Source organism: Ammodytes marinus (genome assembly GCF_949987685.1).
Source record: "Ammodytes marinus genome assembly, chromosome: 11".
Taxonomy (NCBI): domain Eukaryota; kingdom Metazoa; phylum Chordata; class Actinopteri; order Uranoscopiformes; family Ammodytidae; genus Ammodytes; species Ammodytes marinus.
Genome location: NC_137215.1, coordinates 26,277,677 through 26,349,765, shown reverse-complemented (window position 1 = coordinate 26,349,765; position 72,089 = coordinate 26,277,677). Strand labels below are relative to the sequence as shown.

Sequence of the window (72,089 nt, the reverse complement as noted above, 5' to 3'; positions counted from 1 at the left end):
AGAAGAAAATGTAATAGAAAATAGGGCACTGTCTATAACCTGACCAACACACTGGTGTCTCAATGCTGCCATCCATAATCACACACTTTGCTCATAACATGTACACCTGTTTATATTCTACCCGATATGAATGATTATATAATAAGTAAGTTACCGATTTGATGTGTCTGCGTGCTTCAGAAAATGAATTGTATACTCGTAGGTTGCCCCACATGACAGGGAAAAAGATTTCATGTAAATTGGACTCACTTCATTGCTAAAGCAAGTACAGACTACAGAGGCTTATACTGAGGAATTCTCAACCTACAGTATATTTGGTAGAATAAAAAAAAAAATTATTAATTGTATTGATTTTTATTTATTTACTATTATTTATTGAGGGCACTTTTGGAGTCTGGGTCTGGGTGCACATGCCTGCCTCTCTCACTGTATCTCTCACTCTCTCACTCCCAACACCACCCATCCCCACTGCTCCACCTGTCTGCCCCTCCTTCCTCTCTTCCTCCCTCCTGCCATCCATTTCCTCTCCCCCTCTCCTCTCGGGGCTCCTCACAAAGATGGCGACAGGAACGACGACGGCTCATAAACACAAACAAGTCAAATTGATCACACAGAAATACAAGCCAGGCGGTGGGGGTGGAGATTAACCCTGCGTTCCAAATCGCATACTATTTCTTTGTACTATTCTGCATACTACAGCTGATCATCAACAGTATGTAGTTTGCATGCAGTAGGCACACAACACAAGTGTCATACCTAATATACTTTAGGTATGACTTAAGGTGGAGTCAGTGATTCTGGAGAACGCTTGTAATCCAAATCACTTTTTGGTCAAAATCAGTGAATTTCTCCTCACAATGCACGACCTTTCAGTACTGTGTGTGCGCTGAGAAAAGAAAAATGGTATAAATACACAACCTAGGCTTTGTAAACTGGTAACTGTATGTAAACAAAGTGTATGTTAACGAAGGAGGCCCACCATAGCTAGCAACATGCCTGTTTTGCAGAGCCTATAGGCTGTGTATTTACACTGCATTCTTTTTCACAGCGCACACACACACACACACACACACACACACACACACACACACACACACACACACACACACACACACACACACACACACACACACACACACACACACACACACACACACACACACACACACACACACACACACACACACACACACACACACACACACACACACACACACACACACACACACACACACACACACACACACACACAGTATGGACAGGTAGTGGATTGGGAGGAGATATTCACTGGTTTCACCAAAAAGTAATTTCTGACAACAGTCTTTCTCCAGAATCGCTGACTCCATCTTTTATTTCAACATGACATAGCTCCTTGATCTTGCCCCTCGCTCAGATATCCGTGTCATCGCTAGGTGTTTTCATACAGATGCTCCCGTGATGTGACATCACTTCTGGTGCGCAGTGGATTGTGGGTAGGAATCGACCCCCCCCCCTCCCCCCCAAAAAAAAAATATATATATCACAGCCGGATGTAGTGGGACATCTGGGTATGTTTCATCATTTTGCATCTGACCACATGTATTGGGACATCCTAAAAGAGTTTCTACCATATTAAATAGCAGGGAAGTATGGGAAATGCCTGGGATGCTATACTGCAGCCGTGTGTGTGTGTGTGTGTGTGTGTGTGTGTGTGTGTGTGTGTGTGTGTGTGTGTGTGTGTGTGTGTGTGAATCCATTCTCCACTATCCGCTATAAATACACACGCGGCGTCTCTGCATAAGGTGCAGGCGCTAAAATGTAATTAGGCAGTGAGGCAGGAGCAGTGAGCCGCCTTTCTCTACAGTTTGTATATTTAGTCCACAAATAATGTAGTACAAAGGCAAAGAAAAAAAAGATGGCTCCTGAATATTCATTTTTACAAAATAACGGTTTGCTGATAAGGCCAAGGTATGTGATAATCAATTAGCTAAATGTTCTACAAAAAAAAAACAGGCAAGAAGGAATCAAGGCAATAATAAAAATGAATATGCACGAACGCACGCAAACGACGAAACGAACTTGCTCACGACTTCAGCACAAGTCTGCGCCGATTATCCAAACCGCATTAGCCCAGTTAGAATATCACAAAGAATTAAAAAGAGAGAGAGAGAGAGAGAGAGAGAGAGAGAGAGAGAGAGAGAGAGAGAGAAAGAGAGAGAGAAAGAGAGAGAGAGAGAGGGATGTGTATTTCTAATGAGTTTGTTTGTTTGGAGTGTTTTGTGCAATGAGTAAAAGAGTTTGTTTTACATACGGTTTGCCTAAACGCACCTGCTGTTGGTGCCTGTGTGTAGTAGAGTGCATGGGATTGGGAGTATGGGCGGATGGAGAAGATACCGATTGGTGTGTGTGTGTGTGTGTGTGTGTGTGTGTGTGTGAGAGAGAGAGAGAGAGACAGAGAGAAAGAAAGAAAGAAAGAAAGAAAGAAAGAAAGAAAGAAAGAAAGAAAGAAAGAAAGAAAGAAAGAAAGAAAGAAAGAAAGAAAGAAAGAAAGAAAGAAAGAAAGAAAGAGACCTGGCACGGTACTTCAAGTCCATATCAATTTTGTTTTTAGCAATACACTGAAAAGGCACCACATCAGAGCGATGTCTGGACTACACATTTTCAGCCCTCCTTTTGCTGACACAGGCAGACAGACACACCGGATGATAATCTACTTTGTACAGGGGGCTGCTGCAACCAAATCATTACTTTTTTAATATCAATTAGTCCGGTATATTTATATTCTTAATTGTTTTATTATTATTGATTAAATATAAATTCTGACAACCTACTGTAACATGCCAGCCATTCTCCTGCTGAATTCCATATAGCTTTCTATAATTGTACAGCATGTCCAACGTTAATTGAATTGTTCTACAGACATGCGCTAACGGTATATCTTACTATGGAGTTTACAGTTGTAACCACTCCACTGTAAGCGTGTATGCGTGTGAAACAAATGACAACACATGTAATTAGGGGCCTTGTTGTGTCTGTGTATACCTGCTATCAGATACTAGTGTTAAGATATAGAAGCGGACGATTTAATGAGGTGGGGGGGGGGGGGATTTCAACAACTGCTGCAAGGCCCTCCCTGCCTCTACTCCGGGCCCTGTGTGCTCCTGTTAACTGTCCCACACACACACACACAGGGCACATCACCCCCTCTACTGGCCGAAAAGTGAATCACAGATGACCCATGAACGTGTGTGAGTGTGTGTGTGTGTGTGTGTGTGTGTGTGTGTGTGTGTGTGTGAGGTGGGTGTGCTGATAAGAAATCTGTCATGCTATCGTCAATGCTGTTACATCACAGGACACATGGGCTGTGGGGTTTTTACAGACTCCCCACCCCCCACACACACACACACCCAATGTAATGGCAAAAGGTATCAGTTATAGTAAATGATCTATGGAATGCGAGATTGTCGATGGCCGCCCAAATAGCCCAATACACTTCACTGTCTTACCTTCAGGGTTTCTGAAAGTGATTGTTTTTAAGTGTCTCATATTGGACCTGTAAGAGCAGCCTAATCCTTAATGTGAAAGATACAGATGTGATTGTGTGTGACTTTCACTGTCATGGCCGTGTTGGATTTTATACCTAGGAGCCCATAAGGCTTTAGCAAAGTCTCATTCTCTACTAGGTTTGTTGTTGAGATGTGTTTGAGTCCTTACAAAAAACATTCCAAAACCCGTGTGATGTGTTATGACTGTGCAGAAAGTTTTAAACAGTGCAGGAGAATCAATACTGGAAAGCAATAGAGAATGCCTGTGTGTGTGTTGGATGAATCAGATTTTCTGTTGGATCGCTACACTTTTAATATGTCTAAGACCTAAGACCACGAGTGAGCAAATGCATGGCCTAGCTGTCGGATCTAAATACTAATTTAAAATCAACTCAGCAATCATTTAGTGTGTGTGTGTGTGTGTGTGTGTGTGTGTGTGTGTGTGTGTGTGCGTGCGTGCGTGCATGTGTGAACATCCTTCGCTTCCGAGCCAGGACGAAGACTGAACACACACACACACACACACACACACACACACACACACACACACACACACACACACACACCTCCGCCCTCTTCCCAGTTCAGTGGCTTGCGCTTGGCTAAGGGAGTCAGTGCTAGTGGTGGCGGGGTTGGTGGAGGGGGGACAAATCTGACATCATGTTGCCCTCTTTTGGTGGGTGTCTGCTACTGCACCTCCCTGTCCCTCCCTCACCTTAAAGGCAACAGCTGAGCCTGTAGCCTGGTTTCTGTCAGCAACAAAACACTTATCCGATTTTTTTTCTCTCCTGTGGCCCCTAAAACTCTTCTGTTCTTTAGTATGTAGTGTAGTTAAAAGAAAGAGTATGTGATTTGGAACGCAGGGTGAGTGTAAGATGACTGCCATGCTACGCACTATCTTCTGAAGTAAGAACTCAAAACCCCTCTGCTCCGCCCCAACTGTAGAACTGTGTAGAACACTATAGAAACAGTATATGCACGCTGGAAAGATCTTCACACACACACACACAGAGATGGCTAACAGCAACAGCAAAGATAAGCACTATAGTCAAACTTTTATAAAAAAAAGGCTCAATACTGGGCAGGTGTATTCATTTATAAGCACATCACTAAAATCTAATCTAATAAAAACTCACAGAGATCCTCTGGAATTTCTAGTGACATCTTGTTTTTCTGTCATTTTCTCAAACAAAGAGGGGAAAAGAAGAAGAAATGAATCCATGGCTGTCCTGTCCCATTTGTCTTGATATGACTCAAAAAGAAGAAAGAAATATAGCAGTGTAACGTAGAGGGACACACACACACACACACACACACACACACACGAACCGTTGAATAAATCAAAACTTCAAATGCAATCAAGTGCCTGGACTAACTAGCGTCAGTGGGTTATTATGCGTTTGAGGGCCCGTATATGAGAAACACAGGTGGAAACAGAGAAGATATCAGAGCTTAATCATCGGCCACAGAATTGGATCTTAAATGACACTGAGCGTGTGGATTGAAGGCTTGCGTTGTGATCTTATTTCTCCACACGTGCACAGACACACACACACACACAAACACACACACACACACACACACACAGAGCGGAGGACACTGGCTGGCAGCGCCTGTCGCCAAGGCAAAGCTCCAAACCTTTTTCCCCTTAGATGCATCTCCCACTGAATCAATAGGGCCCTCGCTAGCATATCATTAGACATAAGTATTATAATTACTTGTGTTATTAATTTTGCCTTAATACGCAGGGATAATACGATATGTAATTCAACTCTGTGTTGAGGGATCGGGAAAATAAGATAATCACAAATGCATCTCTTATGAAAATCAATGGCGAAATGGATATTCCAATAATGCCAAACCACTGCCCCCTCTGTGATCCCCCCCCCCCCCCCATTCCCTCTCTCATGCATATCAACCAATCATTTTCCGCATTCATCTGGAAAAATATATATATATAAATATGGTCCGACATATTTCACACGGGCAGCCCCCCCCCCCCCCCCCACCCCCCCTTGTCCGAGTCAAAACAATATGGATTTGTGTGCTGCCCGGCAAACAATTTTAATAAAAAGCTATTGATTAGGGGGATGGAGCGAGTTGGGAGGGGGGGGGGGGGGCAGCCTGTGGGGTGTTCAACAGAACCCAGATCATTAATGTCCTCAACTTGCTGCTGGCTTTCACTGCCGCACTTTCAGTTCAATAAGGGTCTGCATTGCTTCAGGGTTTGATTTTAATACGGCAAACTGCTTATGGGCTGCTGCTCCCATAGGCCAGCAAAAGCCAGATCGGTCACTACACTGTGGTATAGCATGTGTTTTTCATCCTTTTATGAATATGACAATACACCCCATTTAATAAACTGTGTCCATGCATATGATTTCTCGATAGTGGCAAAATGATTAATGAATTTACACACACACACACACACACACACACACACACACATGTTCCTCTCTTACTTAGCCTACTTGCTAGTGGCAAACATCACCCATAGATTTATGTCTAGTCAAAGGGAATAAGCATAGTATTAATAGATGGAGACACACACACACACACACACACACACACACACACACACACCCTACAGCAGTCTTCGACAGACAAACTCCTGACAGAGAATAAAAGAGCAAAAACACATTCTCATGTCCTCTACTTTTGTGTCAAATACAAATGTGTGGCAGCCACACTATCTACTTAACTACACAGAGGCAGAAACACACACACACACACACACACACACACACACACACACACACACACACACACACACACACACACACACCTTGGCTGAAATAGGTCTATACAGTATATACTTCCTTGAGCAGGTATCAAAAGCCTTGGCGGCGCAGCGAGACAGTTTTAATTACCAGGTACTTTTCCTTGTGCTTAGGAATTCAATTTCTCCAACCGCAAAAGCTATATGTAATGATATTCAAAACGCCTGCTGGCAAAAAAAACTCCCCTCTGTGTTTTTTCCTATACCCCACTAAGATGTGAATATATATCCCCATAGTTTATACAGGCTTATTTGTCCCGCAGTCACTTTGTAAAAATCTTTATTCGGCCGAAGATATATATATATTTTTTTTTACGTGAGCCTTGCTTGAAGGGAATGTATGGCTGTAAAGGTTTTTTTTTTTTGGTAGGGCGGGTACGGGAGAGATCAATGCAGACTGTATTAGCACTGCACTGTCGAGACCGACTTCAATAATACAATAATTTACCCTTTAAAGTCAAGCTTATTTGTGGTAAAAAAAATAAAGAAATATTCATCACGTTATAATTCAAACCCGTGTTAGATCCCACTCGCATGATTACTGAAGGGATCCTCGTTGAGATGCATATGCATTATGTAGCAGGAGCGTGTCCAATAATACATACAGCATATGGAAAAACACATTTCAATTGGCACTTCATAAGCTCTGTCAAGTACAAAGGAGAGACAGTGAGGAATAGAGAGACGTTCAATGAGGAGGTGGATTTTTTTGTGTAGGGGAGAATTTATGGAATTACTGTCAGACATTTTATTTTTTACTTTTATTTAACGGTGGAGTCAGCGGTTCTGAAGAAGGCTTGTTGTCAGAATTACTTTTTTCGTCAACAATCTGTGATTATCTTCCTCGAGATTCGCTACCTGTCCATACTGTGTGTGTGTGTGTGTGTGTGTGTGTGTGTGTGTGTGTGTGTGTGTGTGTGTGTGTGTGTGTGTGTGTGTGTGCTTGTGCTGAAAACACACACACACACACAGTTCATACACAGTCTAGTTGGGCTCTGTAAACGATATACACAGATTTTGACAAAACCTGCTTTATCAGGAATCACTGACTCCACCTATAAGTGTATTTGGGCAATTCAGAAAATAGCTTGTGTGCCACCAAAAGTTATTTAGCTTTGTCACTTCCTTTCGTCCACTTTTCTTTGAAATTCCTTTGATTTCAAAAACAGCAGCTGCCAATATTTGGATCCATTTCCGTTGTGCCACCGGACACATCAGATCCCCACAGCAGTGTCTCTGTACACAGCCAGTTAAGTAAAGCTGTAGCCGGCAGTAATCAAGCGTGAGGGCTGGATACATAACAAGCGCACTTCACAGTATGCCTAACAAGCACACTTCACACACTAATCAGCTCGAGTGGACTTGCACGGCATCCACATCCTTGCGTTTAGTTTCCCCCCCCCCCCCCCCCCCCCGGCCAGGCAGAGACGAGCCCTGAGACTTGGATTATGATGTATTATATCTGGGGTTTGCACGATGTATTGAGTGTGAACAGGTATTTAGTAGGGAAGTGTATAGATACAATAAAGTGCAGAAGACGTAAGGGGTGAAAGGTATACTCAGAGAAGTACACACCATTTTTCTTCAAGCCTGTTAAGATGACTTCAACCTAAAAAGAATTACAGTAATTAAGAGCTAAAAGTTTATCAAATAGAGCAAATAATTCACTTAGTAAAAATCCCACATTCCTCATGTTATTATTTATTTTTTTATTTTTTCAACAAGCAAATGTAGTCAAAAATGTTCATGTAAAGTTGCGTAAAATATCAGGTATTTGCAGGCTAAATAAAAAAAGTATATATTTGTGTCAACATCTCGGTCTAATGCTAACATAAACACACACACACACACACACACACACACACACACACACAGTGACTGACCCCAGTTCCACTATAGTGTGATGGGGTAGGGTGGGGACGGCATCTTGTAATCCCATCAACTCATGTCAGACAGCAGTGTGGATACAAGCCTATCTGTGGAGCCTGTAATCCACGGCTAAGACTTCACACAGACACACACACACACACACACACACACACACACACACACACACACACACACACACACACACACACACACACACACACACACACACACACACGTAAACATACTTGGAGTGAAAAGTGATAGTTGGCTGCTTGACTCAATCTGTCTTTTATGGAGGGATGTGATATTGTGTATCAATTGTGTATAGGAAAGATGAATCAGCATAAACATGAGAAAATGTTGTCACGTCAGCGGGTGTGCCAGGTATAATAAGCATGCAGGCCAAACAGATGTACACACGGACGCATGCATTAGAAGCACTTTGATAAAGGAGCTGGAATGGATCCTTGAACATTTATGTACACTAGAGGCTATTAAAAAGGAATGGAATGTCATTTTTAATGTGTTCATTTAGCAGTTAATAATGTATGCAATGTGGCGGGCACAGAAAGAAAGAAGGATTTTGATAGGACTAAGAGACGTGTTAAGTGTGTGTGTGTGTGTGTGTACGTGTGTGTGTGTGTGTGTGTGTGTGTGTGTGTGTGCGTGTGTGTTCACAAATATGATTGTATATTAAAGATTTTACCCCATATAAAAATGCATACAAGTTGCCTACTCTATAAAGAACACACAAATATGACATTCGTAAATATAATTTTTTAAGAGAGAAAAGAGAATAAAGGTCATATAAAAAACCTCCCAATGGGGTTAGAAAGCATGCAATGTATTATTTAATATTAAACAAAAAAAACACACATTTGAGGTACATATTCAAAATGGTGCTTGAGATGAATAAAACCCCCAACAGGATAACACATAACTTGGCATGGATAAGAAGCCCTGAATGTCTTCCACACATTTTAGCTGTCAAACCATTACATAAATCAAATGGTGTGTGTGTGTGTGAGGGGGGGGGGGGTAGACAATGTGTCCCATTATCATTCAGATACATGCAAAGCAACCACGAAGAAGAAAAGGAAAAAGAAAGAAGGGAAAAAAAAAAGAAAAATGGCACATCGGACACGGCAACCCCTGCTCATGTCTTCCTTCAAAGACAGAGAGAGAGAGAGAGCGATAGAGAGAGCAAGGGACAGAGTGAGAGAGAGAGAGGCAGGGTGCAGGACCCACACGCTGTAAGTTCCAGCCAATTGCATTCCAGAGAAGTGACCACGGGCCAGCGATAAACAAAGCACCATAGATCACTCCTCTCCCAGACGGAGCAGCGGAAGGAGGGATAGAGGGAGAGAGAGAGAGAAGGAGAGAGCGGTCAGACAGACAGAGAGAAGAAGACGACCAGAGAGAGCTCACCGCCTTCAATGCCCCAAGCTCTGCTATCCTCTCATTGCTACATTTCGAAGACCCCTTTTTTCCTTTAGCAAAAAAAAAACTGGAATGGCCATTTTAAAAAGAGCCGAGAGCCGCGCTTATACTGCAGATTATGCTTCCCCCATCACAACAAGAGAACGACAGAGCGAGCCAGAGAGAAAAGACTGAGGGAAAGAGGGAGGGAAGAGCGCTATAGTGCTGCCTGCCTGCTGCTGCTATGCTTCTTTCTCCTCCACTGCCACTGTTTTCACGATGCATCCTATTAAAAAAAATATGAAAAAAGCATTTAATTGTTCCCATTTCCCAAATAGAACAAACAAAATTATTAAAAAAAAAAAGATGGCATTCAACACTTACCCAATCCCAGAAACACAAGACACTAGAATTGAATGTTCAACAGAAAAAGGCTCAGATATTCCTCCACCAAAACAGATGTGTGTGTTCTCCCCTCTTTTGTTTGTGAGCCTGCATGCTCGGCTATAGGTTTTTTCTTCTCTGTTTGCATCAGCCAGGCTTTTTTTTTTCTTTTCTTTTTTTTTTACAGCTTTGAAAGCAGGTGGATGACAAAAACACATCAATCTCTCTCCAAAGCACATTGTGTGGCATGTCTACGCTTTTTGACACACTCCCCTCAAACGAGCAGCGGCTCCATATACAGTACAATCACGCAGTCTCTGCACAGCCCTGCGCAATAAACACGGGGGAGGCTCAGTGTAAGTGTACAGAGGAGACCAGTAAGGACAAATGTGTGCATAGTAAGCAGTGTGTGCTTTTGTTGTAATGATGATTTTTTTTTTTTGATTGGAGTAAAATAGGAATTTTTGCTTTATCTCCAGAGTTCCATTTTGGCCGTATGTTTTGGGGGAGGCATTGAATGCACCCTGGTTGAGGGGAGGACGTTGGTTTGATGGATACGAGGTGACACCAGAGCCTGAGAGTCATAATGTGACTTCACTCTTTCAAATCATCTCATAGTGTTAATTATGAATTCATTATCCAGACCTAGTGAAGACCAAAAAGCGGAAGAGTGCACACTATTCAAAAACTTAAAGCAGAACTAAAATGTACTATAATGTGAAAGGTGTCACTCTTAGGGAGCGCTTTCACACCTGCCTTGTTTGGTTCAAATGAAACAAACTGGGTTTCCATTTCACCTGTGCTGCAGGTTCAGGTGAGAACACAGCAATCACACCAAAAGCGGACCAAACAAGTGTACCGAGACCTTGTTGAAGAGGTGGTCTCGGTACGCTTCCAAACAATCTCTGGTGTGGTTGAATTGTGATGTGAATGTGAGCGGACTGAGTCTGACCCAATCGCAGGAAGCACTGCATAAGGAGCTCCCGTAACCAGCTACGCTATGCATTATGGGATGAGGGAGACGATCTACTTCCTGTAGTTTCTTTTTGTAGTTTTCCCACATGGAAATTCTGACACATTGCAGAGCAGTTCAGGAACTACGTTATTGCTCTGTTGCAGACAATCACCTCTATAAGTAGGCTAGTTCATTGGATAGCAGACTTAAAAATAAAACGTCTTGGTCCTGCTGCAACTACGGAGCCCCCAAATTGTGTTAACCCCCCAAGACCTGTAAACGGACTTGAGTGCCGTAAAGCAGAACGCAGGTGGCGAAAAACAAATCTCCAGGTTCATTATGACATCTTCAAAGAGAAACTGTGCACGTTTAACTCAGAACTGACAAATGCAAGGCAGTCTTTCTTTTCTGACATCATCACCAAAAACAACAACAATGCACATGCCCTGTTTGCTACTGTCGACAGATTAACAAACCCTCCTGTGCCAGTAGCGTCTGAACATCTCTCCACGAGAGCCTGCAATGAATTTGTCTCCTTCTTTACTGACAAAATTCATAAAATTTGACAAGCTGTCACTGCATCAATACCAAGTTCAACATATGTGTTCCCTCTTAAAATCAATTCAAATGCAATGACGTAATTTTATCTTATAAACCACAAAAACCTGGAGGACATTATACAACACCTGAACTCCTCATCCTGCTGCCTTGACATTCTGCCCACAGGCTTCTTTAAAACAGTTTTTAGCTGTATGGTCTCAGATGTTCTACAAATCGTCAACATGTCCCTTCAGACAGGTGTATTCCCACAGGCCCTGAAAACAGCAGTCATCAATCCACTCCTAAAAAAGAACAATCTAGATACATCACTCATGAAATATTATAGGCCCATATCTAACCTACCATTTTTAAGTAAAATCATTGAAAAAGCTGTTTATCAACAGCTAAATAACTACTTAGCAAAGAACAACTGCTTTGATGTTTTCCAGTCAGGATTTCGACAACACCACAGCACTGAGACTGCTCTGGTTAAGGTCCTCAATGACATCCATTTAAACACAGACAGTGGCAAAAGTTCTGTCTTAGTTTTACTGGATCTCAGTGCCGCTTTTGACACAGTTGACCACAGCATATTACTAGATCGACTAGCAAACTGGGTTGGACTTTCTAGAACTGTACTAAGCTGGTTTGAATCCTACATAAAGGATAGAGACTACTATGTGTCAATAGGCAATTTCACATCTGAGCGGACAAATATTGAATGCGGAGTCCCCCAAGGTTCCATTCTTGGGACTCTTCTGTTTAACATCTACATCAGGGGTGTCCAAACTTTTTTCACTGAGGGCCACATACAGAAAAATCTACGAAGGGCCGGGCCACTTTGCAAAAATAACACATTTATCAGGACATGTAGCTGCTCTGATGTTTAGTTTCATAGTGTCTTCGTAAATTGTAATCCTTCTTCACGGCAACACTTTACTTGCACATTAAACAGATACCCCCCCCCCCCTCTTGTTAAATGCCATTGATACACCCAGTGACATATTTCTCTGTAATATGAGTGCATTTAAATTATTTAAAAATTAAAAGGGCCATATTACATTATATTTTTTAAATGTGCCACGGGCCAATCAATCAGTTTTAACACCACTGCACTAGTGGGTTAACTAAGAAATGCAAAAAAAAATAAAAAAATTCTAAGGGCCATATTACATTATATTTTTTAAATCAGGCCGTAGTTTGGACACCCCTGATCTACATGCTCCCACTAGCTCAGATTATGAATAAGAACAAATTATGCTACCATAATTATGCAGACGACACACAAATTTACATAACCATATCACCAGGAGACTACAGTCCGATACAGGCACTGAGTAAGTGCATTGAACAAATCAATGATTGGATGTGCCAACATTTCCTTCAATTAAACAACGACAAAACTGTAATTGTCTTTGGTGCCAAAGATGAACAATTAAAAGTCAGCGCACAGCTTACATCCGTTATGTTAAAAACCACACCCCAAGCCAGAAATCTTGGTGTTGTCGTAGACTCCGACTTGAATTTTAAGAAACACATTAAAGCAGTTCGGATGGATGTGAGTTTGAGCATTTCAGCACAATCATAATATCCCGCCTTCCTCCAATGCAGCCCCACCCCCTCATTCCTATCCCCGTTTTTTTTGTTTTGTTTTTGAAGAAACTTAATTTAGGCTACACAAGCAGACTTACTTGCTTAATACTGTCTCCGTGCACAAAGTGAGTTATATTGTGGCTGAAGAAACTGGTGGCTGTAGTAGGCTACCGGTACCGCGCTGATCTGCTTGTATCACTGGTTTCACTTCAGATATGTCGGCCAGAACACCACTTATGCTTATAATGACACTAGGAGAGGAGGAGTAGGGTTTTATCCGCTCTTTATTTTCCTTCTTTCACAGGCACAGCCGCATATAGATCGCGGAAAAAGAACAAAGGCTTAAACTCCGCTCGTGAGGAGACGTTTGAACAGCTGTTGCGACTCGCGAATCGCAGCCGCTAATAACATGCACAAACTATAACTTATAACAGCGATCGGGACTACATGTACATACTCACACACGGGTGATTCACATTTACACTCAGATAAACACGAATGATGGCTTACTGTGGCAACTTGCTCACACACATCTCACCGAGGGAGAAGCGAAAGGAAACTTACTGAACTGGCTCTCTGGCCGACTGACGTCACGGCCCAACACTAAACAAAACACAGCTTAACACACTGTAAGAAATAACAAGAAATAACAACACTGTAACCTTTTCTACAATGGTCGCTACTCGCTAGGCTACTGTCTGCCGTGGAATCAAAACAAACCCTTTCGTTGAGGACGCGCGTGCACGAATGCGCGGTACACAAGCAGACGGCAAACAGACAGGTCTGTCGGCCAATTAAATCGTTCGGTCCGAACGATTTGATTGGTTGTAGTTTTCACCTAATATTATGAGACTGAAATAATTGTTTCTTTTTATTCCTGGTGGGTCTACCATGCATTTTAGAGTGTAAAAACCTTATTTATACCATTTTAAAGTCATTTAAAATAAGTGTAAAAACTCTACAAAGGTAAGAATAGCTTTAAATCAATTAATAAATCAGCCTACTACCACCTAAAAAACATATCAAGAATTAAAGGGCTTATGTCTCAGCAAGATTTAGAAAAACTTATCCATGCATTTATCTTTAGTAGACTTGACTACTGTAACAGTGTCCTTGCTGGCCTTCCAAAAAAATCTATCAGACAGCTTCAGCTAATTCAGAACGCTGCTGCTCGAGTCCTCACTAGGACCAAAAAAGTGGATCACATTACCCCAGTTCTGAGGTCTTTACACTGGCTTCCTGTCACTCAAATAATTTCAAAATACTGATGTTGGTTTATAAAGCACTAAATGGTTTAGGGCCAAAATACATTACTGATATGCTGATACGTTATGAACCGTCCAGAGCCCTTAGGTCGTCTGGGACAGGTCTACTTATAGTCCCCAGAGTTAGGACTAAACAAGGAGAAGCAGCTTTTAGTTTTTATGCACCAAAAATCTGGAACAAACTCCCAGAAAACTTGAGGTCTGCTGCAACTCTCAGTTCTTTTAAATCGAGTCTGAAGACTTTTTTGTTTCCATTTTAACCTGCAATTTTTATTTTATTTGCTTCTTTTATTTGCTTTTAAATGTTTTATAATGTGTTTTATATATTCTAATCTTGCCCCTGTAAAGCACTTTGAGTGGCCTTGTGTCTGAATTGTGCTATATAAATAAACTTGCCTTGCCTTGCCTTGAGTCAAATCAGTGGAGTTCCCCTTTAATACAGTGTATTAGGGCCACTGTGAAAAAAAGAAAGGAAAAAAGGGAGCCACTGCAAGGTATTTTACCTAGAAACACTTGATTGGCTGGATAGTTTGGTGGGTAAACCAACGACTTTCAAGCGGGAAACATTTCTTTGATTCACAGTCTGAGCGATCATAGAATATTTAACTTTAATATCAATTTCTTTTTTTTTCTCTCACAGTGGCCCTAAATCGCCGTCGTATTAATAAGCCAAATTACTAAATGAGTGTGTTCAAACCAATCTAAAAAAAAAACTCAAACCAATATCGTTCAAAACGCCAAAACTTGCGTTCTTTAAAGCTGGGGTGGAGGATTTGGGGAGAAAATGGCAGTTGGGATAGAGATTCGAATCCAAATACCTCAACCGCTCCACTTGGTGCCAAAGTGAATGGACAGTCCCAACAGCCAATAAGAACAGAGAATCGGAGCCTCGCTCTGATTGGTCAAAGTGTACAGCTCATGTTAACTTTGACCAATCAGAAATCATATACCCCAGCTTTAAGTTAAAAATAAAATAAAAACAAAATAACCAGGAAAATAATTGGCACTAGGCGCAGTTTAAATGCAAATGTATGAGTTTTGACTGTATACAGGTGCTGGTTCACAGTGGCAATACTTTGCACTGCAAGCGAGGGCCCCAAAAGGATCCTGCTTAGGGCCCCCAGATGTAGGCCTACATAATAGTACAACAAAAAGTGTGTAGTCAACTTTATTAAAACATTAGTCCAAAATCAAGAAAGGGAAAAGTGAGTTAGACGTTAAAAAATAAATTAAGCGAGGTACATTTATCATTTTAATATGGCACCTCAAACACCTCAGCATGAGTATTTGAATTTGCACGAATCAACTTCCCTTTGTCATGATGAAAATATTGTCTTCATCCTGCTAATATATTAGCTTTATGGCAATTTCCTAGCTTAAGGCCAACGGGTAGCTCTTACCTGATATCATGCTTTATGACGCATTTTTGCAGAATAGTTTGAGCGTGCTGTGGTTATTCATCTTTGAGTCCGAAAAAAAAAAGAGTTGTGTTTGGCAGCAGCCAGCCTATTTCTGTGCACTTAATGCAACTTTCAAATGCTCCATGTCAGTGTAGGCTAGTTCTAAATCAACCCTTTCTCGAAGTGCTTTAGGTAATAAGCCTACAAATAGTAGCAAACTAAGCCTGGTAATCATTTCAACTAACAGTTCTAATATGAATATACACCTCTGTTATCCAAAATAATACGTTTTTACACACACAATTTAAACACGCAAGTGGCTATATTAGAAATCCGATTTTTTTAATCAGGTCCCTGAATGCAGCTTTGTGACGTCGCCTGTTTTGTTTTCCATGGCGGGCTGTAAGAGATGTTTTTCCATCGGAACATAGTGGGACTGTTGTATGGCTCTAACCAAGTGACTTCTTGTTAACTGGAATGTAAACAGCCTTAGTTGGCTCAAAAGTTTACCTCAGACTAAAAATAATCTTAAAATCACTGCGAGTCCAGGCTGTCAGTGTCAGCTGTGCTAACGTTAGCTATAAGGAAGCAGCTCACCTGGTTTGACAGCACACACAGCAGACAGACTGGGCGTTTGACTAGCTGAGATGGAGAGTTCACTGGCAGGAGACAACCCTCTGCTTTTGCCTCTCAACAAGGACAAAACGGTCTACGACGGATTCATTACAGTCAAGGTGCGTTCACGTGTTCAGCGCTTATCCAAACTGCATATTAAAAATGCATCTAAATGTCATGTCTCCATACCTCATTAGTAGAATGTAACTACAGGCGTGTAGCGTAGGATGAAGCTTTGGTGTATTCGGCAAACTGGTAATCCTCGGGTAGGCTACTTCCCGAAAAAAAAACAGTTTGTTTTCCTACCAGGGGCGAATTCAGTCATTTTGTGGCCAAAGGAAAACACATGTATGGGGCCCCCATATTCCCCTGCTTCCCCCCTTTCCAACTCTTATTTACCTACAATTTAAAATGTGTCACTCCTTTTTCTTCAATTTCAAATTGGCATGAATGTTTCCAATACAATGTTGCCAAAGCATCAACATACAAATTGTCCAATTTACAGTTCAGAATGTGTCAAATATGTCAGCACTTTCAATTAAGATTACATTTCAAATCATTTTCACATTCAACTATACTGTTTATGATTATTCTCCATACTTTACCTCTTAATGTCTTGTGTGTTATCTTGTCAGTATAGTAAGCTACCATGTCAATGTAGTTGATATCCAAAAGGTTTATTTTTTTTTCTCAGTCAATTTGAGAAATTGTTAAATAATGCAGCTGGCTAACGTGACTCACAATGGTCAATTAACTTATAATAATAAAGTTTCTGTTATGTCATTTCTCTTCACAGGAACGAGACTTCAGATTGAGAATACTGCTCCCTCCAGATGGCCAGCTGAAACGGGCCAGGTATTAGCCATCCCCTCATCTTTTCTTTACAGGATGTAGCCCAGCCCAGACATATGACATACGGGGATGTTCCCTGTCATTCATATCCCACGTTTTCAGTTATGGCACTGAAGTGTGTGGCCATGTGAATGATATTGTGTCTAAGGGAGAATGTATTTGTTTGCTATTTTAGTTGTTATAACCATAGTTGAACATAGAGTGATTTAACACATATTAACAAAATAAATATCACTTATCTACTCCTTTTAAAAATGTATTAAGTCAATCTTTTCATAAGTCTTGAAAAAGCTAAGACATGGGGAGTGAGATTTTATCTGGCATTTAATTAATTTTTTTATGTTGGAATTTCTAAAAACGTCAACTAACTTAAGCAACTATTTGCGTTACCGCGGCTACACAGATAAGCATGGCATGTTCCAATATTGTCACATTGCAACACATTATTATTTTAATCTTGTTAATTGTGTATTTTGAATGAACTGACTGATAAAATGATAATACACCAATTTATTTTTTTTACCAATAACCAAAACTGCGTCAGGTCTTTGGAGTGGCATTTAGAGAAAGCCCTAAATCTAACTTGCCTAGGCGCTGTAGAAACCCTTGTGTATAAACGAGGCCTCACTTTGTTTGATTGCAGGCTGCACTGCTGCTGGCAGGCAAAGCACCTGTTGCGTGGGTACGAGCACGTAGTCAAGCAGGTAAAACTCTTCCTCTATTTTGCCAGCGAAAAATGTGTCGTAATAATATTGTCTGTTGCATTGTGTCACTCAGCCCTAACTTCAGATCGTTACTGTCATGTCATTTGCAATTCACTTCAGTTTATTTAAGTAGGGGACAAGGCAAATGAATTAAACACATGATTATACATGGGTTCAAAAAATGACTCCTTTGTGTTCCCTGCATCGATTCGTTTTTCTACTTCTCTCTGTCCCCCCTTCACTCGAGACGCAGCGAAGAAAAAATATTTTTCACTGTTTAATTAACATGGGCTGGTAAAATGTCCCTATTTGTTATGTGGTGGAGGAGACTAGGGGCCCCCTCAGGGTTATTTGGATGAGATTGATATTTCACCCTGGGCTGCAAAGTTCATTATTTTCACAGCCCTTTAAGCTATCATTAATTATTAAAGCTTGGTGGCAGCCCCCATTAATCACAAACAACTCTGGCTTTGATTTGAATGGCTGATGGCTAGAGGAAAGAAGAAGAAGAAGAAGAAGAAGAAAAAAATAGATATTGTCACTTCATTATCCTCTCATTCAAAAATGCCTTTTCTCTCTCTCTCTCTCTCTCTCTCTCTCTCTCTCTCTCTCTCTCTCTCTCTCTCTCTCTCTCTCTCTCTCTCTCTCTCTCTCTCTCTCTCTCTCTCTCTCTCTCTCTCTCTCTCTCTCTCTCTCTCTCTCTCTCTGGTTTGACTCCACACACACACAGAGGCTGAGGCAGGCGGGCGATCTTGTCAGTTTCATTCTGGAGCTGAAGACTGTCTTGGTAAGGAGGAGGAGGAGAATGGTAACACACAGTGGTTTAGCAGCACGGTCACTTTGACATGGTTGCTTTATGAATAGGAGGTACTGTACATGGGAACCTTCAGGCTCTATCAGTGGCCTTGATTGTGAGGCAAACAATGTGCATGTATTATTTTTTTGTTAGCCATCAAATAAAGAAATAAGGTGTGTTTGTGGGTGGGTGGTTGCGCGTGTGTTGCTTTTAGTAGTAGATGCTGCTGCAGAATTGTTAAAGGTGGGGTTAGCAATTTTTGAAAATGTTTGTTGACAATATCACTTTTTGTCAAATCGGTATTTGCAGTATCTCCTCCAAATCTGCTTCCTGTCCGTACTGTGTGTGCTGAAAAAAGAAAATCCGTGTTTGTCATCAAACATTCTCCAGAAATGCTTACCCCACCTTTTAATCTGTGATCATACAGTACATACTCAGTCATCTGGGATCAAAATAAGGATAGTTTTTTTTCTCTGTGGTTGCAGGAGGTGCGTCTGCAGAGCCAGCCTGAGTGCAGCTCCATTCCCCCTCCACAGTATTACCACCAGCTCATCTCTGAGATGGAGACCCTCGGCTGGAGCAAGTGAGTCACTTCTACCACCACTAACACTGTGTCAAGATCAAGAACCAGGTCTTAGGGCACATTCACACTAGGCCATCTGTACCATGCCCAAAGTACGTTTGCCCCCTAAAGTCTAGTTGGTTTGACCAGAGTGAGTGCTCCTTTCCGTACTCAAGCACAGTACACTTCCTCGGCTCCTGGCACAGTTGGATGAGGGTTGCTTGGGCAGGGTACAGATGCTAATGAGAGCACAAGCACGCGCAAATACGGCGATCCTGACGTCTAATTATATAAGACTTTTCCCAGTGAACCAATACTTCAACTCGCGCAACAGACATTTAAAACAATTGTTTCTGAAGGGTTGGCAAATCTGTAGCCTGGTCCTACCAGACCATCGTACCTCATTTCATTTGAACAGAGGGTCTGGAATCGCTCAATTGACAAATGTTAACTCACTTGAAGGCGGGTGTCTGTTGAGGTTTGAAAGTATTGGATCTGCCCAGTGCCACTCTCCAATCGCATAAGGGGAACTGGCGCCCGTCATTGTTCTCAGCTACTCCCTCTATTCGCTGATTGGACCGCCAAAAATCTGTCCGGAGAGAAAAACCCACTAATATACCGTCGTAGGCCCAGACTGACGACTGAAAGGAAATGGAAATTGAGCGGATGTACGTAGGCGGGCGTTGCCAGGCTAGTAGATTTGGTGGGATGAAAATATTCCCAAAAAATCGGATACAAGTAGCCTACGCTCCAAATCCCAAACCTGCACGCTTATATACGTGGTGACAAGCAACAACACAGCTTCAAATGAGCACATGGCTCTTAACAACTTCCTAATATTTTTTAGTTATTGAGTTATATAGATAAATCCAGGTCACATTTAATAACTGTCCTCCCACTTGTGGTTGGTGGCAGGGGCCTGGCTAATAATCTATCGTCAGGAGAGAAGCAGCAAGAAAGATGTCTCTATTCTCCCCATGGCACAGATTAAAGCTTGGCTACTAACACTCATTTTACCCACTTTCCTATTAATGACCACGCTACAATTATGATATTAGCTAAATGCAAATGGCTCTAATTGAAGACTCTCGGGTTTTAATAGGAGGAGGGGGGAGGGTGAAGTGAAGTGAAGGTATGCTCTATGCTGGATATGGGAACCAACATCATTTCTTAGTGTGGTGTTACGGTTTAGGAGGCATTATACACAGTAGGGCCTCAATCTCCAAAAGCACTCCAGATTCGCTTAGCGTCTTAATTGGTATGGGGCCGCGTGCTAATAGCCACCAGAGGTTTTTTTTTTATTCAGCTATAATTCTGTCTCTGCTGATTGGGCCAGGTAAGTGAGTCTCTCTCTCTCTCTCGCTGGTCTCTCTCGCTCTGTGTGTCTCCATCTCTGCATTGGAGAGTGGTGGTCATCTTAATTGGCTGGAGACGGGCAAAAACTGTGTTAATTAATTGAAAATGAGGTTGAGTAGGTCAGCCGCCATCAACCGGCGACTTTATTATACAGGGGTCTCTCTCCTCCCTCTTCTCAAAGTGTTAGCACTTCTGTCACAACGTGTAGACGGTAAGAGGGGCTAAAGAAAGGCCCACACCTCAGGGTTCACAGGCTTTCCTACATGGATTTTTTTTTTCTTTTCAGTTTACATTACATTTTAAAATATACAGTATATTTACATGTAGCATTATTTGGGCAGCTAATAAATGACTCCTACGATCAGAAAAAAATAATTGGATTCATGATTTTACATTCAGTTAAGTAATGAGAGTGTGCTGGTTAGTGGAGTTCATTTGCTTTATAAGGTAGGTGTGTGTGTGTGTGTGTGTGTGTGTGTGTGTGTGTGTGTGTGTGTGTGTGTGTGTGTGTGTGTGTGTGTGTGTGTGTGTGTGTGTGTGTGTGTGTGTGTGTGTGTGTGTGTGTGTGTGTGTGTGTGTGTGTGTGTGTGTGTGTGTGTGTGTGTGTGTGTGTGTGTGTGTGTGTGTGTGTCTGCGCGCTTGACTTACATAGATTATTTGTGTGCACGTGGCTTGCATCGCCTTCCCGTTTCCCCAACCTTACCGTGTGTGTGTGTGTGTGTGTGTGTGTGTGTGCCGTCATTTTTGCATACTGTGAATTTCTCCCCCACGACACACAAAGCGCCACATACGAGTCGATCCCTCCAGCTTTCATTACTCACTTTGTCGACACATTCAAGAGAAAAAAAAAAAAAAAAAAGATTTTGGAGGCATGCGCACAACAAGCACAGCCGGGCTCTCCACTGTGCGTGTAGTGCAAGCGCGTGGAAGCGGCTCACTCACTTGGCCGGGGAGTTTGTAAATGCGACGCTCTCATCAGTCTTCCCCCCAGGACGTCTTGACTGTCACGCTGTTTCCATCATGGCCAAGTATGGGCCCTGCCATCCAGCTGCCTACTGTTTGTGGAGTTGACTACACTGTAAAAAGTTTGTGGGTAGAGAGAGATTTGTCCTCTCTTACTTAGCACATTTAGGGGCTTCACGATATTTGCTCAAAATGTGAATCACGATTATTTTTCAATTCTCATTTTGAGGGAATAATATGATTATACTATGACATAATATGGCTTATTATTATTATTGCTGATTTTTGGTTTACACCGGATCCAATGACATAGATCTCTGGCAGCAGAGTGTTTGAAAACGGCTGGTTAGAACAGTAGGGCATGGAATATTGATTTAATTGCTGTACAAAGTGTTTTAACGTATAATATAAGGCCCTGTGTGTTTGGCTGGTCAGGTCTGACAGACTGGTGACTGCAGAAATACAAATCATTTTCCTTTTTTGGGGAAAGTAGCATTCTTTTATTCTGCAAATAACCACCATTTTCTTTCTGTGATTCAGCCTATAATTTATTGATTTGTTCATTGTTCCCTGTCTTGCTTGAGAGATTTGTGTATTTATTGCTGATCGCATTAATATGGATTGTACGTGCCAGTACATTAAGTGTGTACCTGAGCACTTAAATGAACCTATTGCAATGTCTGTTAAAAGTTTTCGGTTGCTACTACATTACTGTGTGTGTGTGTGTGTGTGTGTGTGTGTGTGTGTGTGTGTGTGTGTGTGTGTGTGTGTGTGTGTGTGTGTGTGTGTGTGTGTGTGTGTGTGTGTGTGTGTGTGTGTGTGTGTGTGTGTGTGTGTGTGTGTGTGTGTGTGTGTGTGTGTGTGTGTGTGTGTGTGTGTGTGTGTGTGTGTGTGTGTGTGTGTGTGTGTGTGTGTGTGTGTGTGTGTGTGTGTGTGTGTGTGTGTGTGTGTGTGTGTGTGTGTGTGTGTGTGTGTGTGTGTGTGTGTGTGTGTGTGTGTGTGTGTGTGTGTGTGTGTGTGCGTGCGAGCGTTATCAGGTCAGCATGCAAGAAAAGGACACAGAGTTGAATTGCCGTTATCATGATATTGTGTGTGTGTGTGTGTGTTCGAATGTGTAGATGTGAGTGTGAGTATGACACTTCAGCCCCGTTTGCCCTTCGCAGGCGTTTTGATTGCGAGTGAGTGAGAGCGAGCAGACACTTTTATTAATCGGGCACATCGGACCCGACGTCGGCCATCATTCCATCACTTGGCTAAGTGTGTGTGTGTGTGTGTGTGTCATCCCCCGAGCACAGCGCTCACATCACTCCACTCTCTAACACACAAGCGTAAATCCTGAGCAGATATACAGCCTATGTCAGCCTCGGAGCACAGAGCGGCCGCCGTAATGTACTGTAAATCTGGAGGAGGACTGTCCCAATGCTTTGTCTCAGATTAGACTTTTGTCTTCAGCTCTAAAGTGGACTGGGGAAAAGGGCTTGAGACAGGGGGGGGGGGGGGTGGATCATGGCAGCAATAAATCTGAAGGCAGCATAGGTAGCATGCTCGGGCCACAACTCTGTTTTGTCCTCAGCCTCAATAGGTTATAATTAGCTGTGGGAAAGGAGAGGGATTGATTTACAGGTTGATTTCGTCTTGAAAAAGTGGACAGGGGGCGCTTGTGGTGTGGTGGTGAGAGTGCCAACATTTCAAAATCTGGCCCGTGGTCAGAATGCCAAAAGAACAACTTTAAAAAGGGGAACCTGGGGTGCTCTGGTGGGGTAGTGGGTGGAGCGCGTACCATATAGGCTCAGTCCTTGATGCAGTGGTCGCAGATTTGAATCTAAGAACTTTTACTGCATGTCATCCTCCTCTCTTTCCCCATTTCTCCACTCTGTCACTATCTACTTTCAAACTGTCAAATAAAGGTTAAAACACAGAAAAAATATCTTTTAAAAAAAGTGAATCCATCCCTCAAGTCATAGCAAGACGCATGGTTTTATGACATCTTGACTCCGATACTCCTACTCATTTCCCTTCTAATGCCTTTGTCTAAAACCCCACACTATTAACGATCATGCTAGCACTGTCCTACCAGACCATTGTACTTCATTTCATTTGTACAGAAGGTCTGGATTCGCTCAATTGACACACGTAAACTCACTTGAAGCCGGGTGTCTGTTGAAGTTTAAGACTATACTGGATGTGCCCAGTGCCACTCTGCATCTGCCAACCAATCGCAAATGGGATTATGTTTCATTATGCTTGAAAATGAATCCTTCATTAGTTTACGCCTGCTCTCTAAAATTTATTTTTTGGGGGGGGTCTAGAAGAGATTTTAAAATACACTGCAACGTAATACCAGCTGTCATTTTTGGTCTTCAAATAAATGGAATTGGGCACAAGTTCATTCTGTCACATTTTGTGTAAAGTTTGATTATTATACACTATTATAGTTTGTATTTGTCCATCTGTTAGGTGATGTCATATCAGCTCTAGTGACTGTTGCACAATGAACAGTGTCTACATAACAGTACAGTGTCTTTGCTTACAGTTTTTTATTGGGAAGCATAAAATCCAGGATGTTTTTACGTGGTGACTCGGCATGAAAATAATGCTCTCAGCCTTTTTGGTGGGATGTTTTTTTTTTGTTGTTGTTTTGTTATATTCCTCCATTAGAGCACTGAAAAAAAAGGCACTAGCTGGAGAAGAATGCAAATTAGAATGTAGAGGAAAAGAAATGCCTGTAGTTATGTGTTGCCTGGTCCGGGTGGGTGAGTGTGTGTGGGGAGCTGTGGCCCGATGTAATGTCACCGCGTTGGGGCACCCCGGAGCTATAAATCTAAAAAAGGCGAGAGTTTGATGTTTCAATATTGCTCTCTGCTGCAGCTGTGATTAATGACGGATGATGGCTGCTTGTTGTTGTGTGTCAGCCCTTCTTTGCGTGAATGGATGTAGATTTATTGCCTGGTGTTATTATTGTTTTTTATTATTGCCTGTTGTCCATCTCCCAGGCTGCTCTTCATAGACACGGAGTTCAGAACGTTGAGACTGAACGCCGAAGACTCCACGGGAAGGCAGCACATTCTCACCGTTAAACTCAAGTCCAAGGTGAGACACACACACACACACACACACACACACACACAGCGACACACACACACACACTTCTATCATTTCCTAGCCTCTTACCCTAACCCTATCCAATAACAACTAATTGCCTTGTCCCAACACTCACTAATCCTAAATCTCAGTGCACTTCTTCTAGCCTGAAACCTTAAAACGTAATCTTAACCCTCAAACAGTCCTTTGAAGAAGTGAAGACCAGGCAAAATGTCCTCACTTTCCAAAACATTTCTTCACTCCAATGGTTATAAGGTAAAACTAGTCCTCACAAAGATCCCCGTACGAGCACACACACACACACACACACACACATACAGTTAACTATAAGGACTAGATCATTTTCCACACTGAAAATTATTCCTCGTCAAATGGGAAAAACTCTTCCAGCTTGATGTTGACCTATGAGGGCCAATTCCAAATCCAAAACCGGCCGACTTCACCAAACGCATATGGTGGGATGTTCAATTTACTTGATAGCAAATCAGTGATTTACATCTGCGCCCCCTTAAATCTGGGTCAAACTGGAGAGGGTGTGGAGAGACATGATGTGACTGAGATGTAGCACAGATAAAACATCTCCACATAGACCTCAGTGTGATCGGCATCAACCTTCCCTCTATGCGTAGAGAGAAAACCAATACACCCACACTCATCTGCATAGCTGCCATCCGTACCTTTTACCCACTGTAGCTAAAGGTGAATTAGGTTGCCAGGTTGGTGAAATTGCAGTGTGTGTGTTTGAAATGTTTGCATGTCGCAGATGTCCCAAATTGTCATGATAAGAGGTGACTGTTTTCAATATTTTGTTCCCAGAAGAACATAATGAATAGACTATACAGTAGTTAATAGTCCAGGAGTTTACTAGAATAGAATAGACTAGTGTCCCATTATTGCAGTACAATCAGACGTATTGCCTTGAGTTAAGCTTTTTTTTTTTTTTTTTTACTTTATTTATACAGGTAAATCCTATTGAGACCGGAGAGTCTTTTGCAAGGGAGACCTGTTCCCATTTACACGTTACCATTCACACACACATTCATACACCGATAGCAGCAGGCTAACTATCGACATTCACACGAGGCAAGGTGGGTGAAGTGTCTTTCCCAAGGAAGGACACAACAACCACAGTCTGCTGCAACAGACAAAAGCAGTCAGACAGACAGTAAAACAACTTCATTTAAAAGGTGAAATCCAAAATATGTAATATATTACCACACACCTGTCTAACATGACTTGACTCTGCTTGACCTGGCAACGCTACAAATTCAGAGAATAACAAAGTAGAAATGTGCTAAGTCTGTAAACTTTCCATCATGTTAAAATAGGTAGGTAGAGATACAATGCAAAAGGGTATGGATTGTATACAGGTGCTGGTTCAAGGTGGTAATACTATCACTAACATTATCAACCACAAACCAGGGCCCCAACATGATCCTGCTTAGGGCCCCCAGATGTATAGGACCAGTCACAGATGGCACCCACTCAGTCACTTGAATAATAGTTTCCACACACTCCAACTCAGACTTTACATTCAAATGACATCACACAAATACAGTACATATTGCTTTTCTGGGCTCTGAGTGATTGTTTTCACTTCCAGATCATTCGTTTAACCTGGGGCTTTGTTAAAACCTGTCTAAATGTCTCACTGCTCTGGTCTATTGCTCCTTTTGACTTATTCTCAGTCAAATCAACACATTATCCCAACCCAGAAGTGAACTTGGTACAGTACAATGTTATTTGTATTGTTAGAAATAATGACCAAAAAACTGCAGAAACACAAGAAGACCATCAGTGTTTGAAATGGATTTTTATTTTTTTGGAATTCAAGTTGGAAAATTCCTTCTTAGCAAAACTGCCATAAAGCAAGAATCCCCAATTTGACCGAAAAACTTTTGTAAAAATGTTATTTAGTCTGATAAGGAACCGTGGTTAAAGTCTACGTTAAAATGCTTTATAGTATATTTTGCTGTTGTGCAAGTAAACGTAAAAAAAAAGAAATTATGTGTCTCTAAAACTGGCCATATATCAGTCAGAATAGAGGGTCTATTAGCTGGCAGGGTGTAAGTATCTTGACAGTGGGGGTTGCGTGTGGTCGGTGTAGTGGGTGAGCGCATGGCGTGGTGAGTTGGTGCTTATACCTAAAGCCCGGATGAATATCCACCGGAGACGAGGCGGGAGGGTGGTTGAGACCCCACTCTGTGCCCACACCTGGCCCCTCCTCTACCTCCTCTGGCAGCAGGTAAACATAGGCTCGGAGTGTCTCTATGCTCCAGCTGCTTCCGCCCAACATCCAGCGCCAGGTCATCCCTCACCAGGCACAGCACTGGCACGGACACAAGGAGGGAGGGAGAGGGGGGTGGGGGGGGGGGGGGGGGGAGAGGACGCAAAGTAGATCCTTGTTGAAGGTGAAAATACAGTAGAGAGGAAATATGGCTCATATGAACTGACCAAAAACTTCCTATTCAACTTTGAAGGCGTTATCCAGGGTTAACTAGAACAAGGTGGTTTTAAAAAAAACATCCAAAATGTTGCATGTCAAAAGCACAGATCAGTACATATACAAACAGAGGTCAAGGAGAAGGACAGCAAGATACAGTTAATAATAAGATAATAAGGTCAAATAAATAGCTACAAAATAGATAGCGAAAACATAACGTTTTTACATGTTTTATTGGTATTATGTTAAAGTACTGTCAAAAATCTCATTTGAAATGACTACCGTGCAGGTTTAAAAACCTAATAGTCATTCATAATATTGAGTGTCTGTTAGTTCTCCTCTGGGGCCTATTTCAGGTAGCTGGTTTTACATACTCTGAGTTTAATCCTGCGCTCTGAGTTGGTCAACTCAGAGCGCAGGGTAGATGAGTAACTCTGGGTTTTCGGTTACAGAACAGTGGATCTGCGTTGGGTTAATCAACTCTGAGCGTGTTCACTCTGGGTGGAGCGTGTGCATAAAAGCCATCGTCAATGGATCGCTGATAACATGATTCACCATGGAAACAGAAGAAACAAATGCGTGATCCTCCCACTTCTCCACTTCTCAAAAAAAAAAAAAAAACTTCTCCGCTACTCCCACTGGAGTTAGAAATATTAACGAATGAGTGTATGGTAGCCTATGGAGAAGAATTAATGGGGATATTGTCACATAACTCTGATCTAATCTCCTCTGCAATTCAGAAAAAAACAGAGCAATCATTTCGCTTCCGTATGAGAAGCCATAGTCTATTTTAAAAAGTTACGCATATCAGCAGTAAAGTAATAAAGCTGGCGCGGCATAGCATTTCTGACAGTGTTTTATATTCGCTGTATAATATGTTGGGAAGCTATAGCCTAATAGCCCACTGTGCAGTAAACAGACTGTCGCTTCTTTTAAATGGGGAGTGAAAGACATTAACGTCTGACACATAAGGTGACAGTTTCCATTGAAGAGCCTGATTGATTTATTACCAGATCCATTTTCCTCAAGTGATCACAGTTTAAATTATTATATAATTTTTATATTCATATTAGGCTATTTAATGAGGCTCGTCTGTGACTTTAGGATCGCACAAGTGAACAGTAACAATTGCGTGCAGCCGCAGCGTTACATGAATCCACCTGACATAAATCTGTTCAGTGGCACAGACGTTAAAAAGCATACAATACAAATAGGTTTATTAATCTGAATGTAGAGCAGGGGTGTCCAAACTACGGCGCGGCCCGCTTTTTATTGGCCCGCGGCCGATTTTAAAAATATAATGCAATATGGCCCTTTGAAAAAAAAAAAAAAAAAAAATTTTTTTTTGCATTTCTTAGTTAACCCACTAGTGCAGGGTGTCAAAACGGATTGATTGGCCCTTGGCACATTTTAAAAATATAATGTAATATGGCCCTTTTAATTTTTAAATAATCTAAATGCATTCATTATATTACAGAGAAATATGTCCCATAAAAGAAAAAGAGCACCAAGGCCATCCCAGAGGACCCTGCATAATATTTTATTTTAAATTAATATTATTATGGAAAATCCATGTGTCCTTCTCCAATAGCTTCTAATTCATCTGACACAGTGTTTACATTTTTTTTCATACAAAATTCTTCAGCTTTAGCCTCTTAATTTCCCTCTCACAGTGCACCAGATTCATGCATTTCACTTTAAAAACTTAAAAAAATCTCCCGGGGGGACATACCCCCGGACCCCCCTTGGAGGGGCGGGATCTCGGCTGGCTACTATTTTCACCAAGCTGGACATTAGACGTAAAAGCAGAAAACACTGGGTGTATTAATGCCATTTAACAAGAGGGGGGATGTATCTTTTTAATGTGCAAGTAAAGTGTTGCCGTGAAGAGGGATTACAATTTACGAAGACACTATGAAACTAAACATCAGAGCAGCTACATGTCCTGATAAATGTGTTATTTTTGCAAAGTGGCCCGGCCCTTCGTAGATTTTTCTGTATGTGGCCCTCAGTGAAAAAAGTTTGGACACCCCTGATGTAGAGCATGTAACGATGTGTAAGGTGGCCGCCTATATGAACGGACCGAGGGCTGAGAACAAATGATAAAAACATCCCGATGGAGATTTCTATGGAGTGATTTTGCTTCAAACTGTACAGGGACGCGTGTGACAGTGACACTCTTTCTTCAGTCGGAGCTGCAGCGTAAAGTGAAAACAAACTCAGGGTAGGTTTAACCACCTATCCAGCAGGTTGGACCCATGGCGTATGTTGCCGCAGTAACTGACTCTCGGTTGCGCTGAACCTGCTACCTGAAACGGAAAACCCAGAGTTTCCACTAACTCAGAGCGAACAAACTCTGGGTTGCCTCAAAACCAGCTACCTGAAATAGGCCCCTGAACTCACAGCATGGGACATGCTCAATGCTAATAATGTTCTTTGCTTTCTTTCCCACCACAGCACCCAGCAGAGGCTCCTGAATGCTCAGCCGACCTGCCCGTCCCTCTGGCCATCACCTGGACACCACAGGTATGTGTGCAAGTGCATTCAGTGTCTACCAAACCTATCCTTCCATTTCTTTAAATGTAATGTTCTTGTTCAACATTTGAAACGTGGTCAGCGGGGTGGAAACCACAATAAGTAGCTGACGGATGTCTTATAAAAACCTGACAATCTGTGAGAAGGGGGACAAAGAAATTGACAAGAATTAACATTGAACTCTGAATTAAACATTAACAGCCTATGTATTTGGTCAAATAGTTGGGCGCATAGACTCAATTTGAAGTTTGACAACATTTCAGCAACCATGAAAAGGTCAAGCTACTGCATACTGTGTTTAATTACGACCTTCCTTTCATGCCACTTGTATGCCGAAGGCATTTTAAGGTCCCTAAAAAAGGCTACAGAAAAATGTGAAGGCAAAAAAAAATCACTTATGTCCTTAGGATGTCAGATTTTGTCACTTCTATTCAATTCTCAACTGAAGCAATGCTCCTGAAGCTCTTTATTGTATAAGGAATCCATTTAGTACTGGACAGAATCACCATCAGTGTAAGCAGGTTAAATCCCTCCCTGTATTAGGAAAGACCACACACACACACACACACACACACACACACACACACACACACACACACACACACACACACACACACACCACAGCAAGGGAACACCATGAAGTCAGTGGTTCTTCAACATTATATTTAGTCAGAGAACTATACTGCAGCCCTCCTTCCAGTACGTGTTATACCCTTGCACCGGCGGTATTAAGTCTGCTTCTTGATTGATTCTTCAGTAATCAATGTAACTTTATTGTCAGTGAAGTCAGTGAACAATGCCAAACTCATTAGACACATAATGGACATTTCATGGCCACACATTTGCAGCTGTTTTGTCCCGAGGTTCACAGTCGGTCTCATTATTTATTTGTCAAAAGTATTTCATATTTTCTTACATTCTTTTTTTACTGCTTAATCTCCGAGGCTGTTTGATGTTTCCCTTTAATGCAGTGTAATGGGACGTTTTGTGGCCCTCCCAGACTCAAACTGATTAAGAGGCTACACAAACACACTTGACTCATCCTGGGCTGCCATACTGCATCATTTGACAAAACACTTCTCCTCCTGCTGTGTGAAGACATGTTTACTTCCAGCCCCACACACATTTAGTCCACTGTAATTGGCCTGAAAGAGTTTTGATATAAAAACCAGCCGAGTGCTCTTTGTAGCGCTTTGCTTCCTCGTTATTGTTGTTTGCCTTCTCAGTTCTTTCCCGGCTCTGCTTTTCATCTCTGTCAAGGCCTCCGAGTGTCACTCACTCACTCACTCAGTCACCCAGTCACCCAGTCACTCACTCACTCAAATGTTGTTAGGATTTTATTACATTTTTTATCAGTTACACCAACACTACTACAGCTCATATCTGTGTATTGCACTAGACCATAATTGTGTGTGTGTGTGTGTGTGTGTGTGTGTGTGTGTGTGTGTGTGTGTGTGTGTGTGTGTGTGTGTGTGTGTGTGTGTGTGTGTGTGTGTGTGTGTGTGTGTGTGTGTGTGTGTGTGTGTGTGTGTGTGTGTGTGTGTGTGTGTGTGTGTGTGTGTGTGTGTGTGTGTGTGTGTGTGTGTGTGTGTGTACACCAACCCTTGGCGGATGACCCACGCTGTGAGGACATTTATCATTGTGAGTGAGGACATTTTGGCTGGTCCTCACCAAGAAAATGCTGGAATGAGCTCCTTTGGTTCCAATGAATGATCTGTGTGTGTGTCTGTGTGTGAGAGAGAGTGTGTGTGTGTGTGTGTGTAGGCAAAAATCAGAGCGGAGAGAACAGCGAGGAAGAGAATTTGAGTAGAGAGATGCTAGTGTGTGTGTGTGCACTGTGTTGAGCTGATACATGGCAGGCGTACAGTGAGGACCAGCTTAGAACAGCGCTACCGTATGGAGCCTGTCTGCCTGCTGGGCCGTTGATGGATCTCTCCCACACTGCAACATGAAGTGTGTGTGTGTGTGTGTGTGTGTGTGTGTGTGTGTGTGTGTGTACATTTGTCATTTGTGTGCTTGCATCTGTGCCAAGTGTGTTTTTGGTCTGATGTGTGAAGGATGTATGTGTGTGTGTTGCGGGGGGTTGGGGGGGGGGGCCTGTCTGTCGGCAGTCCTGACATGTTCATTTGAATGAGTAATTATTGCCTGCTCTGTTGCAGGGCCAAGACATGCCACTCTGTGCATTTGTGTGGAACACGAATGGGAAGGGAAATAAACCTCTGTGTTGGTGTGTGTGTGTGTGTGCTTGCTTGGACTACACTAAGGTGATTTTTTAACAACCGAAAACTGCATGATTTTAAAAAAAACGGAGGAGGTCTCCCAAGTGTGAATGCAAATGAGAATGTGGTCCACTGTCAAACGTGTATGATGTGTGTTTGTGTGTGTCGTCTTGTATGTAAGCACCATACTTTCATTGAATTGGACTAATACGTGTTTTTAAAAGGTCATGGCTGATACGTTGGGCTGTGAAAATGACAGTAGTAACACACGACTACATAATCTATGGTTTGTTCTGCGGCAGAGGCCCATTCCAAGTGGTTTACTTTATTCAGGGATGGATGTAGCTCAGGTGCTAGCGCGGGTTGCTGATACATCACAGGGCGGTCGGATTCCTAAATCCTCCTGCTGCCTCCTGTCATAGTAAATCACAGTCAACAATAATTTGCAAAAAAAAAAAGAAAATTGTGTATGTAGAAAAAAGTGCGTAGTTGCTTTGGATAAATGTGTCTGAGGAAATCAATGTGATGCAATCCTTTATTCAGCAGGATAGACAATCCACAAAAAAACTCTTTTCATGTGTCATGGATAGGAAACCAGACGCCAGCACATTGTAACATTTGAGTTGCCTTTTGAATTATATTTTTAAAATCAAATCATTTTATTACCAAGTATTTAGTCTTTTGAGTAGATATGTCATCATTTTAGTTGATCACTTTAATGTGCAAAACAATTGGAAATATGTATATTTGATATAACACAAGTCAGGCTGTGCGACTACCTCAATGAGTTCCTTCAGGCAACCTGAGACAGGTTTCACAGTGGACTTGACACACTTGAGTAAATCCACCCACACATCTCATAACAAATATAAAGACACAAAGGCACATAGCAACAGACATTAATATATATATATATATATATATTATATTTCATGTAAATTTGTAAGTTCATATATTTATTTTACCACTCAATGCACTTTCCCCTTATTGCCGAGGGTTTATTCATACTGTGACCACTGCACATTAGAGCTCTTACACTGACTCATACAACATGTTTCAACACTGTACTCAAGGAGTGTGTGTGTGTGTGTGTGTGTGTGTGTGTGTGTGTGTGTGTGTGTGTGTGTGTGTGTGTGTGTGTGTGTGTGTGTGTGTGTGTGTGTGTGTGTGTGTGTGTGTGTGTGTGTGTGTGTGTCTGTGTGTGTCTGTGTGTGTGTGTGTGTGTGTGTGTGTGTGTGTGTGTGTGTGTGTGTGTGGGTTTAATTCCCAAGCTCTCAGCGATTAATACCTCCTTGGGGGGAAGGTTAGGTGGGCATGTGTGAGTTACCACGGCCATCTAGACCGCTGACAAGAGAGCCAACTTTGTGCCATTGAATTATTTGACTGATTTAATAAGATTAACGTGAAATATTAATAATCAAAAACACGATGTGACGTGAGGCATATTTCCAAAAGCACTCACGAGGCTCACGCACAATACTTTGTCAAGCACAATCTCGACAGTACAGAGTTGAAATGGGGAGACAGAGAGAGAGGGTGGATGACCTGCAGTAAAGGTCCACGGGTCGGATTTGAACCCGCGTCAAAACCGCAACAAAGGCCGGAGCCGATATGGTACGCGCTCTATCCACTACACCACCGGAGCGCCCCGGCTTTTCCTTTGTTAAGAGAACAAAACACATTGTTGTCATGAGATAAAGATGTATACTTCTTTATTCTCTTATATATACTTGAAGCATGTTCAGTAGGAAATAACTGATTGAAATGTCGGTTAAAACCAGTAAAGTTGAATAGTGCCATGTAAAGAGGAGTGGATTCCTTCTGCCTGGCTGCTTTTTTAAGAGCTAAATTGAGGTCAGTCACAGATAGCATAAATAGATAATATCTGCGCTCAGATTGGGTCTCTTTCATACTTCTGCCTTCACTCATTCTCTCAGATGAAGCAGGAATTCAATTACCAGCTTCTTCTTCTTCCCTTTTTTCCCCTCCTCTCTGAACTGAGCCTAGAGTAGTTATCCTGAGCTGTAACCGTAATCATGCCACTGGCATTAATTGGGCTGTAATTGCTCGGGCTCTCAGCACCTGGACGATGCTTAATTGTGTGCACTGTGCTGGCACAATGACCCATAATTTTTGCTTCATTTTTTTTCTCTCTCTCTCTCTCTCTCTCTCTCTCTCTCTCTCTCTCTCTCTCTCGGATTCTCTCATTCCATCTGTATTGCTGTCAGACACCTCTATCAGCCTCCCTTTCCCTTCTGATTTTGCGTGTGTGTGTGTGTCTGTGTGTGTGTGTGTGTGTGCGTGCGTATAACCATGTGTGGGCACGTTAAGTAGTCGGTTGTTTGTTTTTCCCCCCCACTGGTCAACTGGTATGTGCTACTTTTAGTCCACTCCGGTTGTTGTAAATGAGATGCAGCAGTAGAAGCACAGACAGCAATATAAAGGTTTTTGTAACAGTATTTTGATACAATCCTCGACTAATGATACATTACATGGTTTCTCTGCCTCACAAGATCATTATTTACCTGTGGTAATTGTTCTGTTATTTCAATCTGATTCTTGAGAACCGGGACAAAAGGCCGTCTTCCATATGTAACTGCTGTTATGTTTAAGACTAAAAATATGTAAAATTGTAGATGTTATTAGGGATTAAGAATAGAATGTCTGGAGCACAATTATCCCCTTACATTTTATTTGATCATTATTATGTCAAATATATGACACGTGTTATCTTCTCACGACGTCAAAAACAGTGTGTCCTCCGAGAAGGTTTCAATCTTTCACATGCAATAAAACCTATTAAAAATGTACTTTAAGCATCTTAGAGTGACCTCCAAAAAAGCGCTATATAAAACCTATCAATTATTATTATTATTTAATGATTGAAAAGAGTTTTTTTCATCAAAAGCAACACTAAATAATCTCTCATATCAATACAAACAGTTTTTCTACAACACATTCATGTTTTATAAGGATTCTAAGTGGTGGGACCACTTTACTGTAAGTCAAGTCAGACATTTCATTATGTAAAATGTAATAAAATCAGGCGAAATAAGGGGCAGCTTTCACTTTGAAGGACCTCTTGTCAAATTCTACCTCTGCGGAGTACATTAGAGTCAGACACGCTCTGATAAGTGTTGTAGTTTTAGAATATTTTACATTCCGAATCTTGAAAGTCCTGTGTCACAACCATGATATGTCAACACCCACTTACAATTTCTGAAAAAGTTATTTGAAATTTTTTGATTTTATTTTCCTGTAGTTCATACTAGCACCTAACATCAACAGGAAAACCAAATGGCTACTAGATACATTCCATTTGTTATGTTTAAGAAACGTTAAATATGTCAACACTGTCAGACAGTAAATCTGACGGAGTTGACATCTGACGGTGGTGATAGGCCAATGACGGTAAAAAAAACGAAAGCTGGGAGGTTGTGTCAAACCTTAGCTCAGTAGCAGTAACCATTCTCACGGAGCCAAAAGATTCCGTGTCCTCACAGTTGGGTTGTGGGTGAACAAACCTAGCTTGTTTAAAACAGTTATTACTCTTATTGGAAAAATAATTGTATACATTCATATGATCATTACGAGTGTGTGAAAGAATGAACACCAACACAGTGACGGAAGTGAACATATTTTTTTCATATTAACGGAGTGCAACCTACCCCCCCCCCCAAAAAAATGTTTTTGTTGTATTATTTCTTTATCAAAATGTGTGTTTCCCGAGTACTGAATAACTTGCACCTTTTTATAGTGTGGTTAATTGGCATAGCGGTCCAGTATTTGTGTTCAAGCACTTACCTTGTTTGGTGGGCTGATTGTGGTGGTTGTGTTGTGGTTTTTGTCAGACTACTCTGGAGCAGCTCCACAGTCAGTTCCTGCTGCTCCTGGAGTCTGTGGTTCCGTTCTGGGACGTCCTGGACGAGATGGACGGGAAAACCTGGATCCTGGAGCCGGAGAAAGCCAACCGCTCAGACACCATGAGGAGGATCGCCATCGGTAATATACACACATGAAGCAAGGCAGTGTGTCAGACTGTTTATATGCATGGTACGCAGTCACATCAGGGATCCTACAGAGTCTAGGGGTGTTTTAGGAAAAATGCCTGATTTTAAATCTTGTGTTTTCAAGATTTGAAACAAGTTGGAAATCTGAACACATTACTGGAAAATGCTGGATATCCCTCCATATTGACAGGACCCACTTAGGCACCGTCAATAAAATATTATGTCGTCTTCAATAACTGGCCAGTGGGATTTGTTTACATTCGCAGAGCCTGCAGATAGTTTACAAAACGTATTTACTCTACATGTAACTCTTAGTATTGAATAATTCTATCATTATAAATCAAAACTGAATTATTTTGAGGAACCTAGAACCTAATCTAAGACTAGAATTTGTTTTATAACCAGGGGGGGAGGTGCTGCTGTAAACAACAACAGTGAAACAGTGACTTTTCAGGTGGCTAACTTCAAACAGAGTTCCAGGGATCTATTTCCCTGTGAGTAAAGTTTGTTTATTCCGTTATGAGAATAAAGCTAAGGGTTTTAACCTTCTGTGACACACCCAAGGTTACATAGTGCACCTTTAAAAAGATGTACGCACCCGGGTTGATGTTGATCATGCAACTTAACAACACTCAATTGTATCCCACATACAGTAACACTAGTCCACCCCATGTGATAACAAAGCACACTATTGTTTTGCATCCCGTGTGTGTGTGTGTGTGTGTGTGTGTGTGTGTGTGTGTGTGTGTGTGTGCGCGCGCGCGCGCGCGCGCGTGTGTGTGTGTGTGTGTGTGTGTGTGTAGGGAACAACGTGTCCATCAAAGTGGAGGTGGATCCCAGACACCCCAAGATGCTGCCTGAGTGCTGCCTGCTGGGAGCCGAGCATGGTGGGTAGAAATAAAGAGAAAATAATACAATTTGAATTAGTCCTTGCAAAAATAGAAATAAAAACTAACCCTGTGTTCCGAATCGCATACTCTATCTTTTTTCTATTCTACATACTACATCTGACGATAAAAATAATCTAGTTAGGATGCAGTGTGTCACAATTGGGACATACTTTTACTTATTTATTTCATCATAACATTGTGCTTTTATATCCGTCACATCCCCGTTTGTTTTCATATAGAGGCTCCGTTGATGTGACGTCACTTCACGTGCGCACTGGATTACGGGTCAGAATCGCCCGAATAGGATGCTGTTTTCAACACTAAAAATCTCGGATTTAGTAGACATCCGGGTACTTCTAACCATCCTAAATTTGTCCACAAGAATTGGGATATCCTAAATCTTTGTTCTACCATACTAAATAGTAGAAAGTATGCGATTCGGAATTCAGGATCAGTGTAAAATAATTAAAATGTCATAGGGCCCCAGAGACATGGCTACACTGACTTTTTTCTAGAAGAATAGAATATATTTATTGCCATTTGCATAGGTACAAGTACAAGTGCATTGGGATTCTTGTGCGAATCTCCCTGAGTCAGCTTCAATACAAACAATGTATAAATAGCATTATAACAGGAAAATTCAAAAAATGAAAATAAGAAGAATCTTATTTCTGATATTAGTTCAACATTTTTGTATTTAATTTTTTTATATATATATATATATATATATTTCGTGATTAGGCTGATACTTCCTATTGACTACCAGTATGTGTGACAAGCTAAACTAGCCATGAGCTACCTTTTCTTCATTCTAAAATGCATGCACAGTGAAAAGAATGTTTTCTGTTGCGTTGTCTTTAACCTGAGACTGGGGCAACTGGCTTATGTTATACTATTCCTTTAAATATACAGTAATATGTAAACTGTATATACCATGAATTCATTCATTTCTCGTCCTGACCCTTCATAAGGCCCTTATCCTTTCAATGGGATGCTGGATTTCACTGCAGGCTGTGTATAAACCCAGGCAATAAAGTTCCCTAAAGAACAGTGGCTGTCTCTACCAACACTCAGGTAGATCAGTGAGAAGCCTTCAGGTGTGAATGAAAAAGGCATATCTCAGGCTTTTCCACTCATTTCCAAACACATCTTCAATTCAAACCAGGGCCGGTCCCGTTTACTATTGTCTTGTCTTCGTGTCAGAGGGAGTGCTTCCAGAAAATGGAATCATTCTCTCCAGGCCACACACCGCACACAGCCAGCCAGCCAGCCAGCCAGCCAGCCAGCCAGCCAGCCAGCCAGCCGGGGCTTCAGCTTTCGGCTTCAGCTTCTCCATTTAAGTCCCCGTCAATTGTCGGCCATTGTTTCTTGTAAACTCAAGGTCATGCGACTCCCTCGTCTGTTGCCTAGGCAATGCGAACTCAAAAGATATTAAACACATACACACACACTTCAGCCGCCCAGGACAGGAGGCGGGGAGCCGACCCGCAAATACGAGAGGGTCGCGTAGGAAATATTGCTTTTTTGCATGTAGGAATAATAAATAGTGAAATAGAGAGACAAAGCTTCTCCCCGTGGAACACATGAGGCAATGATGGCTGCTATCTGACAGCCTGTGTCTGTGGTGAAGCAATAAAGGACGGCTGTGTGAGGGGTATGCAGAGTGTGTTGTCTTAAGACTGTCTCATCTTCTGAAGCTTATATATACAATAATGGTGGATCTGTATGTGCTTGGAATGGCTGAAAAAACAAATGCAATCAAATGTAAGGCTTTTATTAGCAGTACAGTGTACAGCCAATACCAAATGATGATTCCCTTTTCCTTTTTGACGTTGCAGTGGTGACTCCGCTAAGGAACAAGCTCAACGCCAACATGCACTTGTGGTAAGGTTTCTTTGTGGACTGACTTTTAGGCACTGATGATAGAATTATCATATTATTTTACATTATTATATATATTCTTTCAAGCTGCAAATGCAAAATCACACATCAAGAGATTGACGTACAATATAGACCACTACATATCACTAATGAGGATCAGTGTATCGTTGGTTTTGATTCTTCAGTTCTATTTACGTCACCGTATCATTGTCAGTCTGACCATGCAAACCAGTTCCACTATTGTGATTATCACTCCGGAGAAAAAAAAAATGTACACATGTACATATTTTAAATTGCACCACAGGTTTTAACATTTGATCTGTGCGTGACAGAATCAGCAGAATAATTTTTCTTACCAGTGGTGAGTAAGTCTCCTAATCCTCCCCCGGTGCCTATGCAGTGTCTCATTTGCATGTGGTTAATTAGAGTGTAACGGATCTGTCTGTCTGTCTGTCTGTCTGTCTGTCTGTCTGTGGTCTGCCGGCAGGAACCCGGACTGCAGCGTCTTGCACAACCTCCAGGATGTTTTGGAGACCGTCTTCCCGTCACCTTCCACCCACGAAAAATCTGTATGTCACACAGTTTTGCCCCCCCCTACATTATAATGTCCATTCCTATTACTGCTGTTACCTGAAGGATCTGTGTGTGTGTGTGTAGTGTACTTATATATCTACGCATTCTTGTGTTTGTGTGTCTGTTTTAGCTCCAAGTTATAAGGGGGCGGACATACGCTTTATTGCCTGTTTTTTGGTCCATTTCCATATTTGTCTTTTCTCTCCGTTTAGTTTGTTTTCCATGAGGTGGGCACAAATCCTCTCTTTTTTTTTTAATTGGGTTGTTTACAGCAAAAGATCATTAGAATTACAAAGATGGCAGAATTTCTCCGCGCTATCAAATCGCTTTAATCACGCTTAAAACCATTTATCTCTCTCTTTTTTTAAACGCTGGTCCCTTTCCCCCTCCCCTCTCTGCATGGGGGGGGGGGTTGAAAGGGCAACGTGTTTATCCGCCGTCGCCGCGGTGATTAATGCCTCTGCTTCATTAACATTCAGAGGAGTGCAGAGAAAAAGTTGAGTTGACCAGATGTTGGGATTTTTTTTACCTGCCACCCTCTCTCTCTCTCTCCCTCTTAATGGATAGCTCCAGAAAAAAAACAGGAGCTTCTCATTACGGCAAAAATGCAAACGAGGAACACAGCGGAAAGTGTGTGTGTGTGTGTGTGTGTGTGTGTGTGTGTGTGTGAGAGCGAGAGCTGTGTCTGTGTTACAGGGCCATGTTAGCACTGCAGTGATAACTAGAAGGTTGTTTAACACTAAGTGGTTACACCAGGCCCCTGCCCAAATCTGAAGTGTATGTCTTTAGCCATGGTGTATGGGAGTAAGCGTGCTGAATATTCCTCTCTCTTTCTCTGTGTGTGTGTGTGTGTGTGTGTGTGTGTGTGTGTGTGTAGAGCTTCAGCGTTGAGTGTGGGATCTGTTACGCCTATCGTCTTGAAGCTGCCATCCCCGATGAGGTGTGTAACGACCCTCGCTGTGGCCAGCCCTTCCACCAGGCCTGTCTCTATGAGGTACGGATACACACACACACAGGGCTTTCCCAAGAAGATTATTATTGAAATCGATCTGCCGTTTATTGTCTTCATTTATCCAAAAAGATTACAAATGTGCTTTGCAATTGCTGAGAATCCACTTAACATGTTGTCCAATAAACCGTAAAAATCTCAAAGATATTTTGATCAACTACTACCAGTAAATGTTCACAATTGAGACACTTAAGTAGTGAAGTTTTGTAGTTAAGTAGTTTTGGCATCTTGATTGTGTAATGACAAACAGTCAATTATCAATATTGTAAGGAGATTTTTGTCAATCATTGTCTCAATTTATAGTTTCGGCTCAAGTTACAGTATCACATCCTGGATATGATTTCATTTGATTGGTCAAATTGAGGGACTTGAGCGATCCTCATTACATGGTTCTTTCTTCAACTCATTAGCTAGTGAGCTACTAGGTGTGTAATCCTACTTTTCTATTGTGAATGTGAAGGAAGCCTTTGTGGTGACATTCACAGTCGTCGACACATACAAAAAGTTTGCAATATAGTTTCTATGCAACATTCTCAGACATTTGCACGTTTTGGCCTTTCTGTACACACTTCTGTGCTCATCGCCGTTCATCACAGTTTTTATCAGAACAGTGGAGAAAGCCCTAGAACGTCTTCTGCTTGGGAACCGATGTTTTCAGTGTTCCGTGGTTTGGACGGTTAGCTCCGATACTGACAGGAAACACACACATACACGTTCATGTACTTCTATCTTTGCGTGGACACTCATTGACGTAATGCATTCCCTAGCCCCTTACCCTTAACTTAACTATCAAATGCTTAACCCCAGCCCTTACACTAACCTAATTGTAATTTTTTCCTAACCCTCAAACAAGCGTTTGAAGAAGTGAGGACCAGGCAAAATGTCCTCACTTTCCAAAAATGTCCTCATTCCTGTGGTTTAAAGTTTAAATTGGTCCTCACAAAGATACACACACAGCTTTCTGCTTGGAACTCATAGGTAGCGAGAGCGATTGTTGAGTCGGGACTATTGCTGATTCATGACACAGGAAATGAGTTCCATCCATCTACGGGTAGTAAATGACTTAGTTTAAACACTGTAGTATTGGATAGGATTTATCCTTTTTAAAGCATAGAGAAAATGAATGGCAGGATGACTATATGGATGAGTCTAAAGTCCCACCATAAAAGCCCTTAAAAAATGCTTCAAAGTGTCGTATAAGCTTGAACATAGCTCTTCAAGTGTGCATTGAAACTAGCGTTTATTAACACTTGACACTGAGACTTCACATCCAAAGCAATTCATTGATGAAGTAGTCTTTCTTCCCCCTCTTCCTCCAGTGGCTGCGAGCGCTCCCATCCAGCAGGCAGAGCTTCAACATTGTGTTCGGAGAGTGTCCTTACTGCAGCAAGGTACGATCCACAAGCACAAGGCCTTCAACTGTGCACTGTCAATACATATATTCAGCTTACTTCATTAGCATGACTCTATGCGTCACGTATAGCCTTCTCTATTGGAAAGTGTGTTCACAACAATCTGGTGCATTCACTCACTGTTGTGGTAAAGGACTAACTCAGTGAATAGGACGCCAACATTTTTTTTTTTTTTTTTTGTGCATGTGATTTTGACTGTACTTCATCTACAGTCCGGTGAATAAACAATAGAGCATTTCTTGATTTTACAAAGTGATCCTTTCATATTGCATTTAATTATGACGATTGAATACGCAAAACTAAAACTGTGGATCCTTCTTCTATTTCAGCCCATCACTGTGAAAATGGCAGCCGGCCACAAGTCCTGAGAAAAAAGGCTACGTCGTTGTCAGCTCCCAATCTAAAAAACTAGTGGATACTTTACCTGTTCTAAAAGGGTCAAAATGCACTTTGGCAAATACCAAAAACAGCGCAGAGGCCGAGAAAGATGCTCATAAAGACAAAGCAGAAAAACATGGGCCCGGCTTCTTTTTGTGGACCTCTGAGGGAAGAGGCGTCCTGAAGATGTGAATGGTTGTAGTGTGTAGTTTGGAGGAGAGGCCCTTGGTCCCATCTGTCACCAGCTGCCTCCGTGTGCGTGTGCTCCGTTGGTGGACAGTTTGTCAGTGTGTGTTGTTTTCTCCTTTGCGGCCACACTCCTCCTTCCTGCCTCCCCGGTTTAGTCGTCTGTTAAAGAGGGTTCATTGATGTGTTTGTGTTCTTTCAGAAATCACCTACATCTACTGTACTATATATATATATATATATGTGTGTGAATAACTTCAAAATCCAATCTTGTTGATCGCTCACTGAGTACTTGAGTATTTCTTGATAATTTCTTTCATTCTCAATCACAACAAGAAGACTGACCGTTTGAAAAACTTCTTTATAAAAGGCCTGGTGACAATAAAATGTATTTATATTTTGTTTTGTTTTAGAGCAATTCATTTTAAAGAGGGTCAAACCAAACAGAGGGTCATTTTACACAGTCTATATATATATGGAGCCTGTCAGTTTTAGTATGTTGGCCTCACACCTGTTTAGGTTGAGGTCTTGGGCCTATTGGAGGGCCTCTCAGGTAGCGTGAAGGGATGGCTCTGGGTCTCTCTGCCTCCTCTTCATCATCCCCCTCTTCATCAGTAGATTCTGCATAGGTCACCTCAGGCCTGGGCCTCAGTGATCTGCTCACTCCATCTCCCTTCTATGAGCAGACAGTAAAAGATAGTTTAATTACTAATGTATATGGATATGTTGATGAGAAAGTCATACCACGCGCTAACACAGTTCCATCCTGGTCATGTTATGAAAGCATTCACTTTATTTCCAACATATTTAGAGACATGTGCTATCTTCAAGTTTTACAGTTTATTCAGAATAACAGAAAAGAGTGAAAGATTCAAATTCATAGATCTGGGAATCTGCCCTGCAGCACTTCCTTTTAATCCAGTAGCTATCTATCTGTCTTTCACTGGTCACATATTCAAATTTTCAGGTTCAAAATTGTCATATGGGTTTCTACTAGAAACTATTTGTATGGTGTAGTGTCCAAAAAACAGTTTATAATTATAAACTCTTTATTATTCTAACAGTGGGGTATTTTGAATGCAGGTTTTCAGAAAGGTGGAGAAAAAGAGAGAGGGTTGTTTTTTTTTTCTCATATGACACCCATATGCCACACTGCCTACCGCATAAAAGATCTGTTCCCTTTGTGTGAGTGTTCAGAGCGTACCTGTGGTTTAGTGATGACTGGTGGTCTTCTGTGGCGAGCGGGCACTGCTTTAGACTTCCTCTTCACCTCCTTCTCTTCCTCCTCCTCCTCCTCTTCTTCATCATCATCCTCCTCCTCCTCCTCCTCCTTTGTGACCACAGCCTTGGCTCTAGAGGGCCCTCTGGCTCGGCCCGCTTTCTGTTGAGACAATAGTTGGACGTTTTGATTTGCTGTTGAATCTAATCTGTTTTGTTTGAAATGTCCCCATCACATTGAACAATTGAAAAGCTGCCTTTGGACGGCAACTTAACTTCGGGTGTGTCAGAGAAGTGAACATTTTCTGAGGTATATTCTCTTAATACCTGAATGAACAAACTTTCCTTACAGAAAAACTGGATCCCTGGAACACTGTTAGACATTTTAAATCTCCTTTAAAAGTTACTGTTTCGCTGTTGTTGTTTACAGCAGTTGTGTTTAAAAACGTACTCTAGTCTATTGATTTATGATGAAAGAATTATTCAATACTAGGAATATCGTGTGGAGAGAATAGTTTTTTGTAAACTAACTGCTGGCCCTGCAAATGCCCCTCCCTTGAAACTACATAGTGCACCTTTAATTTTAAATGACACTTAAAAATGTAGCCTTGACTAGTTTTCCTTGAAGAAACTTTGCCTCACTATACAACTATAATCCTCTATGAAATAACCTGATATATTTATACAACACTTGTGGCAAATAATTCAGTGAACGTTCCCGAACTGAATGGCCTTTATCTGGGCTGACATTTACTCTCCTCGCTAAGCGGCCACTTGTGTTTAACTAGGGATCAAACTGGCCAGCACTTTAGCATGGAAATTAAATAGCAACGAGGAGAGGAGAGGAAATCAGGAGCATATAATTGGAGATGGCCCTGGTCTTCTGTGGTCAAGTGTGTGTGTGTGTGTGTGTGTGTGTGTGTGTGTGTGTGTGTCATCAACTTCTTGAAATTGGGCCGTTGAGAGGGCGCTCGCTCGGCCCGAGGGGTCAACAAGTGATTGCGGCCCAATTTGTAGGAGATTCCTAGCCGTCCTCCAGCTTTACACCTGAGTAGCTCTGGTTGTCTCACACACACACACACACACACACACACACACACACACACACACACACACACACACACACACACACACACACACACACACACACACACACACACACACACACACACACACACACACACACACACACACACACACACACACACACACACACACACACACACACCCTTCACCGCTGTCACCATTCTCCACTCGGAGGATAAAGGAATAGTTCGACATTTTTATATGTTTAGCAAGTTGCCTCCCTCTACGGCTCAAGAAAAAAAAGGTGACAGTAACTGTGCCTGTAACTGCGTGCATTTTTTAATTAGAGACGGGGGCAAGGGTCGCTCGTACGTGAAAAAATGCACGCACAGGAACGGAACGGCTAAACATATTTAAATGTTGATCTATTCCTTTAAGACGACTCAGCAGGGGAAATGGGAATCGTTGTGACCAATACTCAACTCTTTGAATATTAAATGAATGCAAAAAAATATGTCACGATTACCAACACCTGTGATCAAACTATTAGAAAGAGTACACACCTGCTGAACACATTGTGTCTGTACAACACTATAGCATCATTACTCACTGGTAGTCTTTGATTACAGTGATTATGCTTAAAGCCCCTAGCCTGGTCCTACCAGACCATCATACTTCATTTAATTTGTACAGAAGGTCTGGAATTGCTCAATTGACAAATTGAAGTTGTCTGTTGAAGTTAAAAACTATTGGATCTGCCCAGTGCCACTCTGGATCTGCCAACCAATCACATAACGTTTGGTCATGACATATGTCATGCACCGGCTCCTGAGCCACTCCTGTTCGCTGATTGGACTGGCAGAAATATGGCTGGATAGAACCCACTAATATACCGCACACCCAGACTGACTACTGAAGGGAAATGAAAATTGAGCAGAAGTATGTAGGCAGGCGGTGCCAGGCAATAAAGCCCCATACATCCACAAAATTCTTTATACATGATTTGGTGAGCTGGTTTAATGATTGTAAGCATATGAAAAGAGTTCACTCTATCCATCAATCCAAAGTAAAGATATATTGTCATTTCAGTTTGATAAACTTTACGGAAATTTGGTTTAGATGAGGCGGGGCTGTGGTTCTTCTTACACAACAAGTATTACAAATCAGATTTTTTTTATCCAGACACCCACATTTGATATTGTTCATATTGATTTTTTACTGTTTTATAATAGGATATAAAAATACTGGTAATATCTAAAATCTTGTAGTGTGAACCAGGCTTTAGGCACTGGGCCCCTGACATGGTCCAATTCAATTCAATTCAGTTTATTTAAGAAGGGGACAGTCATTATTAATAAAACACATGATCATACATGGGTTAAAAATGCCAGAAAAAGCCAAAAGGCTATTTTTCATCTGTAGTCCCCTGACATCAATGTTAAAAGAAAATACAATTAAACATGACGGAACCCCACAGACAAAACAGGGCATCACATAACAAACAGAACTGACTAACTAAGGTAAAACAACACAAAGCACCAGTGAATTTTTTTTTTTTTTAATAAATACATAGTGTGGTTCTCTTCTCACCTTCTCCCTGGTGGGGGCATCTAGTACCGTGGTGGAGCTGGACCCCCCAGCAGACCCTTGGGGCATAGAGAAGTCCAGTCTCCCCGGGTCAACACTGGCCAACAGCTTTCTAACATGCTGGTAGTCCGGCTTCTCTTGGTAGCCCAATGCTTTCACATAGAGGAGGAAGGTGGCCAACTGATCTGAAGACAGCAACAGAGTGAACGTCAAACAAGACCAACTGCATTTAAAAATGTGCAGTGTGTAACTTTGGGGGGGGGGGGGTCAGAAGTGAACATTTGAGTGAATACGCAAACTTTATTCAGAGTAAAATAGATTCCCTTGAACACCGTTTGAAGTTAGAAAGCAACCTTAAAATGTACTGTTTTGTTATTGTTTACAGCAGCAGGGCACAACATTTTAATGACAAACATATTCTAGTCTTACGTTTGGTCCCAGCGGCATCAAAATAATTTGAATTTGAATCATGATGATATAATTATTAAATACTAGAATTACATTTAGAGTTCAAATGTTTTGTAAACTAACTGCAGGCTCTTCAAATGTAAATAAATCCCCCTCCCCTGAAACTGCACAGTGCACCTTTAAGCCTCACAATGTGTAACTTCGTAGAATACGATGGAATATGAAGTAGGGACCAATTTAGGCATTTGATGCAATCTGTAAGCGACTACTGCAGAAAACTACTATCAGACAGTGCTTTGATTTGACTAACTGAGACAACAGGCAAAAGTATGGAATCTTTGACAGAGACTTTTGAGTAATGTAGAAGGCACCTGAAGGTCTCACAGTCCAGATAACACACAGCTTGGCAATGGATCTCCCCTCAGAGAGTAGATTAGGTGTGCGCACAACAATGGATATGCATAGTGTGTGTGTGTGTGTGTGTGTGTGTGTACACACAGTCAGCGTCAATGCATCACACACTGGCCAGACGTGTATGACACAGAACTGCGGAAGAACTTGTATCTCACACACACACACACACACACACCTACACACACACACACACACACACACACACACACACACACACACACACACAGAGTTGATGCATAACCGCGGCTCTTATCTGAAGCGGGCAGCCAGGGGCCTTGTCAGCAGATGACTACCATACATCACACACTAAGCCCTCACACAGGTGTGACCTCTCCTTATAAAAGAGGAGAGATAAAAACATGACAAACTTTAACAGGCAATGTCAATGGGATGGCTGTTAAAATTGCTACAGTTTTCACGGGCGTCATGTCAACAACACAGAGTGAGACGTGGAGTATTTTTGGGGTGGGAAACTTTGGCCGTCAAGGTACAGCCGTCTGTCCGTTTCTACACACTCGTGGATGCTGTTTTTGAAGGTTCTGTTTACATCAGTAATGCTCAAGCCATGTAGCCTGAAGATATGCAGCCCCATCACTCATTCCAGGAATCAATCCCACTGCCTAGGCAAAGGACCCCAACAAGAACGCTGTAACCATGGCTCAATTCTGCCACAGTGCATCATCTCACAATGCACTGTGTTGACCATTAAACACATCCAAAGTTTTGACATGAACAACATCCTTCCCTTGATCACTGGCCCCCTCTACAGCAACACAGGGCAGACTTCTGCTACAGCGACTTCTCTTCCAAACTCCGAAAAATGACAGCCATCTCCAGAAATTAACAGAATAACTATGCATAAGAACTTCATTCAACCATACTTGAAAAATACTGAACTATCCCTGAACTACCAACCCCCCCCCAGGCCTGGCTCACCTGTGCTGGCTCCACTCACTGACAGCTGCTGGACGGAGTCTGGAAGATTGTCCATCAGTCTGAGAGGAGAGACACACAGTGAGACAGTGAGGAACAGCCAGGAGAACACGCTGAATCCAAGTCCAAGCAAACTGTCTTAACAGGATGGGATTACTTCTCTCAGGTCAAAACTCCGCTCACACATTTCTTGTTTGCAATTATTACTGCACGACTAGTATTTCATTCTATACATTTTGGATTTACTTTTTTCAGTTTCCCAGACAATATTTGGCGGGGGGTTTTATCGATTTGTGAAATAGAGTTTATAGATTAATAGAAATTTAGAGTTTAGGAAATGTTTAGACATACATTAAATGTTAAGGAAAAATAAATCTATACATTTTTTAATGCTGCAAATGGCTCCCCCCCCACCCCCTTTATACTTTCCCAAAGTTTAAGTTGTGGCACAAACATGACACCGGCCATCCTTCCGAGGATGAAGCATTTCATTAGGTCTGTGCTGTGGAATGAGGACAGGTTGACTATCTACCTGGTCTTGGCCTCCTGGACTTGAGTTGGGTTCTTGAGAACATTGTCCCAAGGCAGAGAGCCACACAACCAGTGAAGAAGACAAAACCCCAAGATCTGGAGGTCCCCACGTCTAGACGGAGCTAGAGAGAAAGAGACAGAAAGATGAGGTGGTTAAAAGATTTGATACATTATGTCACTTTTTGATACAACATCAAAAAACAAATGTTTTCATGTTTTTTCAATATTAATATGGGTCCCTGAGGGATCCAAGTTAAGTATGTAATGGGGAGGGACTCCCTCCCCATTACATACTTAACTTGGATCAATTCACAATTTTGAACCTGAAAATTAAAGCTGGGGCTTTTCATCTACAAAATATATTTCTGCTGAAGGACACTGTTCAAAAGGATCACACAAAGTGTTAAATAGTAAATGTAACCAAATAGGCACCTAGACATTTCATTGTTAAGAGCACTGTATACAGCTGTGTATCTGCACAGTCTCACAAAAGGTACAAAGTCTTTTTACAAATCATAGAACAACAGATTATATAAGGTTAGGGAATGTATCTCTTGACATAATGTAAATAGTACATGGGAATACCTGCGTGATTTCCCCATGTCATTTTAAGAACAGGTCTAGGAGTGTGTTTGTGTCTTATTGTGAGTGCATGTGATTGCACAGTGTTCTACATTAAAGCGTGAGGTCTATCAATACTTGTGGAGCAGTCCATCCAGAAAGGGGTCGAGCCCGGAGAGTTTTAAGCAGCTCGATACTGTAACGGCCAGCCACACGTCTCTGGAGAAATTACCTATCGACTGGGGGAAAAAATCTCCTCCCTGATCCATTGATCCACCTCCAGCCAACACAGGCCTGTCTTAAGAGGAGGCATGGCCACTGCCACATAGGAACACATTACATCCAAGTAATCTGATTACACACTAACAAATGTGTACTTCATGAAAGAAGTAATCCACTTGTGTTCAACCAGGAATATCAAGACATAAGGGTGTGTTGATGAGAAGAGTGCAAACATTGAGAAGAGATCAATTCAGTGGAGTAAATGTTGAGTGTTTAGGGCCTGAATGAAAGACTCTGGGGTTTTTAAACAGGATTCTAACACCGCTTTGGCCCAGCAGGGAGGCTATACAATCACTAGGGATGATCAGGATGACCATGACGGTGTAGGAGAGGCCTTGAGAAGAGTAATGTGTGTGCATGTCCTTTCATGCAGACATCAGAAACCCTTCAATAACTCAACTTTGAAGTAAACTTTGATTTAGTAGCGTTCATAAACACAGGCTTTCCCAATCTGCCTGGGGTTAATCAATTTCTCTGAGTTAGCAGGGATTCGGAACCTGAGCACAGGCATTAATAACAACTTCATAAAAACAGTGTTCTTTTAACTTGTGTTCTCGTTTGCTGTAACAGCTCATTTATGATCAACAGAGGAAAAATGAAACATTTAAAAGTTCCTCGTAGTTACTTTAATTCAAAAGATGGGGTTTGAAGTGTGTCACATGTTGCACAGACTATAACGCTAGGAATAAAACTGACTTGACTGAGCAATTGGCCACCTTTTTCAGAGGGGAAGAAAGCATTAAAAAAAGTGTTGACTGATCTCTTCCATGGCCACTTTATGTGTGCAAAAAAACGTGCAGCATTAAGCGTCGACTATATGTTAGCTCCAAATATGAAAGTGTCATTGTTACGCGGCATCTCAACAAGTCTGACGATAAGAGTTTGCCCTTGTGGGTGTAAAGTATGCATTTAGTCAGCATTTATAGTGGCGGCTTCCTTTCGTAAATAATTACACAACACTTCACTGCTACTGAGAGCCTGTTAAAGAAGAATAAAGATGAAAGATACATATGATACTGACACTGGGAGAGAGAAAAAAACCTCCCATGGCACCATAATAGATTAACAATTAAAAAGATCAACAACTACATTAAGCGTGGCTGCCCTCTGTGTGTGTGTGTGTGTGGCTGGGCACGTTATCATAGCCCCTGATATTGCTTTGTTTTCTGCTTTATGTCTGTCTGTCTCTTAATGCGTTTCGCCTGCATATGAAGAATGGTCGAGACCAGTGTGGAGTAAGATATGCATGTTGGTACACATACACACTTTAAAAAAGCTGGACTTGCTTGAATAAAACACACATGCACACTATATAAATACACACATAGGGCACGCGCACACACTGCTCACACGGTCTCTCTCTACATGCTTTGGTGGTGGGGTTGTTGTTGTTAATTATCTCCTATTGTTATTCAGATTCCCTAACGCGCGCTGCAGTGTCGCACTCTTAACCCCTGCTGCCTCACAGTCTTGTCGTTTGGAGACGGTTTTTCGCCGGACGCCCACCCAATGGCGGTAATTACATCGTTTAGTTTGCTCGCCATGGCAACCTGTCTGTCAACATCTTTGCGAGGGTTGGTGACATCAGAGGGTGGAGATAAGGGGGTCGGCCCCTCGGTCATAATCTCAACGCAGCAGCAGAAAAAAGACACTGTTTCAAGGGGGTGTTTAACATGACAATATACATATGTCTTCCCATAGCTGGAGGTCTTGTTCCGTTCTTTGTGGGACAGGTGTAATATAAGCATGGATCTGTGTTTAAAGCTACCGTGCGTAACTTTTTCATATGAATGAATGTCTGTTATATTCGAGCCATCGCCGAACACGAGTTGACACAAAGTTGATTAAGCCCATCGGCTCCACAAAATCTCTCTCTGTATTTCTCAGAATGGCAGCGTTTACAAATCGGTGTCGCTCCAGTAAGAGCAATTGGTGGAATAAAAAGCTTACCTGAACAGTCTCATGTAGAATGGCAAAAATGTGTACCTATGTATAGCTCACTTTTCTCCCACTCCCGTCTTCCCTCCTTTTAAAATCCTATTAAAATCGACATGAGTGCCATTGGATAGTTATTGCTGACAGGACTTTTTCTGGCCCTCTTTTTCCTTATCGATAGTGTTGATAGAAACGCTCCCGTGGCGATTAGGCAGTCTGAGCCATGCTAACTCACAGTATATTGAGCGGCGGTGTATAGTGGAGTCGTTGTGCGTGGAGCTCACGGGAGGTTATCTGTGGCTCTAACCAAACATCGAAGCCCCTTAATTAATGGCGGATGAATACACCATGCGGGTTATGACTCCAGCTAATTAGGGGAATTGTTAAACAGAGGCAGTAGCGGGGGGGGGGGGATTCAGCGAGAGGCCACGCTGGAGGATCGATGGTCAGTGAAGAGAGGGAGCATGTAGGCAATTTGCCCCGTTAATGTGTTCCCAATATCAGCCGAGGAAGGCACGAGGGTGGCGGGCCCTGGAAGCTGTTTTACATGTATTGACAAACGAAGACGGCCAACTCAAAAGGACAGGAGCTTACAGTGGGGTTAATATGGATGCTTTAGAGATACCTAAATACTGGCTGTGAACGGGAAGATCTAATTTGTTGCACAATTACTAGGTAAAAAAAATATATATATAAGACGTACCGAGTCCTTTGTGGGCATCCAGGCTGGTGTACTCCATGGTCCCATTGTGGCCCTTCTTGGGGTTTTCCTTGTATTCTTTGTGGACTCCGTCAGGACAGTATCTGTAGGACAGCCCGTAGTCTGCTAGGTAGACCTACAGCGCATACATTACCAATCACAAAGCTATTCAATAAAGATTATAATTATTCATAGAATTTGCACACAGAGGAATGGCCCGTTTAGGTGGAGTCGGTGATTTCGGGAGAATGCTTGTTGTCGAAATCAACTTTGTCAAAATCAGGGAATATCTCCTCACGATCTGCTACCTGTGTGTGCACTGCAAAAAAATGCCTATGCTCTGTGAACTAGTTTGTAAACAAAGGTTATGTTAGGGCCCACAGTAGGTAGCAACTTGCCCGGGTGTTTACAGAGCCTAGAACATGTATAAACACTGCATTTATTTTTCAGCGCACACACAGATACAGGTAGCAGATCGCAAGATATTCCCTGATTCTGACACAGAAAAAGGATTTTGACAACAACTTTAATTGTGTTGTAGACATAGTGTGTATTTTGTAATATTAAAAGGAGCTTGCTTCTATGCACATCATGCGTGGTCATTTGCAGAGGTCTTCAGTATACTAACCTGATCAGTGTGTCTGTAACCCAGCATGAGGTTAGCAGCTTTAATGTCTGCGTGGACATACTCGTTGTCATGGATATACTCCAGGACAGACACCTGACAGGACAAAAACAGAGCGGTTAAACACAAACATGAACCACCAATTACGATAAGCAGAAATTACATCATAGGAATCTTCTGTTCACCGTATGGTAAAGAGAGGGGAATTATCTGTTAAAGTGGCCTTTGACTCCTTCTAAACAACAATCAATAAACGTAAGAAAAGCTGACCCCGTGTTCCAATTCCAATATTTTCTGCTATTTAGTATGGTAGAAAAGACTTAGGATGTCCCAATTCTTGTGGTCAGATTTAGGAACCTTAAAAATACCCGGATGCCTACTACATCCCGTCGAGATTTGAGGTCTAGTGTTGAAATTGGCTCGCTATTTGGGCGATTCTGAAAGTAACGGTATGTCCCAATTGTACCATATTGCATGAATATCTAAATAGATTCTTTCAATGATCACTGGGGGACTCTAGCTCAGTGGGTAGGGTGGTCGACCCTCAACTGCAGGGTCGGTGGTTCGATCCCCCGTCTCCTCGCCACATGTCCAAGTGTCCCTGGGCAAGACACTGAACTAGGCGTGTGGTCATTTACAAAAATTTCAGGCAGAAAGATAGACAGAGGCAGAAAGGCCTTTATTTCATAATTTTGCTTTTTGACTTCGAAGTGATCATAACTAGCATAGCGATCATCCGTCATTAGACTGACTCCCGCTGTCGGGGCCATTGGGCTCGCGAGCCGACCAGCTGTTTGAGACGGAGATGAAAAGAAAAGTGAAATAATGTATTGTGTTATCTGCTTTAGTAGCCTACAGTAGCTCACATCGCCCACCACTCCTTGAAAAAATTATAATTTTCCAAAAAAGAAATGAAAAAAAAACTGTTTTCGTTTAATGATTTTCCCTAAACGGTTATGATTTACCAAACGGTTACACGTGTACACCCCTACACTGAACCCTAAATTGCTCCCAATAGTTAGCTTGCACCCTGCGTGGTAGCTGCTGCTATCGGTGTATGAATATGAGCTCTAGTTGTAAGTGGCTTTGGATAAAAGCGTCTGCTAAATAACATGTAATGTAATGTAATGTCATTTGTTGTTGTCAGTTGTAGTATGTAGAATAGAAAAAGGAAAGAGTATGGGATTTGGAACGCAGGGTGAATGTGCCTTTATTACATGTAAATGATGAGCTCACCAGTCCGTGACCCAGTTGGAGCACGGTGTTCTTCTTCAGTCGACCTCCGTTGCCCTCGCAGACTTTCTGAAGGTCTCTGCCCAGTCGCTCCATGGCCATGAAACGATACCTGAGTGGGGAGGCAAAATGCTGTGCTGTGCAAAATGCTTTGTACATATAGACATGCATTACCATGGGTTTTCCCTTCTCCAGATAGGATATCCAGATCAAAAAAGCTGCTTATTAATAGGTGTATGTGGGATCTGAGGATCTAAATATGTTATTATCATTTGCACCAGCTCACATTTTCTCTCGTCTATGACTAAGCAATTTAGAATTCAAATGATAGTCATAACAGCATCTTAGGTGCATCCTATTAGAAACAACCACTCACTCTAAAAAGGCACATGTACTATAATCATGATCTAATCATGTGACAACATCATCAACCACTCAGTGCTGGCTACCTCCATACCTGAGGTCATTGTGTTCAGCCAGCCCTGATCCCCAGTACTTTGGAATGCCTAGGAAGTCCAGTTTCCTGCTTCTCTTCCATTTCTCCACTGAAAAAAAATTAGAAGAGGGATTAATTACGTCAATGTGTGTACGCACAGCTGTATTTTCACAGTCCAATGCACTAATACAGCTGCATATAAAAAAAAATGAAATATCAATATAAAGTTAAAAAAAGAAAAAAAAAGAAAATCCATGAATTAATTAAAAAAGTGAAACTTTCATATATTCTATTCATTACACATAAAGTGAAATTAATCCAGAATAAAAATACTTTTCAGAAGGTGTCATACATACATTTATGTGTTATAAATCCTTTTTTAGATAGTTTTTTTGTGATATTTTAATATTTTGAGATACTGGATTTCTTTTCATTCAATGAGCTGTAAGCCGCTATCATCAAAATTAAAACAAAAGAAAAAGGCCTGACACATTTCACTTTGTGTAATACATTTAGAATATATGAAAAGTGTTTTGGAATGGCCATTTCCATGATATTCTAATTATTTTAGACGCACCTGTATAGGAGGTCTGAAAAGAGTGCATTGTATTAGTAAAACCAGCAACTAAATTCAAAGTCAAAAGCACAATGGCTGTATTGTGAAAGCAGAAGCCTTGTCTGCGTGCATACAGATATCAATATTGGAGTAATGAGGGTACACCCCCCACACACACACACACAAAATTGTACGGCTATACTTCTACCTGAACCTTAAAACCTCAAACAGCTCCATTTAAGGCCTGCCCAAAGTGAGAACCAGCCAAAATATCCTCGCTTTTGCAAAAATGCCCTCACTCCTAAGGTCTAAAACTCAAATGGGTTCTCACAAAAATTGTTGTACGAGTGCACAAACACACACACATGCCCCAGACAAAGCAGTAGGCCTGGCTCGGGGCTGTATGGCGGCCGGCCTGACTGGCGCTCTACCAGGCTGGCAGGTGGTGAGGGGCTCAGTGGAGGCCAGGCCATCATTACGTGTGAGTGGGTCCCTTTCTCTCTCTGTCTCGCTCTGGGTCTCCACTCCAAACCAAGGCGTTGTAGAGCCCAGACCAGAGGGGAGAGGGGGGATAACTGCCACAGAGGTGCATGTTTGCTTTGGCTTATTATTAATTACTGTGCGGCAGGCGGCAAAGCCTCTGTGTCTGCGGCCACTTCATCAGTCAAACACACTCACTCACACACACACACACACACACACACACACACACACACACACACAGCTACTCACTGCTCTCCGGTTTGGCTGCCCTCTGGTAGAACTTGAGCTCGGAGAACAAGGGGCCGTTCTCATGGTACTCCTGCACACACAGACATACACTATTAACCATTGTATAAGCACTGGTGTGGAGTAACAAATAAGCATCAGCACACTAAAATAAACCTAATTGGTGTTGCGTTCTATTCTTTTGGAAAGGCTCTCCTCATGTTTCTTTTTCTTTGTAACAGAATAGGGCATCCCAAAACAAAAACAAAGGGCATTAAGTAATGTAATAGGAGTAAAATAATCACTCTTTATGTTTTTTTTTGTTGTTGTATTCCTTCAGCTAGTGAATTGTAGCCTCAGTTGTGTTCTTAGCAGACAGGAGTGGCACCCGGTGGGGTCTTCGGCTTTTGTAGCCCATCTGCTTCAAAGTTGGTTGTGTTTTGTGGTCAGAGATGGTATTCTGCATACCTTTGTTGTAACGAGTGGTTATTTGAGTTACTGTTGCCATTCTATCATCTCGAACCAGTCTGCCCATCCTCTAATAACCTCTGACTTCAACAAGGCATTTTCTAACTGTACATTTGTTCTTTTTCAGACCATTCTCTGTTAACCCTAGAGATGTTTGTGTGTGAAAATCTTAGTAGATCAGCAGTTTCTGAAATACTCAGACCAGCCCGTCTGGCACCATCAACTATGTCACGTTCAAAGTCACTTAAACCCCCCTTTTTCCCCCCCATTCTGTTGCACGGTTTGAACTCCAACAAGTTGTCCCTTCCAGGTCTACATGCCTAATTGCATTGAGTTGCTGCGATGAGATGAGCTGATAAGTTATATGTGTTCACAAGAAATTTAACTGGTGTACCTAATAAAGTGGCCAGTGAGTTTAAATACATACTGCAGGCTCACTCTATTCAATCAACCACTTTACTTTTGCATGAAGGTTCAAAATGCATGAACTTCTACCATGTCTCTATGGGAAAAGGATACAGCATTTTTCTTGTTATATTACCAACATATTCAATGTATTTACATAAAGAGATAGGCCAGGGTACTCCTCTCAAAATATAGGATATACAGAAAAGTAATATCATGATATAATACCGTCACCATCCAAAATGTGAAAAATCAAGGGCTATAAATCTAAGGTCATGTCGGCCACCAATGTTGCTGTTGTTTTTTGTCTCAGTTTTACAGTGGCTTCAAACTAAAGCACCTGATGTTGGTTGAAGTTGAAACTGAAAAAAGAGGAAATGTGACTTTCTGTAAACGACATACATGCGTTATTGTCAGCATAATATTACCCGTTTGATATAGGGGCGAACGGGGGAATGCGAGCCATCGGGTAATGTGAGACACCCCCTGTATCTAGTCAATGGAACACATTTTTTGTCATGCGAGATATATGTTTTCAAGGCCCTTTCATTTCCCCGTGGCCATAAAAGAGAGGACCTCATGGTGATGTTGTAAGCATGTTTTTTTTTCACAAATTTATTTTTTGCATGTAAAAGTAAATTTTCTTGCTGTCAACTTAATCGATTGTTGTGCCAAAGCAAAGAAAAGAAAAACTTCTTTCATACATGTTGATTAGCCTGAATTGCTACGAGAGTTAGTTTTTTCTCAAATTGTGGCAGTGGGGTAAAGTGAGACAAATGCTGTGGGGTAAAGTGAGACAGTGTCTGTGCCCTCTTTTAATGAATCCATTATATCTGAGGTAGCAAGGAGACTAGTTTGAATAGGACAAAAGACAATGTGGGCTGGAGGTGGGGGTTGAATGGTTTGGCACGTATGTGGGGGACAGGAGAGTGACCTTTAACATCAATAGACTCTAAGTAATATATCTTTATTCAATGAATGATCCCAATAAAATAAATGCAGAAAAATATTAATCAAAGACTCAAAAGATGGAAAATGACAGCTGGGTCTAGTCCTGTGTTTTGAGTCCCAGGCTGTTCTAGCTGGTTCTGATTGTTCTTTTCCCCCAGACACTAGCTGGCTCTAAGGGTCCTGTGTTCTGACCCCCAGACTGTGTTTTAATGTAACTGGTTCTATCTGTCATTTGAATGTTAATTATTGAATATGAATTATATGGTGTATTTGATCAGAGTTACTTTCAAGTGTTTAGAAAATGTTTTTCTTAATTGACCAAACTCCATGTTTCTGTTACTAGTCCGACATTAGTTTTGGAATATGTGGTTTTCAAGCTAGCTGTCAGGATTCTAACTGTTACAAGATGTGTTGTTATGGTAGTTTCAGAGTGGAAAAAGTAAGTGGATCAGTTTACCCCCTTGATTTCTCTGGTCTGTCTCAGTTTACCCCACAGCTGGGGAATACTGAGACACAAGACAACTTTTTTTAAAACAATCATATTTTCACTGCCATTCGTCATGAATACATTCTGCTAATGCTCTTTTCTAGGAAACATCCTGAATTAATGGGAAATGTGTAAACTTGACTGATAAATCATTTTAGCTCCCTTAGAGGGGAGCAAATGTAAAAAGTGTCTCACATTACCCCGTTCTCCCCTACCAACATTTCCAACATAGTCTGTGTGTGCACTGCAGCACAAAATGCACTCACCAATTTTATGACATAGTCCGTGTCTGCTGAGACGGGCCTGTCTACATCCTGGGAGGCTTTGAGACAGCAGAGAGACAGAGACAGAAGATGAGACAAAGTGCAGGCAAATTGTTAACTCATGGACTAGATCAGGCCTTTTATACAGACCAAAAGGAAATTAACACTGGATCTAGATTTGTAAAGGTTGGGCATTACAGCTGATTGGAAAGGGCGTCATAGGTTAGAAGGGTAAACTCCGTAAACACTCATATTTAGTTACTTTCAAAAAACATCTTAAAATGTATATCATGTTAAAAACTTAAGATAATGTATAAACTGACTGTTATATTGTTTTTTTTTTGCTTGTTAGTTACTTCTTTATTTTGCTTTTTTACTATATGCATTTAAATGTGATTGTATTTTCATTTGTAACATGATTTTGTAGTTGTTTTTTATTTTACTTTATTTCTTTACCTTACTTTATTGTATTTTAATGTTAGGTAGGCATCCTTTATAAGCCCTTCTGGGTTTCTTTTGTCCCACTTGTACATTTGTCTATGTGCATCTTTTTGCCATTTTAAACTTGTTTATCTGCACAAATAAAACTAAACTAAACTAAAAGGGTACGGGGGTTATCACAAAGTGCGTGACAAGTTGAGGAGCCACACAAGTCCTGTGCTCATTACCTAGATAAATTAGTCCAAATCCACCCTGGCCAATGATCTTCCCCAGCCTCCATTTCTTCTTGTCAGTGTCAGTCAGTACGAAGCCGTCGGGCAGCGGCTTAGGTAACTTGGTCTTTCTCGGCGGTGCCATGACAACTGAGAAAAATTTCAGAAAATTACTGTATGTGTAAAGAAATAATGGAAAAAATAAATATATATATACATATACATATATATATATACACTTGAGGAACATGCAAAACATTACATTTTCTGGTGCGGAACCTCTGAACAAAATTATAGGCATCCTAGATTAAATGTTAGGGACATATAGTCATTTAATCATAGGCGAGCAGTAACCCCAAACTGTTTCACTACTTCATCTAATTCTGGAAACCAAAATGAAACCACACCTGGTACAATACTCCAATGAACCGTTCTACTGACAATTCTTAACTTCCATGTTGCTAACGTAACAAGAAAGTCATAATGTCACAGTGATTTGATGTCCAATATACCCAGCTGACACACACACACACACACACACACACACACACACACACACACACACACACACACACACACACACACACACACACACACACACACACACACACACACACACACACACACACACACACACACACACACACACACACACACTGGCTTCAGTAATGTTGCCTTTCAGAGCAACGTAAACAACAGAGCATGTTTCAGGAAATATGTTTGGAAATAATGAAAAATACAATTATATAATTATAGGGAATACGCAACACATTATATTTTCTGTTGTTTACTGCCTCTGAACAAAATTATAGCTCCCCTAGACGGGTATTATGTAAACTGGTATGTAATTAAAGGGGAGCCCACCGTAACTAGCAAACCCCCTGGTTTACAGAGCCTAGGCTGTGTACTAACACACAGTATGAACAGGTAGCGGATTCGTGAGATATTAACACAATTTTGACTAAAGTGATTTTGACAACAAGCGTTCTCTAGAATCGCTGACTCTACCTTTACCGAGCAGTAACTGTAAATCACTACTGTTGAATGAAACAACGACGGATACAGTTGGTACAGGGAAGTTGTCTATTGTTAAAAAGACAACCTCCATTTGAAAACCTGTCACTTTTAAACATCTGACCTTAGACATTTGCTCACTAGCAAAAGGCACACACTGAATAAATGTGAGAGGGTTCACTTACATTTCTGGACAGCTGAATGCAAAACAGCACACACATACAAACTGCAGTTAGCTGACAAAGACGTGTGGCGTTTAGAATACAGCGTTTGAACAACAGACAACTAGCAGCTAATGTAGCCAGTAATAGCTGTTTAAAAATGACTCACATGCTAAACTAAGCACAGACCTTCAGAAGGGAAACCAAGCGGCACGTCGTCAGTTGAGCTCTCTGCGTATAAACATATCGACGAGCTGTCGTTATTAATACTTTAAAGCTAATGTCTGTCTACCTGTGGTATTTAGCCACCTTCTCAACAACTTTTTCTCTAAATGAATCGTTGCAAAGTCACAATACGGTCCATAAATGAGTGCGAAACAGAAACAAAACAAAAACCTCAGCACTTCCTGAAAGTTGTCCCTCCCGCTACGCCGCACAGCCAATCGCATTAAAGGAAAAGGTTTTGCTTCCAGCCCATTAGCCAATGGAGGAGCAGTATAAGCCAGTCACGTGGTTCATGTAGTGTTCTTCTCTGAACCTTTCTTTATAGGCTGTGAACATGGACCTATAAAGAAAGGCTGTGAACGGTTTCAAGAGTGACAGAGAAGCAGTGATGATGCATCAGTCTCCCGTGAATAATCTATGAATAACAGCTACAGAAAGAACACGTTATAAGCACCTGGTTAGTTTACATACAGAGGGATTAAATATGTGTAGCCTGCCCTATATGATATATAGATAGGCTATATCAAAAACAGCCAACATTAATAGGTAGGCTTAGGCTATATGTAGCCTAACTATTTGTTGCACAGCATTTGACCTGTAATATTTTCTCAGATAGATAGATAGATAGATAGATAGATAGATAGATAGATAGATAGATAGATAGATAGATAGATAGATAGATAGATAGATAGATAGATAGATAGATAGATAGATAGATAGATAGATAGATAGATAGATAGATAGATAGATAGATAGATAGATAGATGGATGGATGGATGGATGGATGGATGGATGGATGGATGGATGGATGGATGGATGGATGGATGGATGGATGGATGGATGGATGGATGGATGGATGGATGGATGGATGGATGGATGGATGGATGGATGGATGGATGGATGGATGGATGGATGGATGGATGGATGGATGGATGGATGGATGGATGGATGGATGGATGGATGGATGGATGGATGGATGGATGGATGGATGGATGGATGGATGGATAGATAGATAGATAGATAGATAGATAGATAGATAGATAGATAGATAGATAGATAGATAGATAGATAGATAGATAGACTATAACAAGTCAAACATGCTTTAAAAGCCCACCTGTTGCTGATCAATCCAAAACGCTCTTCACAAATATTATTAGTCCATACTGTAAATCCCATTCAGTGGTTGTTATAAAGTCATCGTGATAACCAACATTAGGAGGTTAACGGGCCCCAGCATAATGTTTTTTTTCTCAATGCCAAGTAGTAGTCAGTGTCATGTGAAGTGATTGGTTCTGTTCTACAGTATTTTAAATAGCATAAAGGAAGCTCTGAAGAGACACTGTGATGATTTAACCCCATTTCAATTCACTTATTTCCATTCAAACATAATCAACCAAAACACAGATCAATCCCTCAAAGAGATTACACTTGAACTTGGGAAATATTATGTGACCCAATGCTGAGTGCTTTTTGTTGGGAAGTCATCTAATTATCAAGATACAATAAATAGTATTTGCAGCTATGGCTGTGTCCTTCACATGCAACACAATGCAAGTCTGCCCTGCATAAAAGAGTCTTTTTTTTAAGTAATTCATTTAATTCAGTAATATTCAAAATCTTTTTTTTTTTAATTCAAATGCCTAATTATTGCTGAGATTAACCCTGCCATTGAATAGCTGTGGGTCACACTGCTTAACAAAGCAGACAGTTCCAATATACTGTTACTCTGAGTGTTTCATGTTTTGGCATTAAAACTGTTCAATTGATACTGATATTGATGTTATTGTTCAAGGGTGTGCTCACCGTAGCTAGATTCAAGATTCAAAGTGTTTATTGTCCCATGCACAATAAGAAACATGTTCTCAGTCTATATTGCCTATAGCAATATGTATACCCCTATGAATAAACCTTAACAGTTGCACAAAGATTTTTGAACACCCATGTTTTATTCATTACTAAAGTGGACTCCATCTTTGCCTGAATACTCCAAATAGTGGATAAGTTGTTAGCAGCAGCATGCATGCAGTACAATGGAAAACATACTGTATAGGTGGTGCTGGAATTCTGACATGGGACTGGGCCTTTAAAGCAGCCTCTTAGTGTACTGCTTATTTAACGTACTTACACAGATCAATAAGAGTTAGTTTTTCAGGAACTCAGGCATCCCTGCTGTAACCTAAATCTTGATCTGGGCCTTGCTTGATACATACAGGTATGTATATTCTATCCCACGAATGGCTAAGGAACACGTGACTGCAAGAACAAATGTAATGGGGACAGAACCTCACACATTTGTCTTCACTTATCACTCCCAATCAAGTTTGGTTTAAGAGAGAGAGAGAGAGAGAGAGAGAGAGAGAGAGAGAGAGAGAGAGAGAGAGAGAGAGTGGGCCTATCGATCTACAGGCACCCTTACGGGCTTCATTTAAGACTCAAGGATTCCGCGATAAAAGGAAGAAAATTTAAAAACATCATTGGTTGAACATCAGGTAGTAATAATGGAGAAATGGGTCTGCTTTGGATTCAGGATGAGCTCCAATTCATGTACGCTGTTTTTTCTGAAGATCAATGGAACAACACTTCCAATAATCGTGGCCTGATTGTTGCATTATAGAGCGAATACCTTGCTATTATGAACCGAGTCTACATCTAAATGTCTCAGGAATGCTTTTAATCGCATAACATAATCTTCTACAACATCTTTTTTTTTACAAATGTGTACATGGTTAATTCACTGAGGTATCGAATGTTTTCTGTGTTTGGTAGCTGTAAAGTCAGCTAATGTGGCTCTGGAGGGAACTTTACTTTCAAATCTATAGGGAAAAAAAGCCAAATTTTTTCTTTGTATCACGTGATTTGACACTGCAAACGTCTCATTGTATTAAAAGCTTTTTACCATGAGAATATTTGTTGTCATGATGTGAAAAAGTAGGATCAATGAGTTTGGGAGTTTGATAACTACACAGTTACAAAACGTTCCCTTGGAAGTGTGCTACATCTTTATAGTCGCCTAAATAGTTGGAGCATACCGCCTTTGTCAACTCTGTCTTCAAACTATACTCACCTGCCCTGTGAAAACATGTAAAGCAGTTCAACAGTTCAGTATAGAAGCTTGTCAGTGGTAGTAAGTAAGTAAGTTAATGTACTTTTTTTTTTGGTCTGGTATGAGTGTACCAGTTGACTTCACTTAAAGCTTGGCTCACTGACTGTATCTGGCAACCTGCAGTGTAGCTGGAGGTGCTTGAAAGGTGCTGAACAAATACCCAAACCACAAAATACTGTTTTCACAGTTTGTGACATACAACAGGGCAGGAGGCAGGGAGGGTGAATCCAATACATTATTTTCAAACAATTCCCAGTCTAGCTGTGTTGCCCTGCAGCATAGTAAGTTCCTAGAATGTTGAACCAGTTCTCCACTAAAAAGGGACTTCACTATCAATGGGTACCAACAGAGGTTAAATGACTTGAATAAAATGTCATTGTCCTTGTCCGGGACTTTGGAGATGAGGCTGTACAACACTCACACACCCCAATCCATTCCCAAATGTCACAGGGGGTTAACTTCATTGCCCCACTGTATAACCTCTCGCTGTGGTCCAGGTTTTAACCCCCCCAGCCTCACTCCCATCGCTCACACCATTTTTTCCTTCTCTTCTCAACCTGGTGGTAATTGCTCAGTCGGTGGGTGACTGCCGAAAAACGACACTTGCGGTTTCCACTCTCATAGCCTGGTTCTCGGTGACACCAATCTTTGCGAGGGCGCGACACCATTTTGTGTAACTGGGCCCTCGTGATGGAGATGGCATAATTGTCCTAATTAGAGGGGGCGCGGAGGGGTTGGCAGGCCGCGGCTCTGACCCCGACTACCCCCCGGCCCGAGTGAGTCCATATGGTGGGAGGCTGATAATGAGCCAGTTAATGTGCTGTGTCCATCAGTAAAAGAGATATTTCTAGTATGGACACAGTGCAGAAGAGATGGGAGAAGGGTTTACTCTCTTTGCCCCGTTTTGCTGACATGTCCTCCCAATTCGCTCACTGAAATACAAATATGTTTACATTTTCGCAACAAACAAAAAAATTGACAATTCACTCAAAAATTAATGGGCCTAAGGCAAGACATGGTATGAGCAGTTTTTTCTTTTTTGAAATTTCTTTTTCTATAATGCTTCCATAACATGTCTTCTTTCATACTAGTATAAATCAAAGGTCCAAAATGTATATTTAAAGGTCACATATTATGCTAAATGCACTTTTTAAATGTGTTCTAACATATCCATGGGTCCACGGTGTGCCTTAGAGACTGTCAAAATATTTAAAAAAAATAACAATCTCTCCTTTTCTCACTCTCCCCCTTTCTGAAACCCCCACCCTTCCCCCCCAATATACTCCAGTCAGAATTCTCCTCGTTTCTGACCTCACAAACTGGAAAGCCAGAAGCTTCCACTGTGCAGCCCACACAGAGCTCAAAGATTGTATATTTACGAGGGGAGATGCAGCTAATTTAAAAAAATAGGCCATTGTGAGATTAGCTGAACATCAGCATAGTACAATAAATTATCTGAAAGTTTTTTTCAGCAAACAATTAAAGAAAAACGTATTAGGGACCACTAAGACCATATAATATGGTGTATAATAGTACCGAAAAGTGTATAATATGGGAGCTTTAAGTGTTTATTTGACTACACTTTGTCTATTTGCATCTGTATATTTCTCCTATACAACCATCTTTCACAGCCATTATTTTAATATTAGTTTTATGACACTTGTAAAGCACTTACATCAACTGAACATTCCATAATCCTTTTCTTCAGCGCTATTCTGAAGGTTATTGCAGAAAGATTTGTTCATATGTTGTCTGATTTACTATGATACATTTTCTTTTTGAACATGCTGAAAACGCTGTATCCAAAATGTTGTCCAAAACTTTGGACACTGTGTTGTAAAAATTTAAATAATCTCGATTTTTTGTTTAAATATGCAAATGTAGACATAATTAGTTAGACATTGCAACATGTGAATATATATTCAGACATTTCTGAAAAATATCAATTCAAAAAAAGAATTGTTTTAATGTAAGTAATCAACTGGCAACGTTCCATGATTACATCTATAAGTTGAAAATGTACCCTATTCCCCTGCAGTGTGAATAGGGTACACAAACAGTGGCCTTATTTACCTACAGTGGTCATACCTATCGGCACATTAGTGGGCTTTACATATTCTGCCCCGTATCATAAACAGTCATTTTATAACTGTTTCATTTGATGAATAATTTGTTGCTGGCCTTGTCTCTCAGCTCCCATCATGCAGCTGTGCCACTATATCATGTTGTGACTGTGTAGCATTTATGAATGTGAGATGTATTGCCAGTTCAAATGAGAGTAATACAAATCTAATGGCCAGTAATGAGATACTGTTTCGCCATTATTGGACGTGGGCTGCAGTCTACGCCAGTGTGTGTGTGTGTGTGTGTGTGTGTGTGTGTGTGTGCATTCTCAATACTGTGTGTATGATTTGATGCTAATAAAACCATACTTTCTGCTCCAGGGAGCGAGCACTGACCAGGATTCAGATTAGGGCCTTAATGGATTCCAGGCTCGGGGCTAAATTGAAATGTAAAAAGCCCAAACCAACCATCATTTAGTCCCCTTACGTTTTCTTGATGTTGCCTGGCGAGTGGAAATTGGAGACATGTAGCTGTTTAAACTGTAATTTGTTTTCTTGTTTCATGCAAACATAGCATTGAAGAGACTGAGCTATACATTTAAGAAAAGATGGACGCCCTGGATTTGCATTGCGATGCTCGGGCTGCTCCTTTCTGTTAATCTGTGTCCACTCCGCAGCATATACCTCCGCAGAATTTATATTTGTGTGCTAAGAGTGTGCAGAGTGGGAGGTTTATAAATATAGGATCTTTGATTAATAAGACTGAACCTGAATCTTAGTTAAAGGTGCCGCATGCCATTTCAGGGGAGTGGTACATTTGCTGAGCCTGCAGTAAGTTTACAAAACATATTTTCTCCACAATTAATAATTCATATTTTTGAAAAATTATATCATCATAAAATCAAGACAAATTTATTTTGAGGAACCTGAAACCAGACGTAAGACAAGAATGATTGTGTGAACCAAACTGCTGCTGTGAACAACACCAGGTATAGCTTTCTTACTCCTCCTACTACAGTGTTCCAGTGATCCAATTTTCCTGTGAACAAAGCTTTGTTTATTCAGTTATGAGAATATATCTTAGAAAATGTTTTTATTCTCTGACACACCCAAAGCAACATAGTGCACCTTTAATTATTTTGACTGTTTCCTTTTTTTAAATTTTTTTATTGGCAGTAGCAAAAGGAAAAAATAAAGACAAAAGTAACTAAGTATGATTCAAGTACTGTACTTAAGTAAAATGTTGAGGTACTACTTATCCTTTACTGGAGTATTTCTACTTAAGTAAACTAAAAATAAACTAAAGCTACACTATTATTCTGCTCTTTTTTAAAGATTGGATTAGTAATGCAAAATGGTTGATAAGATAAGACTTTATTGATCCCTGGGCGGGAATCAGCGAGCTACCCAGCAGCATATAAAGTAACTACAAGTAGCTCCATGTGTATACCAGCTGCAACATTAAACTGATGTACACATGAATGCATCAATAATTTATTATAATCCAAAAATAAATAATACATTGTTCAGAAAATGGGCTACGCAGCATATTTTAGGTACATTTCGACGCTGATAATTTCATACGTTTATTTAGATAACATGCTGAAAGTAGGACTTTTAATTGTAACAGAGTATTTTGCACAGTGTTGTTTTGCAACTTTTTTCTTGAGTAAAATATCTGAATACTTCTCCAAGCACTGCTAATAAGAAGATGAATTCAAATGTTACATTGGAGTCAATTTAGCTTAGAGGCCTGTCATAAACAACTAGTATAATGGATCGATTCTGCAATACAATCCTAATGCATCATATCCATCATATCAGAGACTAGATATCAGACCCAGGCTGTTGGCCTGATGGATCCGGTTATCAATACACTGATCGATAGACCACAGTTGAGTCCTTATATAAAGATACAGTGTGGAGGATTTGACCGCCAGTGGCACAATGGCTCAATGTTTTGGTGTATCACAAATTATAGTACTTTGTACCTATACCAAGGTAGCTACAAAAGGCTTTAAGAGAGACTTATTGTTTCCAAAATCAAAGATGCAAGACCAACACATGTGTAGGTCTTGCATCTTTTGTGCTAGAGCATTGCACAATTGGTGCATTATCCAAAGCGACAGGGAGTGCGGTTACACATTTTGGGCTACACTTGGTTGACCACCGAGGGGTCCTTTACCAGAACCTGCATCAATGGTCGTGTTAACATTATATCCGCTCACCATTGCAAACTTGAATACGATAGCATGCCCCACAAAAGTTAGCAATAAGCTCAGAGCTCCAATGTGCCTAAGTACAGCCTCACCAAGCTGCTAGTTTGTACACAAGAAAACCTCCACAGAGAGAGAGTACCTTTACCAACTTCTTATCTAAAGGAAAAATCCACTATTCTCAGTTAGAGTAATACATCTCTAAGTTGAAAACAGAAACAAAGCCCTAGTCTCTAATCTGTGGACACATCAGCATTGAAAACCATTGTACTCCTCAGAGCCTTGCTGTATTGTGTTCAAGGTCTCCCTGACATAAAGCTACAGCCTCAAACAGCACCATGTCAATTACATCTTTGCACAATGATCAATACAGTACCGCTGGGAAAGTTATTCCGTCAAGCGTTGGTCAAACGTCAAACAAACAAAAAAGGTGAAAAGAAATTGTGGAAAATAATGGATTGTCTCATTGCGTTTAATACAAAAGTGAAATGCTTTTATTCATCTACTTGGAAGACCTCAGCCAAGGCACACAATTCCAGTGGAGTAAGAAAGAAAGAAAGAAAGATAGGAGTAAGACGCTGTCTCAACCTTGAGCAACTTTGAGTGGATACGTTTTTGAAAAACCAGGACTTGACCAATGCTTCCTTTTCACTCTTTACTCTTATGTGGGTTTTGTCTAGGAGTTCATGGACTGCAATGAACGCAATGAATGCATTTTTTATTCGACAAAGTAGTCACACATCACCCTGCTATATCCTCTTTGTACCTTGTGTAGCCTTAATCTTAGAGGAGAGTTAACAAAGGTGATCCGTATGAAGAAATTCCACTGTTCTTTGACACTTTGACTCTCTATTTTGTGCATTAAAGATGGAGTAGGCGATTATGGAGTATGCTTGTTGTCAAAAAATCACTTTGTCAAAATCTGAGAATATTTCCTTACTACCTGTCCGTACTGTGTGTGAGCACTGAAAAATACGCCAGTGTTAATACACAGCCTAGGCTCTGTAAACGGGCATGTTGCTAGCTACGGTGGGCCATCTTTGTTTTACATAAACTTTGTTAACATGCCAATTGACAAAGCCTTATATGCTGTGTATTAACACTGGATTTTTTTCCCAGCGCACACACACACACACACACACACACACACAAGGCAAGGCAAGGCAAGGCAAGTTTATTTATATAGCACAATTCAGACACAAGGCCACTCAAAGTGCTTTACAGGGGCAAGATTAGAATACATAAAACACATTATAAAACATTTAAAAGCGAATAAAAGAAGCAAATAAAATAAAAATTGCAGGTTAAAATGGAGACACATTATAAAACATTTAAAAGCTAATAAAAGAAGCAAATAAAATAAAAATTGCAGGTTAAAATGGAAACAAAAAAGTCTTCAGACACACACATACACACAACAGCCAGGTAGCTGATCGAGAGGAGAAATTCACTGATTTTCACAAAAAGTGATTTTGAGAACAAGCTTTCTCCATAATCACAGACTCCTACCTTTAATACTGCACTTTGAAAGAGAGGCCTGACAAACATGAGATATTGTGTGGATGTAGATGTTCCTATGTGCTTCTGTCTATAAATATGATACCATGAAACTCATGTACGATTTCAAAAGAAATTCGGTATTAATCTTTTCATGTCTTGTCAGGAATTAGAGTAACAAAATCATATTTTCTCCTCATATTGCCAAGTTCTATAAATACAGAACGTTTGTTTCATAGCGAGCAGTCGGTATATATTTATAGTGGCTCTAATTATTCGGTTCTACAGGATTAAATTGACGGATCATTAATATGATGATGTTAACCTTCTGCTGACTTGTTTTAAAGCAAACAGGCAGCTTCGATATCCGGTTAAATTACAGAAGTCCTGACTGAATTTATTTTTTTACATTTTGAATGTTATATTTTTTATCGAACATTTAACATCAAATGTCCTATATTTTCTTGCGTTTTAAAAGTCCCTTCAAGTAGCTCATTAACATGATCCTGTATTGGTCCTGAGGGATTTTAAGAGCCATAAATCACACAGTCAACAACACCCAGCATTACTTCCTTTTGTCGTGTAAGTAATTTAACCATGTGTCATCACTCACGATCGTTGTATTGGGCAGCCCTGGCCTACAATATGCAACGTGCACTCGACCAACACAGTTTAGAGGCATATACCATTATATCATATATAATATACATACAGTATAAGCCGGAGTTTCTTATGTCCAGCCATCTAAGAAGCTCTTGTAAAACGTACTTTTACAATTTTCAAGTCAAGATTTAAAAGTGCAATTGATTTGCTTTCATTTTCATTTAAACACTCTGAGACTATTCTCTAATTCAATTCAATTCAAAATTCTTTATGGTCCCCAAAGAGCAATTTAAAAGCATGTTGAGAAGCATCAACAAACACATGAACATGACTCACATAAATTAATGAGACAATGTAATTTTTTTGCTACAGCCTGCTTTGCTACTTGGTCTGGTTGGACTATAGTAGCTTATGGTGGCTAATGTTAGCAAACATCTACATTACCACTTGAAATAGTTGGGGTGCGTTAAAAGTCAAAGGATGCAGTTCCTTAAAAGGAACCAACAAGTTGAAGTGAAGCATTGTGTGATTATATTTGAAAGAACAGAAAATAAATCTATTGAGGAAGGGATTTCAACGCACAGAAAATCAGCGGTTAAAACTTGGTTACAGTTTGTGTATTCCGTGTTGAAGGTCAGATAACACTTTCTGCCTTATCTTGTTAGAAATAAGAAAAGATAAGTACTTACAGGCATCCTATTCAAACACAGAGAGCCCTGTACACACAAACTATGCAGGTATGTACCACAATATGCAATACATATGTACAAGCTATTAAAGTTCATTGAGTCAAGGATGTGTTGGCATAACTCTTGTGTCTGCATATTCAAGGACAACATTCTCTTTCTTACACAAATATGTGAAGAGGGAACGTTGGGATGAGTTGAAAAAGCACACTAGAGTTCAGAAATGAGGAGGAGACATTTGTAAGTTGTGTAGGCTACAAATGAAACACATTAAAAGGTGAACTGTGCAGTTTCAAAGGATGGGGATTTGTTCACATTGGCAGAGCCTGCAGTAAGTTTACAAAACATATTTTCTTTACATGTAATTCTTAATGAATAATTCTATCATCATAAATCCCAATAAAAATTATTTTGAGACAGGTGGAACGCAAGACTAGAATAGTGTTTGTAAACCAAACTGTGAGCCCTGCTGCTGTACACAACAACTGTGAAACAATAATCTTTAACGTAGCTAGTCTAATTTCAAACTGTGTTCCAGGGATCCAGTTTTCCTGGTGAGGACAGTTTGTTTATTCATTAATGAGAATATACAGCCGTGGAAAAAATTAAGAGAGTCTGGATTTTTCTCCATTCTTAATCTCTACATTACTTCATGGAAATGCTCTAAATGACAATATATGTATTGTGAATTTGGTAGAAATGTTTGTCAGTAGTTTATAAAATAAAACCAAAATGTTCATTCTACTCAAACAAAGGCCTATAAATAGTAAAACAAGAGACAATGAACATTTGGAGTGGTCTCTTAATTTTTTTCCACGGCTGTATCTTAGAAAATGTGCACTACTCTGACACACCCAAAGTTACATAGTGCACCTTTAAGAGTGAAACTAGCAACAAAAAAAAAAAAAAAAATAGCTCGTGTTCACTTTTGCTTGTGTTTCAGCAGCGTTGGTGTGAACACCTGAAGCTGCTTAACACACAACTGGCTCAGCTAAGAAGAGAGGCTGCCGGCCCCGCAGGCCATGCACACTAACAACACTCACCTATTTCTACCTCCTCACAGACACACACACAGCGTCCAACACAACACAACAAAGGAACATTGCTGGCAGAGGAGGAGAGTTGTATTGATTTATTCTTTATGCTAACTAGTGTTTTTGCAGTTGCACAAACAAACAAACAAACAAACAATACTTTTTCTCTTTTGTTTCATCCCAAAGCACCGCCCCCTAAATCACTCCGACCCCAATAAACAATATACTTTTGAAAATACAAAAGCCTCCTCTGATGTCGATCCCAAAAGTTTCCATCCAAATTTATGCAGGTGCGTGTGTGTGTGTGTGTGTGATGCAGAGATCCAGCCCCACTGTTCTCTCACCTGGGGGGCTCCTAAGTAGCTCAGAGAGCGCGGTCATAACGGCTCGCAGTAAACCAACAGGGCAATTAAACAGCGATCATTTGCCTGAGTCTACCTTTCTGTCTTTGATGTTTGGTTCCTCAAACAACAATGCCTTCCTTCTCTTCTCTTCTCTTCATCCCCCCATCACTGCTGCTCACACAGTGTTAATTACAAAGGCGATTACCATCTGCATTCTGCATCCGCACCACTGTTTTGAGGGATCTTGATGTGGGTCGCACACACACATCTGAATAGGACCATGTAGGTCACTGTAAGAATAAGTCAGATAACGAGCTGGGCTTTTACCTGAAGTGATGTTTAGTTATGATTTAAAAACACAAAAACATACGATATGAAAGATTGTGAAGAATATGTAAAGACTATTGAAGACATGAGACTATTTGACTAAAGAATAAGCCATTGTCTCCTGTTTGTCATCTGTGTGAAAAGATTAAAAGTTGCTATTTTAAGTCGTACTTGCCATTCCAACGCTACCGATTTTTCACAACCTGTTCCTGGTGCTGTGAA

General features: G+C 41.0%; 2 protein-coding genes across 3 annotated transcripts; one reads left to right on the top strand and one right to left on the bottom strand.

The window, feature by feature from the left end:
* Positions 1-16,233: 16,233 nt before the first annotated feature.
* Positions 16,234-42,018, top strand: fancl (FA complementation group L; the record flags this gene model as incomplete). The annotated part of the gene is made up of 14 exons (XM_080036223.1): positions 16,234-16,462; positions 17,140-17,198; positions 17,839-17,899; positions 18,630-18,686; positions 19,181-19,278; positions 24,570-24,666; positions 29,579-29,647; positions 35,727-35,877; positions 36,689-36,772; positions 38,614-38,659; positions 39,144-39,225; positions 40,107-40,223; positions 41,558-41,629; positions 41,980-42,018. The coding sequence occupies exons 1-14, from the start codon at positions 16,376-16,378 to the stop codon at positions 42,016-42,018; spliced, it is 1,119 nt and encodes a 372-aa protein (XP_079892349.1). The 5' UTR covers positions 16,234-16,375.
* vrk2 (VRK serine/threonine kinase 2) lies at positions 41,805-60,180 on the bottom strand. 2 transcript variants are annotated; one of them, XM_080036222.1, is made up of 14 exons: positions 59,939-60,180; positions 58,610-58,744; positions 57,945-58,000; positions 55,392-55,461; positions 54,125-54,212; positions 53,671-53,779; positions 52,438-52,530; positions 51,813-51,945; positions 48,333-48,453; positions 47,804-47,862; positions 46,049-46,230; positions 43,419-43,595; positions 42,726-42,890; positions 41,805-42,376 (listed from the first exon to the last, which is right to left on the bottom strand). In XM_080036222.1, the coding sequence occupies exons 2-14, from the start codon at positions 58,737-58,739 to the stop codon at positions 42,089-42,091; spliced, it is 1,671 nt and encodes a 556-aa protein (XP_079892348.1). In that variant the 5' UTR covers positions 58,740-58,744; positions 59,939-60,180; the 3' UTR covers positions 41,805-42,088. The 2 variants fall into 2 exon arrangements, with proteins under 2 accessions (XP_079892348.1, XP_079892347.1); XM_080036221.1 differs by having other exon boundaries at positions 59,959-60,180.
* Positions 60,181-72,089: the final 11,909 nt, after the last annotated feature.

Bases quoted from the DNA above. Each gene is read 5' to 3' on its own strand.
- vrk2 (XM_080036222.1), bottom strand. From the start codon at position 58,739: ATGGCACCGCCGAGAAAGACCAAGTTACCTAAGCCGCTGCCCGACGGC. The intron at 58,001-58,609 runs GTAATGAGCACA...GCTGTCTCAAAG, and splicing joins ATTTGGACTAATTTATCTAG to CCTCCCAGGATGTAGACAGG. The intron at 55,462-57,944 runs GTGAGTGCATTT...CTGTGTGTGCAG, and splicing joins CGGACTATGTCATAAAATTG to GAGTACCATGAGAACGGCCC.